Source organism: Lepus europaeus, chromosome 9 (assembly GCF_033115175.1).
Source record: "Lepus europaeus isolate LE1 chromosome 9, mLepTim1.pri, whole genome shotgun sequence".
In the NCBI taxonomy this organism is placed as follows: Eukaryota; Metazoa; Chordata; class Mammalia; order Lagomorpha; family Leporidae; genus Lepus; species Lepus europaeus.
This window is the reverse complement of record NC_084835.1, coordinates 122399514-122471602: the sequence shown is the minus strand read 5'-3', so window position 1 is coordinate 122471602 and position 72089 is coordinate 122399514.

The window sequence follows — 72089 nt, the reverse complement described above, 5'->3', positions numbered from 1 at the left end:
TTTGTTTGTTTTGTTTTTTACCCAAATAATTTGGCAGCCAAATAATTTGGATAAAAATGTCTTCATTTCTCATATTAATTCAAAACTTCAGATCGGTATTTTAGGGATCTGCAGCTACAAATCCTAAATATGACCTTGTGCATCTTTTCTGAGTCACTACAGCCACACTCAGAAAGGCATTTCCAAAGGAAGAGACCGCACCAGCCAGGGCAGATTTCCATTTGCTTTTTAGGTCACAACTACTTCATACGCCTCCCTTCCAAATCCACTAAATGAGTCACTTAGTTCAACTCTTGCAATAGCACGTTTTTCCCAGGAAGTGCACAAGTACACACAGAAATGAATTTAAGATGGAATATAATTTAATATTGCACTTAGGCAAGTGAATAGTCATGTGAAATTTGGTGTTTGAAAGACTGAGAAAAGTGGTGAATGTCCACACTCTGCTTCTTAATCTTAGTTTAACAAAACAAATTTTTATTTAGAATCCTCAGTTTTTTTCCAACTCCTTGCTAAAACTTCATTATTTCTTCAATATTGGCGACCATACTGATTTCTTAAGGTTTTTATTTCTAATAGTCTTCTCTCTTCATCTTAGCATTGATGCCAGGAGTTCCCTTTTACCTCAGCATTGACTCTCACAGAAGAATATTGTGTTTCCTTCTTTTCTCCTATATTTGTATAGAAATCACACGATATTATTTTTCTTTCTTTTTTGATTAAAATGTTATATTTAATTTTCCAGGAATAAAGTAGCTCACACAGACAAAAGTAAGGATAAAACTTTGAATTTGAGAAAGAGCCAGATGGACCAACTGAGCAAGGCAGGAACGCTCTAAATCAGCAGGTGCCATCAATCAGTCATGCCACTCAAACTCACATTGGTCACATAATTTATGTTTTCAGAAAATTTACAACCATTGAAGCTTTACTGTTAGGAAGGGAGTAGACCTGAAGGAAGTATTTATGTCTTATTAGTTCTTTTTATAACCTATTAATTCAGATAATTATAATGTATAAACAATCTCAGCTGCTTTGTCTGAACTTGGCAATTTCCTGTGTGGATTTGGCCCTGAGCTGGGTGGACCAGTGGCTTCTGTGATCCTTTCCAACTCTGAGATTTCCTGATTCAGTTAAGAAGGTTTTTTCAGTGGGCGCCAAAGGGCACATCAGCAGCTCAGATGAGCCAAGGGGCTTGTCCAGAGCAGCCATCATCCCCAGAGAGCGCTGTATGTTTGCAGAAACCAGAAAATTGCATGATATTTCTAATAATATCTTTTGTTGAAGTTTTATTGCCAAACTGAACCTATAGGTCACTTTAGTTCCTATTAAAATTAGCCGCTTGGGACACCCACATCCCACACTGGACTTCCTGAGTTGGAGTCCTGCTTCATCTTCCAGGCCAGCTTTCTGCTAATGAAAACCCTGGGAGGCAGCAGGTGTCGGCCCAGGTACTCAGGTCCCTGACACCCAGATGGAGTTCTAGGCTCCTGGTCAACCTGGAACAACCTTAGTTGTTTGCAGGCAATTAGTGCGTGAACAATGGATGGAGGATCTCCTCTCTCTCTCTCTCTCTCTCCCTCCCTCTCTCTGCATTTCAAATAGATGACAATAAATAAAAATATAAATATATATACAATATATATGCCATTTTAAAAACACATTATCACCATTATCATCCCAGTCTCTAAAAAAAATTTAGGCATGTATTCATTTTACTAAGTTGTGAGACTCCAAAACACTGTCATCCTCCCTTCCCCAAGTGCTCTCTAGCCAAGGCCATGGTGCATTAACACGCATCCGTAGGTACATTAAGGAGCACCTCTCCATGAGATATTAGGAGACATCAGCTGGGAGGGGCCTCTTCTTTGGTGCAAGGATAAGACCCACATGATCTTTTTCTTCAGCCCAGGCTGCATTTTATATTTTGCATTCCTTATATATCAAGTTTAATAGCAGAATATAGCAAAGACTTAAAGTGATGATGTGTAATCATATCCGGGGGTTTCTAGCCAATGGAATCTACTCTGTGCTGTTTCATTCTCTCAGTAATAGGAAAACAGAAGTCTTTGGTTTTTAACCGCATCTGAGTGCCGTTCAGCAGGTACCGGAAGTGATATTTTGTTTCAAGGTTTCGGTGTATTAACTCCTATGCAATCACAGCATGACAGAGTTCACTGATGCTGGAAAAAGAAACTTCCAAATATTCGTTTACAGAGAGGAGAGGTTCGGGGAGAACATGCGAAGATGAGGGGGCCAAATCAAGAAAACTCCTTCTTCTAAGGTCTCAACTTTTTAATGCTAAATGACATGGAACAGACTCATTGTGTGAGGGTAGATGTGACTAATGTCAGATAAGAAACGCACGGCACGGGTCAAATTCTTGGAGCTACAGAAGATAGCCAAGGGTGATCGGCTGTGCTCAGAGACTGAACTGTCTGGTGACTGCTTCACTGCAGACTGGGGGGGGGGGGGTGTTCATTTCTACCTTATTTTGGGGAAAACAAAGCAGTTAATTTACGAAGAGGAATAAGTAAGTTTTTTATTAGGGGAAAGCATCTGCACTTATATCATCAGAGAAAACACTGCATAGAGAGTTTTAGGGTATCATAGGGTTTAGAGGTATTGCCCATACACCTCCTATGGATCTTAATCTAAACTCACTTCAACCCAGAATCTGTAATTAAACAAAGTTTGGAAGTGTTGGAATTACAGGCAGGGTTAAAATTTTACCACTGACTGTGTGTGTCACAGTAGACTTAAATTTAATGGACCATTAGGCCAGGAGTGGAAGGGGTGAGAGAAGAAAGAAGAGCAGGAGGGGAGGGGAGGGGAGGAGGAGGAGAAGGAGGAGGAAGAGGAGGAGGAGGAGGAGGAGGAGGAGGAGGAGGAGGGAGACCCCGCCCCTCGCACCTGTCTGCTACTCGAAGTGTCTTCCACTGAGCTCTCTCCAGACCCTGTGGTGGGAAGGAACTGGGGTCATCTGGTCTACCCTTCATCTGGCCTCACAGAACCTGTTCTTGCTTCTTCGACTAGGAAGTATCTGGGGAATGACGGCTCTCCTGTGCTCAGCAGCAGCTCTTGAACCTGACTTCCGAGCTGTCCCATCCGTGCCACTTACATCTCCTTAAAGGACTCAAGGTTCACCAAAAACTTGTTACTGAATCAGCAAAGTCAAGAATACTGACCCTACTCTGGCTTCTACGATGCGAAAACACCGGAACACCAAACCTCGGGTCTCTCAATGAGATGCCGCCCCACGGAAGCTGCTCTGAACTCGGCCAGGGAGATCACCTGACTCGTGCAGGCGTGGTATATGTGACACCATCTTGGAAAACAGTCATCTCATTTGTGAAAATAAAATTACTCCCTCTCTGTGGAAATTCTATGGGCTCTCTTCACTTGACTTCACCCGTTAGGAAAGAGGTCGTCTTTGTCCTCTTTATTTCATCTGCCTTCTTCAAACGTAATCCGTGACATCTTCACACGCCTGGGATGGGAAGTGGCTTTTCAGTGGCAGAATTAAAGCCTGGATTTTTAAAGCCTTGATGTTTCCAGAAAGAGTTTGGAGACATGGGTGTAGCTGACATCTCAGACCCCATTCCCTGCCTTCTTAATCTTACTCTGAACGCTGCATCAGAGAGGCCATATTTTCCATGTCAGAAAGCTTGCTGGCATGTGGCCATGTCTCCTCCAACCAGAGGGTCATTTTCCTGTGTTACCACTTACCCTGAAAGCTGTGGGCATGCGAGTCAGTGCCCAAGGGCACCGGCTGGGGAGAGATCCCTGCCCCTGTGCAACACAAAACAAGCTGCCTTGGCCACCTGGGGGTGACCTGCACAGACCTACGGGCGCTATCCTGAGGGCGACTTGCAGGTGACTAGGGTCCAAAGAAAACCAGGAGGGTCGTGTTTCCTCCAAGTCAGTGATTCATCCCCAGAAGGAGGGACAAGAACATTAGAAGACGTCCATGTTTACCATTAATATTCCATAGTCACACCCGGATAGGGTCGATTTTGTGTAAAATAAGGCTAAATGTCAACCCAGTAAGAATCCATTTACTTACATAAATTCCACCATAGCAAGAATTCAGAAAAAAAAAAGAAACTGTGAAAGTCTAATAAATTAATCAAATATGCTACCCAGATGACAGAACAATCTTCACAGAATGTATGGCACAAAATTCCCTATTTTTGTGTTTGCAAGTGTATTCATTTTCTAAGCATGATATTTAAAAAGATTATACTTCCACATAAAATGATAAAACACTGAAGAAGAAAAACCAGATTGTTAATGTATTTTTTAAAGATTTATTTATTTATTTGAAAGGCAGGGGCTGGTGCTGTGGCATTGTGGGTAAAGTCGCAGCCTTCAGTGCCGGCATCCCATATGGGTGCCGGTTTCAGTCCCGGCTGTTCCACTTTTGATCCAGCTCTCTGCTATGGCCTGGAAAAGCAGTAGAAAATGGCCCAAGTCCTTGGGTCCCTGCACCCACATGGGAGACCCAGAGGAAGCTCCTGGCTCCTGGCTTCAGATCAGCACAGCTCCGGCTGTTGCAGCCAATTGAGGAGTAAACCATTGGATGGAAGACCTCTCTCTCTCTGCCTCTCCTTCTCTCTGTGTGTAACTCCGATTTGCAAATAAATAAATATTAAATCTTTTAAAAAGAGAGAGAAAGAGAGGCAGAGGCAGAGGCAGAGAGAGAGAGAGAGAGAGAGAGAGAGAGGTCTTCTATCTGCTGGTTCACTCCCCAGATGGCCGCAATGGCCAGAGCTGAGCCAATCCGAAGCCAGAAGCCAGGAGCTTCTTCTGGGTCTCTCACGTGGGTGCAGGGGCCCAAGGACTTGGACCATTTTCTACTGCTTTCCCAGGCCATAGCACAGAGCTGGATTGGAAGTGGAGCAGCCAGGACTTGAACCGACACCCATATGGGATGCCGGCACTACAGATAGCAGCTTTACCTGCTACGCCACAGTGCTGTCCTCAGATTGTTATAATATTAATAAACTGTAAATATATGATCCTTAAATATTAACTTCTAATTGCAAAAAATTAAAATTATTTTTAAAAATCAAAATAGCAAAAGTTTCTATTGATTTTCCATAATAACTATCTAGATTCATTTAGGATTTACTAATTGGCTGTGGATTGATAAATTTGTATATTCTCTTCTAAGAAAATTTGTGGCCAAAGTTCAAAGCCATTATATGTTTCTGTTTGTTTAAAAATTTGAACTCTGGGACCAGCACTGTGGTACAGTGGGTAGAGCCACTGTCTGTGGTGCCAGCCTCCCATACAGCTGCCAGTTCGAGTCCTAGTTGCTCACCTTCCAATCCTACTCCCTGCTAATGCACCTAGGAAAGCAGGGAAGGATGGCCCAAGTGCTTGGGTCCCTGCACCCACGTGGGAGGCCCGCAGGAAGCTCCTGGCTCCTGGCTTCAGCCTGGCTCAGCACTGGCTGTTGTGGTCATTCACGGGGTGAACCAGAGGATGGCGGATCTCTCTCTCTGCCTCTCCCTCTCTCTGTAACTCTGCCTTTCTGCCTCTCAGATACATAAATCTTTATAAAATGTTGAGCAACCATATGGGCACAGTGCAGTCACACTATAAACGCCATGACCATGTTTGTGGCTCTAGTGAAATCTCAGTTTTTACTCCTCAGAAGCTGGAGATTGGGTTTGGTTTGACTCAAAACTGAGGTTGTGTGACTTGAGGAAACCTGAGTTGCTCCTGGTCCTCCTGTGCTACCTGCGAGAGTGAACCCACCATCATTGATGTCCAGATGAGCTGTACACTCAGGAGTGGAGAGCGAGTGAAGACGCTACCAGAATTCTGAGTTGCAGGGTTTTATGTCCAATGCTTGTTTTAATGTTTTCTAGGATTTACAGGGTACAAGAAACACATGCATACACCCCAGGTCAGAAATGTGAATTTATTTTACAAATATTTTCAGGATAACCCAAATCCAAGTAGAATTCCTTATCATAATGGACACATTATTTACTACAGTTTGGTCTCAGAGGAATTGAAGTAGGTCACGGACTGCAAATAACCATGCAGTGCATCAAATGCCGGAGGAGCCCTGTGGAGTCCCGCGTCCACGCCAAGTCCGGCGCGTCCTACAGTGCTCAATGTGCTGCACTCTGCTCCCCAGACGAGCCAGGGTGTCCTGGCTGGTGAAACCTGGGTTTGACTTTAAAGAGGGTATACCAGGAGGGGTTGGAGTAGACGAGGCTCTGGAATGTTCTCACTCAAGAGCCTTTCTTCTGGAACATCTCTCCCCCACCCCCTCAGCCCCCAGACCTGAGGGTGAGCATCTCTGTTGACCTTTGGAACTCACCTCTCAGACAGTCTGTCCCCCAGGCCCACCCAGCTGAAACAAGAAGTGAGCGCTGAGAAGAGTCAACGCAGGTTGTGGAGGGAATTTCTCCCACTGTCATTTATCAACTCCCTGCTTTGTCCAGCTGACATCTGCGCATTCACACAGTATCAGCACATTCTCACAGATCTAAAACTGAAGTCGGTTTGCCAGGGATAAATAGATAACTCTTTACTCTGAACCCTGGGAGCTGATGTGCCTGTCTGGCTCTGTGTGCCCAGGTGCATACGAGCGCCTGCACATCTGGTGGAAACATGACAGTCACACAATGCCACCCTGAACTTTCCCACCATGATTTGCTACCTGTCCCCAAAAACCTAGAAACCTGGGCTCTAGCCAGAATTAAATGAGCAGAACAAATGAAAGAAAGAAAGAATGTCTTTGCAGTATTTATGGCCCGTGGTCTAAGCAGAAGCAGGAAATACCAGAAATTTCCAAGACAGGAGCTGCTTCCAGGAGATTTTTCAGGCTAATTTTGCATAACCACATTTGCTTATCCAAAAGACTTAGACAGTTTGAATTAAGCATTTGAACTTCCGGGTGCTCATTTGAACCAACGCCAAACTCTGAACTTTTCAGGTTTCCCTGTCATTAATCAAAATTCCGAAGATCAATGGCACGTAATGAATCACGCATAATAGCCCCATCAGGCGGGATCGCAGGAGCCGCACCAGGGGAGCCAGAGCGCCTACTGCATACGGATCTGGCCGAGTCTGAATACCAGGAGCGTCCACGCGGCCATCTGGTCGGGAGAGACGCTGAGGTGGGGGGTGAGGGCCATTCTACCCCGGAGGAAGAGAAGAAGAGCACGGCCTTGCCCCGCCCCAGCAAACTCACCGCAGGCCCTGCCTCCAGGGTCCCGGCCCGGCAGCATCGGGAGGCCTAACGGCTCCCATGGTAGACGCGGGTGAGCCCTGCACTGCCCCAAAGCTTACCTGTGAGCTCCCCTGCTCCCTGCAGATACGATCCACACACAGCCAAAAGGACCCCCTACCCAGGGAATTCCCCATCAGCTGAACCAGCTGCACTCGTGCCGACGCCCACTAATGGTCTCACCTGCCTGCCAGTGCACATCTGCCCATAGGCTGACCCCATCCCCCAGGGAGCCAGGGCCTCCTCACCTGTCACCACCACCAAGCCTACCCCTCGGCCTGGCCGGTGCTCTCTGCTGTTGAGGGTCCCCACTGGGGCCCTGCAGGGCTGTGGGCTCCTCTTCTGGGGTAGTGACCTCTGTTTGATGCCATCCCTCTGGCCCTGGGTGTCATGTGTTCAGCGTCTCAAACTATGCAGGGTGGGGGTCCTTCCCTCCCCAGTGGGGTGCACGGGAGGCACTCACGTTGCTGTGTCAAAGGACAACTTTGCAAGTGTGAAGACATTCGTAGGCAAGGCTCAGAAGACGGCTCTACAGGAAGCTATTTCCTAAGCAGAACGTACAGCACGACTCCAGGCTCCTGTGGGAGACGCAGACGTGTCTGCCTGGGCCGGGCACGCACCAGAAGCCATCCGGTATCGGGGACAGAATCTTGGTCTTGCATGTGTCTGCTGCTTCCACAGAACACTAGCTCCATGGGATTTAGCAGAAGTATTGAAAAAAATAGGATCTCTGGTCAGACAGACTTGAGAAATGCTGACTTTAGCGAACCTAAATATGCTTATTATATAATGTGTGTTTTCAATCACCAGATTTATTTTTGGGACTAACATTCTAGAGCAATAATACTCTGGAAAATGCCAGTCTACATAAGAATCTTTGTGCTCAAGAGAAAAGGTAATAGACGATATTACTGACCCTGTCCCTTGCCCCAATTTCCCCATAAATACTATACTGATTCATCTGGTGTAAATAAAAAAGGAAATGAAAAATAAGTTCTTCTAAGATGCCCATAAACAGATCACTTTTCATTCCACTAGCTACTGCTCCCATAGCATCCCTATTCCATCAACATTAGCTGCAAAAAATTCTGGAAATAATGAATCCATCCTCCTATATTTTGGTATATGTTTCCCAATGAACACCCTTCAACTCACACCAGCTCTATAAAGATGATTAAAAATTGAGTAGAAACTGAGAGCAGTGCCTAATGAAAACACAACTGAATGTGATATGGAAGTAGACATTAAACACATTTAGCTGATATTTTTAATATTTGGTTTGAAAATGTTTATTTCTGAGTCATTTTTCTGAATCTTTCTTCAGAATATAAGATTCAGCATACTGATTTTGCTTACAGAATGCACATTTTAAGATTTCATGATTCTAAGCATCCAAAATAATATTCTGAAGAATCCCTCACACCCCCCCCCAAAAAGCTAATAGTGCAGTCAAAGTTCGATTAAATGGAGGGATGGATGGATGGATGGATGGACGGGCGGATGGACGGACGGATGGATGGACGGACAGATGGATGGACGGACGGATGGACGGACGGATGGATGGACAGACGGATGGATGGACGGACAGATGGATGGACGGACGGATGGACGGACGGATGGATGGACAGACGGATGGACGGACGGATGGATGGACAGACGGATGGATGGACGGACGGATGGACGGATGGATGGACGGATGGATGGACGGATGGATGGACGGATGGACGGATGGATGGATGGATGGACAGGTGGATGGATGGATGGACGGATGGACGGACGGATGGACGGATGGATGGACAGATGGATGGATGGACGGATGTATGGATGGACGGATGGATGGATGGACGGATGGATGGATGGACGGATGGATGGACGGATGGATGGATGGACGGATGTATGGGTGGACGGACGGATGGACGGACAGATGGATGGACGGACGGATGGATGGACGGATGGATGGATTTATGGACGGATGGATGGATGGACGGATGGACAGATGGATGGATGGATGGATGGATGGATGGATGGACGGACGGATGGATGGACGGATGGATGGATGGATGGACGGATGGATGGACGGATGGACAGGCGGATGGATGGATGGACGGATGGACGGACGGATGGATGGATGGACGGACGGATGGATGGATGGACAGATGGATGGAAGGATGGATGGACAGACTGGCTGGCAGTACAGAGAATGATAAGGTGGCAGAGTTACAGCTGCTGAAAGTGGACAGGCAAGCTTGAAAGGCCAGGTAACATCGAGTTCTGCTCATCATCAAGATGAACACCATCGGGGCTACTTTATTGGAAATAGATCCACCAAACGTTTTACATGAGGATTCTGAATTTAATTTTAGAAATCTGTGTATTCTTTAATGATCGAATTCCAGATTGATTGTTCCACTACCAATGATTAGCAGAGAAAATGCGGGACACCCAGCTGTGTGCAATCTATAGCAGTATTTTCACAGCTACAATAATTCAGTAGCTCAGGAACCACTGAGCAAATACGCCATTCACACGCGGTCTTTATCTTCAAAGACCTTATGGAAAAGGATCCATTTGGTTTCAAGTACATCACATTTGACACTGATTCAAAGAAATACTTCTTCCTTAAAGAAGGTAAGTAACTACGCTGTTGAAATTCCTTTAACCTATGTCTTGTTAAGGTGTTTTACTTTAATGCATTGGTTTATGCAAGCCAATCTCAAATTTATTTTTGAAGATTTATTTATTTATTTGAAAGGAAGAGTTACAGAGAGGGAGAGGAAAAGGCAGAGAGAGAAGTCTTCCATCTATTGGTTTACTCCCTCAAATGGCCATCAATGGTCAGGGCTGGGCCAGACAGAAGCCAGGAACCAGGAGCTTCATCTAGGTCTCCCACATGTACACAGGAGCCCAAGCATTGGGCCATCTTCTGCTGCTTTCCCAGGCACATTAACAAGATCTGGATTGGAAATGCAGCAGCTGGGTCTTGAACCAGCACCCATATGAGATGCCAGCACTGCAGGCGGTGGTTAACCCACTATACCACAGGGCTGGCCCCTTGAATATATTTTTATGTGGACAACGAGGTAAGACGTCAAACACAGAAGGTAACATCAGTCTGTTTTTCTGTTGGTTGTCTCCTAGGTGGAGTGGCTATATTCTTTTCCTTTTTTTTTTTTAAGATTTATTTATTTATTTGAGAGGTAGAGTTAGAGAAGTGAGAGGGAGAGACAGAGAGAAAAGTCTTCCGTCCGCTGGTTCACTCCCCAAATGGCCGCTACGGCCGAAGCTGCGTTGCCGATCTGAAGCCAGGAGCCAGGAGCCTCCCCCGGGTCTCCCACTTGGGCCATCTTCCACTGCTTCCCCAGGCCACAGCAGAGAGCCAGATGGGAAGGGGAGCAGCCGGGACCAGAATCGGCGTCCATATGGGATGCCTGCGGGAGCCGCAGGTGGAGGATTAACCTACTGCGCCACAGCGCTGGCCCCCAAGTGGCTATATTTCTAAATCCAGATATCAGCCAAATCAATGGGGAGGATGCAGTTTCTTTAAAATTTTTCTCCTGACCACAGGCTAATCATAAAGCAAACAAGGGTAAACATTCTCGACCTTCAAGGAAAATGAGTTCCAGGTGAATTTTTACAGACCCATGTAAACATGCAGGCATGTGGGGTAAATCTTAAAGGTTTGGGATGAGGAGGAAGCCTTTTTCAGCATCAAAGCCAGAAGCCGTGAAGGCAAAGACAGGTAAGACGCATCCCATGTGAAGCCAGCAGGTGCCATTAGCGCAACCTGTGGCACAGAGGACTTGTTGTCACCCACTGCTGCCTGACAAGTGACTGCGAATCCAGTGCCTTCAGAACACAGTGCGCGATCTCACAGTTCCTGCTGGCTGTAAATTCAGTGCCTTCCACGCAGGTCCTGTGCTCTGAATCTCTCCACATGGAGATCCAGGGGTGGGCGGCTGCACCTGCACCTTGAAGTTGAACTAGGACCCACTTTGAAGTCCCTCAGGGGGCAGGCTAGATGCACCCACTGTGGTGTGAGACGCAGGGGCCCATTTGCTTACTTCCTAGGGGTCTCACTCAGGTCCTTGCAACATGATCCCTCCTGTGCGAATTCAGACTCTGGCCATTTGCTTCCCCAGATCAGCTGAGAATCTCTCTAGGGGCTGGCACTGTGGTGTAGCAGGTTAAGCTTCTGCCTGTGGCGCTGGCATCGCCTCCGGTGCTGGTTCGAGTCCTGGCTGCTCCACGTCTGATCCCGTTCCCTACTAATGTGCCTGGGAAAGCAGTGGGAAATAGCTGAAATGCTTAGGCCCCTTGCACCCTCGTGGGAGACCTGGAAGAAGTTCCTGGCTCTGTCCTAGCCCAGCCCCGGCCCTTCTGGCTATTTGGGGAGTGAACCAGCGGATGGATGGAAGATCTCTTTCTTTCTCTCTCCCTCTCTGTTTATCCTTCTCTCTATATAACCGCCTTTCAGTTAAATAAAAAATAAATCTTTAAGAAAAGATGCAATCTCTCTTGGGACACACAGGAACCCACATTGTAAGGAATAATCCACTGACTGGAACCCTCCATACAGACGTCCTTCTCTTTGCCATGACACACAACCTGTTGATGAGAATGAACTCCCATAGCCCTCACGGGTCCCACCCCCACCCCCAGGCTGGGGATTATACAGGCATGGGCACCGAGGGTGGGGCTTCGGGGAGCTCCTTAGCATCCTGCTCCCTAGCCAGGAGACCAGTAACTACTTTAAATGAGTTAATGAGAAACTCATCCATCAAAGGAAAATAAACATGAACTTCAATCTTAGAAAACATTTTGTAACAATTAAAACATATTTTAGTCCAGTTATACCACAATTTTTGAAGTGCAAAGTATATAAAAACTGTAGAAATTGTTTTTTAAAACGTGAAATGCAGTATGTCAAACAAATAATGAAATAAATGTAGGTAATGTTATTTGTGTAATAGATTGACTAAAACGCCATTTAGAAGAACATACAGTGTTGATGGGAATGTGTAAAAAATACATCATATACTGAGGCATTGCTATAACTCTCGTGGGGAGCATTTTAGCAGTCTGATTTTTTTAGAGCTTTATTTATTTATTTTGAAAGAGTTACAGAGAGAGAGGGAGAGACAGAGACAGCAATACCTTCCAATGGCTGGCCCTCCTCCATCTGCTGGCCCACTCCCCAGATGGCTGCACCAGCCAGTGCTAGGCAAGGAGCCCCATTTAGGCCTCCCAGGTGGGTGGCAGGAGCCCAAACAGCTGGGCTGTCTTCTGCTTTTCCCAGGCCACTAGCAGGGAGCTGGTTCAGAAGTGGAGCAGCCAGGACACGAACTGGCGCCCATTTGGGATGCTGGTTTCACACATGGTAACTTTACCTGCTATGCCACAACGCCGGCCCTGAGCAGTCTGATTTAAACACCTTTGAAGGCCCGTTTGTCCCAGCAACTCCTTTTTAGTAACTAACTGAAAAGAACAAGAAATGGGTAAGGAGGCAAAAATGGCTGTGCCCCGTCTGGATCAAAACTGCAAGGCCAGTTTGTGCACTTTTGTCCCCTCCCACCCCACATCCCACAACTCCAAAATAAGACACAGAAGAGAGGGTAGCACTAGCAAACCAGAATTCTGACAGGCTTCCTGGAGACTGAGCAAACACACGCACATGCAAACAGTTCTGTCACAAATCTAATGGCAAATAAAGAGGGAGGGACCGAGGGCGCTACAGACCGTGTCCTCCTGAGGGTCGGAGGTGTGCACCAAGCTCACGCCACACAGAGGGAGCTGAGAGCAGCAGCAGGTTGTGAAGCAGACAGGGCTTACATGTCTCTGTGTTGCTACCTCAAAGTGTCCTGCATGTGTGTTTACATACATGGGTACTTCAAAGGGGTCATGGAAAACAAATTAAAAGGTTCGTTTAAATGTCCCGCAGAAGCGATGGCATCTAACAGCTACATGACAGAAACGCTGAAGGGGAAAGGCTGTGGGGGGCTCGTCAGAGTGAAAATCAATAACTTCCATTTTAACAAAAGAACATATCAGTCACCCAGCCACCAAAGGTCTATCACCGTGCCAGGTACCAACTCCGGCAGGGGTGCCTGCGTCCCTGGGCGCAGCCGGGGCACCGCCAGACGGGATCTTGCCCAGACACAGACCTCTGCGAGTGAGACGTGGACGGCAGCATCCTTCCCCCAAGGGGTTGGGGCTCACAGCCCCTGGGCGCTCACCGAGCCCACCGTGGGTGCCAGTCACTCTGCCCTGGCTCTGGACTCCCATTGTTAAGAGCCTCTCTCAGCTCAGGGCGTGTCCCTTAATTCCTAGGTTTCAGCCCACGGACATTCTATCATTCCCATGAGCCCAGTCCCCCAGCTGCTGTCCATCTGCAGTGGAGTAGTGTGGTGAAGCTTCAGACTCCAGAGCACCCCAGACCTTATCTTGATTCATTCGCCGGGGAGTGAATTTGGTCAAGCTGTCACTGCATGTATCTTCCATGTATGTGTTAGTACGTTCCTAAAAAGACATGGTGAGACTTGAATAACGTCACACATGGAAGGCGATGTCTGGTCCATGCAGTAAATTTTTTTTAGTTAGCATCTGCTATTTTTCCTGGTGGTGGTGGTGGTGGTATGTTAAGCTGGTTTTACAGTTCGACCGTGCGTAAATTAAGTGCTCCTTATAGATGAGCTAGCTTGGCCCCTTTTTCTACTGTGTGTCTGTGCCATGTCAGAAGAGGCTGAGCTGGAACCCCAAGTCTGTAAGCTACCCAAGACTCACAGGCAGCTCTGATATCCTTGTGAGCTACTCAGAAATCACCGTCAGCTGCAGAAGAGGAGATGTTCAGCAACATGTCTGTGACATCAATGTCAATAATGACAGGAGCAGAAATAAATTCACATATCATCCCTTCTGTGTTGCTATTCCACATACATGTTGTCAACAACCCCTGCCCAAACTCTGTCACAGGGTTCTTATTAATGCAAATTAATTTCTGATCCTTTCGTCCACCATTGAATAGCTAATAAGGGTTTTAATATCCCCAGACAAAAAGGAAAAAAAAAACTCACAAAAATGTGAACTCATTCAAATGGCTAAAATATATTGTCATTAATTCTGATAGGAGTGATTTCCAGTGGGCTGAATCTGGGGGAATGCTTGATTAAGTAGGAGAGATAACAGAAAAAAAATATGTCTATGGTGATGTATTATGAGAAAGGATACAGAGGGAAAATACTCATGTGGGAAGAGGGGTGGGTTTATCCCTATGAGACCAGACTACATCTCAACTTCTTTCAGACTCCCTCTGTCTAGGCTCATGGGGAAATGGACAGCCAGCAAGGGTGGAACCAACTCCCAACTTCATCGGAATCCCAAGGGGAGACTGACGTCATAGTAATTACTGGCACTTGCAGGGTTCTTACCACATGCTACCACAGTTCTAGGCACTTCACATGCAGGACCGTATTTCTCAAGTATCATTCATTTTTTCCTTTAGTTCCTTTTAATACAGAAGTACTTCCAAAAGTTCATCTAGAACAGAATTAAAAGATAAATTTATTTTGGTACAAAATATTTTGAGAGCCATGCATATTGTTTCATAGTATGCACTTTTCATGAATTTTCCGAAGACCTTAAGTATGAATAAATTTCAAAATATTTTTGCATCAAAATAAACTTGTCTTGCAGTTCCATTTTCCACAAAAGTTTTAAAGTATCTTCATAGACCTTATTTCCTAGAGCAGTCTTAGGTTCCCAGCAAAACTGAGTAGAAAGTATGCAGATTTCCCATTGACACCCTCTCCCTGCCCCACAACCCACGTCCCACGCTGCAGGACCACGTTTATCACCATAAATGAGTTTAACGCCGACACATCGTTATCACCCAAAGTCCACGGATTAAAACAGGATTCGCTCTTGTTATGGATTTGGACAAACATATGTACTGACTCATCCCCACCGCTGTAGAATCATACAGGCTGGTTTCATGGCCCTAAATATCCTCCCTCCCTTCCCAGCCCTTGGCAACCACTGATCAGGATCCTCTGCTGTCTCCAAATGTCTGCCTTCCAGAATGTCACATAGATGGAGCCCCACCCCATCTGAGGTCTTAGACTGGCTGCTCTCACTGAGTTCCCGCGTGTCTCTTCATGGCTGGCTAGCTCGTGTCTTTCTAGGGCTGGTTCACAGTCCACTGTCTCCATGTACCACGTTTGCTTATTCACTCACCTACTGAAGGACATCTTGGTTGCTTCCAACTCTGTGTGACTATGAGTAAAGTGTCTATAAACATTCCTATGCAGGCTTTTGTGTGGACATGTTTTCAGATCCTTTGGGTAAAGACCAGGGAGGAGAACTCCTGGGTGACATCATGAGAGAGAGTTCAGTTGTTTAAGGAACTCTAGACCACCTTCTAGATGGGTGCACTGCTGGCATTCCCGCCAGCAATGAAGGAGAAATCCTGTTGCTCCACATGCTCAGAGCAGTTGGTGGTACGTTTTGGATCTGGGCCATTCTAGAACGTGAGTGGTGGTATGCTTTTGTCATTGTAGTTTGTTTCAAATTATAAACTGTGTTTCTGTTTTGTTTGGTTTCTCTACCTGATGGCCATAAGGTTAATGCCAAGCCTCAGCTAACATTACACTCAGGGGTGAAAAGTTGAAACCTTTTCCTCTAAGATCAGAAACAAGACAAGGATGCACACCCTGCTTACTTCTTTTCAACTTTATCAGAGCGATTAGGAAAGAAAAAGAAATGAAAGACATCCAAACAGGAAACAAAGAAATGATACTGTTTTTTTCATGTGGTATCTATTTCCTGATGATGTGATCTTATGTACAGAAAGTCCTAAATACGCGGCCCCAAAGCCGTTAGCACTGATAAAGGAATTCTGTGAAATTACAGAATACAGAGCCAAGTTACAAAGTTCACTAGCATTTCTAGACACTAACAACTAACTATCTGAAGAAGAAATCAGGAAAATAATCTCATTTACAATAGTGTGAAAAATATCTGGAAGTAAATTGAACTAAGGACATAAAAGATCTGTCTACTGAAAGCCTTTATAAAACATTGATGAAAAATCACAGACGACATAAATACATGGAAACACAGTTTGTGTTCATGAGTTGAAAAACTTAATACGGTTAAAATTTCCATATGACTCAGAGAAATCTACAGATTCTAGACAATTTATATCAAAATTGCAATGTCATTCTTCCAGGACACAGAGAAAGCATACCTAACACTTGCATGGAACCACAAAAAACCCAACCAAGCAGCCCCAGTGCTGTGTCACTGCACTGCTACCCAGTGCCACATGGTGTGGAGCATCTTCCTCACTCATTTGCCATCTGTGGGGAGCGTCTGCTGACGTGTTTGCCCATTTTTGACTGAATTATTCATCTCCTTACTGTTGAGTTTGAGAGTTCTTGAGAGTTTGAGAGTTCTACATTGGGTACAGTCCTTTATGACATAAGTCATTTGCAAATGTTCTCTCCCACTCTATGACTTGTATTCTCATCCTCCTGACCATTTACCTCACAGCGCAGAAGTCTTTACCTCTAATGCAATTCAGCTTATTAATTATGTCTTTCATAGATTCTCCCTTTGGTGTTGCATCTAAAAGGTCATCACCAAACCCATGGTCATCTAGGCTTTCTCACATAGTATCTTCCAGGAATTTCATAGTTTTGCATTTTAAATGTAGGCCTACTGTGAGTTAGTATTTGTTTTAAATGTGATCACATTTTTTAAATGTGATCATCAAGTTGCTCTAGCACTGCTTGTTACAGAGATGGTCTTTTCTCCATTATATTGTTGTTTCTCGTTTGTCAACAGATTTATGCTTATCTGCTCCAATGATGTGTCTATTCTGTCACCAACACACACTGTGTTGACTGCTATGAACTTTATAGTACATGTTGAAACAGGGAAGTGTCTCCAACTTTGCTCTTCTTCAGTATTATGTTGACTATTCTGGGTCTTCTGTGTCTCAGATAAATTTAGAATCAGTTTGCTGACATACACAAACTAAGTTTCTGGGATTTTTATTAGGATTGTATTTACTCAAGAATTGCCATCTTGACAGAATTGAAGCTTCCTATCCATGGACATGGACTATCTCTCTCTTTAATTTTTCTGTGATTTCTTTCATCAGAGTTGTGTACTGTTCTTTATGTAGTTCTTGCAAATATTTCATTAGATTTATGTTTAATATTTAATTTGGGGGCTGTTAATATAAATGATATTTTGTTTTTAATTTCAAATTACACTTGTTCATTGCTAGCAACAGGAAAATGCTATCATTGTTATAATTGATTATTAATTTCAAGAAGATTTTTGTTGTTGCCTTTGGAGTTTCTCAAAAACAATAATTTCATTTACAAGTAAGGACAGTTTTGCTTCTACCATTCTAATCAACATAGTTTTCATTTCCTTTTTTATCTCATTACATTGCCTTAACTTCCACTATCGGATAAAAAGGAAGATTGAGAAGAAACATCTTTGCCTTGTTCCTGATCTTAGGGTGAAAGCTTCTAGTTTCTAACCACTAATATGAAGTTCTCTTTAAGATTTTATAGACGTTTTTATCAAGTTGAGCAACTTCCCTTCTGTGTTTGCTGAGGGTGTTAGAATCTATTGACATGACCATGTGAGTTTTATTTTTTAATCTACTGATGTGATGGATTAAATTAATTTGTTTTCAAATGCTGAACCAGCTTTCTATACTTGTGATAAATCCCATTTGAATATGGTGTATAATATTTTGGTGATTTTTTTGCATTTATGTTTATGAGAGATACTGGCCTGTTGCTTTCTTATAATGTCTTTGATTTCATATTAGGGTACTGCTGAATATATTATCTTTGTTCCTCTATCTTAGATGTTTTATTCTCTAGTGTCTTTCAAAATTTATTCCTTATCTTTGATTTTCTTCAATTTCAATATGATTTACCTAGACGTAATAGGCGACATTTACCTTGCTTTGTGTTTTCTGAGTCTCTTGAAGCTGTAATTGAATTAGGGAATTTCTCAGTTATGGTTTCGAATATATCTTCTGTTCATTTCTCTTTGTTCTCCTTCTGATATTCCCATTATGTAACCAACACCTTTTGTAGTCGTCCCACAGTTCTTAAATATTCTATTATACTATTTGATCTTTTCTTCTTTTTTTTTCCCATTTTGAAATTTTTTCTATTGAGATGTTCTCAATCTCAGGCAATGTTTGAAAACTCAGACTTTCCATTTTCAAAATCCACTACAAAGCTACAAAAATCAGGACAATGTGGTACTGACTCAAGGAGAGTCCTATAGATCAATGGAATAAAATTGAAAGTCCAGAAGTAAATCTTTACATTCACAGTCAATTGATTTCTCATAAAGTTATCAATGGGAAAAACACATTCCTTCAATAAACGATTCTGGGACAAACTGAATACCCATAGGCCAATGGATTATTTTGGACCCCCCACCTCACAACATATACAAAAACAAACTCAAAGTGGAACATAGGCTGAATGTAAAAGCTCTACCACACAATTCTTAATAAGCTTTAAAAGTGACTTGTTGGGGACTTTGGGTCAGGCAATGATTCCTTAAATATGATATCAATAACACAAGTAAAAAAAGAACAAAACTGATTAATTTTTAGACTGTTGATCCAAATTTAAATTTTTTTATGCATTAAATAATACCATCAAATAATTGAAACATCAATCCACAGAATTGAAAAAATAATTGTAACTAATATATCCAATAGAGGACTTGTATCCGGTGCATATTTTTTAAAAATTTTTTAAAAATTTGAAAACAATACAGTAATGAAAGAATAACCTGACTACAAAATCAGCCAAAGATTTGGATAGACGTTTGTCCAAACAAGATAGACAAATGAAGAAAAAGTACATGAGAAAAGCATTCAGTGTCATTACACACTGGGAAATTGCAAAGAGAAACCAAAATAAGGTAGCACTACACATTAATTACAATGGCTATAATCAAAAAAAGACACCCAATAGCAAATGTTGGGAAAGAAATGTAGAAATTGGAACCACCTTGCTGGTGGTGACGCACAATGGTAAGAACACATCAGAAAACATTTTGGCGGCTTGTCAAAATGTTAAATATGGAGACACCATATGTCCCAGAAACTCTACGCCCAGGTAACTACTGAAGGCTAATGAGAACATATGTCCACACCAAGACTCATGCATGAAAATTCACGGCAGCTGTTACTCATAGCAGCCAAAGCCTGGTAAAAACACAAATGTCCTCAAATGATAAGTAGGCAACTAAAATGTGGTATGCCCATACAGGGGAATGCTATTTGCTAATACTAAAAAGAAGAAGAAGTGCTTGAATATGATGAAAGAAAGATGAAACATCATGGCATAAAAGAAGCCAGTCACAGAAGATCAAGTATTACGATTGCAGTTCTATGAAATCTACAGAATAGGCAAGTCCATAGAGACCAACATAGGCTAATGGTTTTTCTGTGGCTGCAGTTAGGGGATGAGGGAAGGTGAGGCACAGAGAGTGGGTACAAGGTTTCTCCGGAAGTGATGGAAAATGTTCTACACTTAGATGTGGCGGTTGTTACACAGCTCTGTCAATATACTAAAGGCACTGAAATACACACTGTGAGTGGGAGAACTGTATGGTAGACAAACTATATCCCATAACCCCGTTTACTAAAGTGCTCAGATACAAAAACGAGGTTGCTGAAACTGACCCTTCTTCCCATACACTAGACATTCTCTAGTCAACCTTTGTGAATGACACACTTCAGTCTTCCCTAGGTGCTTGGTTTGGTTGCCATACCAGGTTCTCACCACAACACATAGTTCTCGACAGCCTCTACAACTCCACATAGGTTCTATGCCATTCTCCCACATACTAAAGAGGATATCTGTATAATTGGAAGAAGATGGCTAGAGATTCTTCATAACACCACAAATGTGAATTTTTAATGTTTCTGCACAACAGGATTCAATTGTTCACATTCATTTGTTTTGTTGCTTCAGGACAAGGACATCAGTTATATAAATGCCCTTTGCTTCATCTTCTCCAAAAAATATACATTCAGCATGCCTTGTGAAATGTACGTTAAGTAAATCTTTCTCACTACGTTGAAAGTTTAAGTGATTTAATAAAAATAGAATCCAACATTTTACAACTTCAACAAGCTTTCAAACGCCACATTACTAAACTCCATTCTTTCCATGACGGAATGATCTGACAGTTCAGCGTGAGACAGGCTCGCCTCCTACATAACTCCAGAGGAACTGTGTGGGATGTGAGCCTGGCCCTGTCACCTGGGAAGGCCAGGAAAGCTTAATTAATTTTCAGAAAACAAAATGACTTGCTTGGTCTAATTAGTCTTCGTTTCTTAAACAAACCCCAAACAAAGCTAGGTGATACAGTTTTACACAAACAAACAATAAAACCTAATCACTCCCCACATTTAGATACCACCGTTATTATAGTTGTTCAACCTCTCTTAACTCTCCACTGCTTGGAATAATAATAACCTGCTAGAACTTTGAAATGAAAATCTTTCCACTTGACAAATGCTGATGTTTTTAAGTATTTCAAAAGCCAATGTCAAACAGGCTTCCTTTTGATTTTCATCTTGGCCTGTGCCTGAGCGATGGTGAGGCTGTCAAGAGCCGGGGGCCTGAGATGAGCCCCTCCTCCATAACTCCCCAGTGCCAATCAGTAGGGGGAGCTCTCCTATTATCTAAGTGACCACAAACAAAGCACAGACGCATTTTTACGGAGTCTCCTGGGGACAATGGTGAGGGGCTTGTAAAATGGATGTTACACCCTGAGCAGCATTAACACGATGGTTTGCTCAGAGTTGGAGATGTACCTCATTCAGCGTCAGGAACATATTTCCTCAAACAGCCTCACAAATTAATGAGGGTGTAAAAGTTGCAGGTCTGTAGAAAATTATCCCATTCCAAGAAGGAATCAAGTACCTATCACTTCTAGTGGAATAAAACTTAATTGCATCAGAATTTTAATGGCCATAATGGGCTTTATCATCCTAATATGATAGAATGTTTAGAAAGGTTAGAAAAAAGAAAGAATTTAGACTAATAGATTTTAAGCTTTGAGAACAGTGGCTTTAAGCTATAAATTACAACTTGGGATGTACAAAAAAAAAGAACTTCAAAAATATCTTTTGAAAACTCTTTGAGATTTTGTAGTTAGGTTAAATAAAATGTCATGGTAAGGAAATGAATGGCAAATCTGCTAAATTTTTCATGGAATTCACTAAAATAATACTCTCACAATTAGAAAGAGAATTGCATGATTCTTATCTGGAAATTGTGAGTTACAGGAATAATGTTCATATACAGATACACAGTGTGTGTCACAATATGGTGATTTGCAGGTCACAAAATATAGCGTACCATCACCAAGAAAGACAGCAGCAGCAAGAACTGCAAGTCTCCACGTGAAGCCATCGACCAGCACCCAACTGTTAAGTGGCGGGCACCTGTGACTGCCCCTGACTGCTCCTGCTGTCTCTTAGTAACCCAGCCACACGCTTTAGCTGCGCACGGGACTTTGCAGAGCAGGAACTTCCAGCCCAGGCTCCCTTTCGGCCAGTGGCACTCAGGTGGCCGTCTCCTGGCCCATAGCCCTGAGTGGAAGGACTGTGGGTGGCCGTGGTAATGTGACCGATGGAGCTTGTATTCCCCAGCCTGTTCGTCACCCACTGGCTGTGAGGTGGGTGTGATGGCGCGTGCTATCTCCAGCCACGTGGGGAGCCTGACGCTCTAGGAGAGCAGAGCCATGTGGCGGAAAGTGCTTGAGGTCCTTGCAACTCTGCCGCTGAGGCTTTGGTGTGGAGAGATGGACATCGCTAGGCCGTGTGGGCCACAGTGATTTTGTGCATCTGACTCCATTGTTTAACCCATATCATGTACTCATGATCCAACCATGGTAGGCTACCCAAAATCTTATTCATGTTGTGGAATGATCTGAGAATTCAGAAAGGGAGGCCAGTGCTGGATTATTCTGGAAGGAACAATTGACAATGAGACTTATTGACTAATGAGTCAATGTTTCTATTTGGGGAGAGAGAGAGATAAAGAAAGGGAAATACAAGCATAGATATACATACATATATACATGATTACATAGACAGATGATAAATAGAGATTAGACAGACAATACAAGGGTACTTCTAAAAGTTTGCGGAGAATAGAATTAAAAGGTAAGTTTATTTTGGTGCAAAAAAACTTTTGAAATCCATGCATAGTTTTTAAAATAATGTGCATTTTCACAAACTTTTTGAAGGCCCCACGTATCCCCTCTAAGAGCCAGAGGGGCAAGGAAAGGAGCAGGGGACAGGCAGGGAGAAGGAGGAGGAGGCTGGGAGCGGAGAGAAGCGGCTCAGTTCTTGGCAGGGGAGTTCCCGTCACATCTGTGTCACAGCAGGGTCAGGAGTGCCTCTCTCGGCTCTCCAGAGTGCCCTGATCTGGATGATAAATCATGTGTCACTCTATCCTTTGATGCCCTTTCAATAAGCCCAAATCCTCGGATAACTTGAGCTTGACTTTTCGTCCTAACCCAGGGTAGAACGTGAACAGCTGTGAGAGAACACGGGGCTTGGTGCAAGAACTGACAGCAAGACCACAAAACCAGAATATAAAATGCAAATTCTCCAAGGGGAAGACAACGACAAGTTAAATGATTTTTTTAAAAAAATGGCTTTCTAATACCAAAATGTAAAGAAAAATCAAGGTAGAAATGGCTTTAATAAGCTTGAAGGAAAGAGAAAAATTCCAGAGGAGAGGGTGGCTACAGAAGACAGGATTCCACCAGCGGAGGGCAGAGACACAAGGCTCACAGAGATCTGGGCAGGAGGAAGGAGCCGAGAACCTCCCATGGAAAGGCTTTGCCTCTGTGACCCAGCTATTACACAGCCAGTACGATCAGCAGGTGAAAGACATCCAGAAAGCTTCCTGGGCCACAGGAGCTCACCCAAGCAATGGAGAGATGGCAGACCGGTGCGAAATGGTAAGAGGTAGCCCTAGAGACCTTAACCAGAGGGATTTTGTTTTCTTTAAAGAAAAAGGAGAAGGGGGGGAGGGGGAGGGGAGAGAGACTGATCCTTGGCTGACAGCACATCTCTTTGTTTCTTAGAAGTTCAGAATGGCAGGGCTTCCAAGAAGAAAGAATATTTGTCCAGTGAATCCGTGATTAGCCCTCTCCATCAGACTCAAAACGCGAAGGTTTACCAAGTCGGGTTCATCTCATTGGTGCGCGCACTCCACACAAGACGAGCAAGTAATGCAGGCACCAGGCTCCGTTGTGTGTTTGTGATTAAGGGGAACCAAGAGGGACACAAGGCGGGAAAGGAGAAAGTGCCCCACACACCACATAATGGACTTAGGTGTAAACATTGTCAAAATTCTAAAAGACACAGAAAATCATTTGCTAAGGGATCCCCCAGGCTTAGGTGCCCATACGATTTTACAGTTTTAAGTCGGTACTTTCAGTAACTTTAATTTTCCCTAACCCCAAGGACATCAATGTACTTATGCATTTGTGTTTTCTTTTCAATGATAAGGAATACAAAATTGATTTTTTTTTTATTTCTTAAATTTTTATTTACTTAAGAAGCTGAAAAAGAGACAGAAGAGAATGGGTTTTCCATCCTCTGGTTCACTCTCTCAAAGGCCCACACATACCAAGGCTGAGTTGGGACAAAGCAGGAAGCCAAGAACTCTCCCACGTAGATGGCAGGAGCCCAATTACTTGAGCCAGCATCACTGCTTCCCAGGGTTTGCATTGGCAGGAAGCTGGGGTCAAGAACTGGAGCTGGGACTTGAACCCAGGCATTCCTATATGGGAATGTGGGTGTCCTAACCACTGGGCCAATGCCTGCTTCAAATTTTAGCAGAGTAATTCAAAGCAAATAAAATGCATTCGCGTGGTGGCTAGCAGTGGTTTATTTTTGGCTGGTTGGTTTTGGCTTCTGTGTTATGCTTGCTTGTTTAACCTAGATTTGGGAGTGCCGGGAAACTTGACAAGGTAGGAGCAGAGGTGAGAGAGAAAGATGATGCCTGTTCCAAATGATTTGTCTGAACTACAAACCTTTCCAAGGGAACACAATCAAATGACTTCCTAACAAGAAACATTTTCCTCTGCATAGATCGCACTCTGAAGACAGTGATGGGCCACAGCTGGGTGTGAACACACCACAGTGATCTTCACTACCATTTAGACAACCCCAAGGGCAGTGTGCTTGCTGGCCAAGTTGGAAATGTCAGAAGCATAAAACTTACGACGTCAACTTACTAAAAAACTGGGACCCATCAGAACAAGGACACAGGTCAAAGTGACAAGGGATGGGACGTGCAGCTTTGCTATTGGGAAAGGACCCCCAGGCTCTAGAACCCCATCGCCATTAGGAGATGTATAGGACCAGGACTGTGTCGGGAAGCTCTCCAGCCCAGTACTCTAATGCAACACAGTCTTCAACAAATCATGAGCAATGGAAGTCGAACGGGATCTGTGAGACTACCACGCAAAGCTGGCCGACAGCCGTAACTGGAGAGCCGTATCAGGAAAGTGATGAGTCGGAGCCTTACAGGAAGCTGTCACCGGATCAAAGCCTCAGCGGGTCAGCTTGAGGCAACGGAGATAATTAGGAAACGAGACTCAGCCTCAGCATCATGAGAAAGCAGGCCGACCAAAGCGCAGCAGACTTGGTCACCAGCCTCATAGACTCTCACCGGCTTTTTTTTTTTTTTTAAAGAATCAATAAAGACATCAGGGAATTCTCAGGAAGCAATAAACCCGGAGCGTAGGGTGGACGACCAGTAGAGCGGATTTCTGTGTGTTGGACGCGTGGCACGGGACATCATCACAGGTATAAATTTCTCCTAACATGTTCACGGTTACATTTTATTTCCAAGGCATTAGGACTCCATCCTACAACTTAAACATAAATGCCCAGTTGACCCCGTCCATGGGCCTCGGAGCCCTCGGCAGTTGTTTCCTGATCTGAGAGCCAACCCAACCCTAAGGCGAGGGTTAAATGAAATCACGTTTAAATGTTGAGTTCAGTGCTTGTCTGACAGAAGAGTTCTCCATAAATCTGCTGGACCACAATTATTGCTGCTGCTGTCGCTGGCGCTGTTGTTGTGGTTATTAAGGCCCCTTTCAGGGACCTTTCTCTTGGCTCTGGGGTAAGGAGCATGTGTATTGATCACTTCATTCATCAAACGAGCTGTAAATATTATCATTAATAAAATATAAGTAAATATCAACCCAATTCATTCATTTTCCCTCACTGATCTCATTAATGAGCCCATTGATCCACAACTCTCAGGAAAACACATAGTGGGTTTTTGGAATGTTTTAAATCGCCACCTGTTTGGCCCCAGTCTTTCACGATCCAATTCTGGGTCCTCCAACGAACTTGCTCATTGAGGCATGAGCCCCCAGACCACTACTTCCATACTCTTACAAGGTTCTCATGTGTATTTCAAGTCGATTATTTTTGATGTGAAGGAAGACATAATCCTCACTGAATTGAATGTGCTTCATTGTTTCAAAAATAACACAGAAACAACCACCAACCTGGGCGCCGAGCCCTGGGGGCAGTGCTGTGTGGGGCAGGGAGCTGTGCGGGTGGCCCCTGGTAGGAGGTGGAGTCAGCTCTCCATGGTCCACTCAGCACATCGTTCATTCCAACTTCATTATAATTCTCAGTTACTTATAGAATTTTTAACATGTAGTCTCTCATGTGTAATTAAATTAAATAGTTTATTTCAAGATTTCCCAAAAAATTAAGTTTTGAGGAAAAAATGGAAAATTTTACCCTACTCATTTCTTTTTTTTTCTTTTTTTTTAGAAAATTGTGAAAGAGAAATAAAGTTGCATAATTGCACAGTGCCAGAAACATTTACTAAGCTGAACAGGATGATGAAAAGTACTCTCCATCCTCAGTATCCGCTTCTGGAGGTGGGCTGAATGCTGTCTGCTAGGCAGGTAGGAGTCCGAGTCTCCCGGAGAATTTTCGACCTGTCAGAAATGGTTACAGTGAAAAGCTTCTTTTCTCCTCTGGGAAGTAGAAATATGCTAATGACAAATCAATTGCATTCTTCTCAATTCCATTTAAGCAGGGAAAGAAACCCCTCGCTGAAATTCAGACCCACTTTTACCACAGCTCATTCTCGATTATCTGGACAAACATGGCAACTTCCAGCTCCTTCTGCCGGGGCCTGGACGTCTAGGTGGGCTTTCCAAAGCAGTAACCTTAACCAGGACGGGGCGGCAACTGGGCAGCGCGCAGGCACATCCTGCTATAACTGGAGCCAAGAATCGCCGGCCAGGCACGTCCAGCTGAAGCTGAAGAGACTGTCAGTCAGCCAGAGCATGCCCACTGGAAACAGCCTTCAACGAAAGGCATGCTCAGGAGACTTTGAGGTTTTATGTAAAACAAAGACATGCCAACTGAAAAATTTCCTCCGCGAGGGAGAAAAATCGCCCGCTAACTGTCAGTGGCGATCCAAGGATTCCATCAAGCTTTCCTATATACGAAACCATCAACACTGCTTGGGATCTCCCCACCCCTCAGCCCGTCTCCAGGGGGAGAAACGGAAGCAGCCACGGCAAACTCAGTGACGGGAGTCCCACATGGACCCCGTGGGAAAGGGCTGGGTCCAACACGTCCGTCGAGGAGTCCCAGGCCTGTCTTGTCAGACCACGGGCAAGGTCGGTCCTGCTGCTGTGTCTCCTGAGACCACCCCAGAGGGAGACACGCCGTGCAAAGAGGAGAAACTCTGCTAGGATCTGAGACACAGAGCCGGAACCTGGGAGACAGGAAAATTCAGTCGCTTGCTCAATGTTGGACAGTGTGGTCCCAAGGGATCAGGGCCAGTGAGAAGGGCACTGCGGGCAGGGGGACGAGCGTCCCACGCAGTGGGCGAGTGTCCCTCAGGCCGTGAGCTCAGGGCCTGGCACCTGGGGCGCCACTGGCCACTGTGAAGGTGGGTGTCACTTTCACCATGTGCATGGTGCCCTCAGATGTATTCCACAGCGTCTGGCTGCTGCACAGACGTGGGCCACATCTTAGACCCTGCTTTCCAGAGTTGCCAGCTCTGCTCTGCTCCACACACAACAGTGCTTTGTCGCGAAGGCTCCAGTTTAAGAGCCCACAGGAGCTGGAGGGCAGGGGGAGAGCAGCACACAGGAGCACCAGCGCCCGACACGTCCTGGGGTGAGTCCTTTGGCCCCAGGTCCTCCCCCACAAAATAAGGACATGGGGTTGATGTCACTTCTGCCTTGGAGAAGGCAACGCTCACCTGCTATTCTGCCCAGATTTCACAAGGGTGATTCCAGGGAGCCAGCGACCACCCACCATCCACACATGCTTCAGCTTTGCAGCTCCCAGCTTATCAGGCATCTTCTTCCCATTGTACACAATTTCTATTTTATGCACCAGGAAGTCTTTCCCCAGACATCAGCAGTAAAGTCTCCTCTACTGCAAGCAGAGTGACCACCCAGTACCTGTTCTCATTCTACAGGGCGCAAGCGTGTGGGGAAGACAGAGAAAATGGAGCAGTCACAGAGGAACGGGCAGCAGCCTTGGTGGCCTACAGGGAGAGTATGGAGCACTTCCCTTAGGACGCTGAGTGCGAGAGCCGCTGGGAGGGGCTCCCCTTAGGAGCCAAGCTTCCTTGCAGAGGCTCCGTGTGCGGCTGGGGTGGCCGGGAGGCCTCTGTGTCTCTGACAGTAGTGCTGCTGCCTGCCAACACACTGCTCAGGAGTCCTGGAACCACTCAACAGCCTCCACCTCATGATTTAAAACAGGGAAGGTGCTTGGAGGCAAATGGGAGTATTATAAATATAATATTAATAAAATTGATTTTTGAAAATCAAGCTGCCTCTTTAAACTACCTAGTGGACAGATAAACAAGCCACTTGAGTAATAAAATGCTTTGCCCATCCTAATTGGCCAAATACCACCTCACCTAGACAAGCCCTTATTTCACAATGGCCAAGGTAACAGTAAATAACTCCGTTAGCAGGTGTACATAAAGCTGGAACTTCCATGTAGGAAATGCGGCTGAAATGTTCCCCACTGCTCAGTAGGTTGTTGGGTGTCCCCTGTCTCCATGCCCCACTCCCAGTCCCAAAGAAAGGCTGAGGTGCAAACTGGTCACACGATGGCTGGCGTGGCTTCTTCGTGACCTACCCACACGCACATGATTTAAGCCATGGTTTTGAGTGTTGTTGATGATTTATTGTATAAAAAATGTAAATGATCTTGACGGCAGATGTTTTATATTTTCTGACCATTCATTTTCAGTGGGGCTGTAATTAAAGTTTATGAAGTGTATCTGCTGAATCGCATTGGCAATTGATGATCTCCTCCAGGCTGTCTGTCCACAGACGATGAGTAATGGTGGATAGTGACAGGTGGTGACAAGGGTAGGATATGACATTTCTGCCAGAGTGACCCTACCTGCACAAAGGACAAGTTCCTTTGCCTTAAGCCACCACTACCAGCCCTCCCATCCACCCCACTGAGAAAGGTGGTGATGGCGTGGGGCCTCTCCTTTGCGGAGTTCGCTCTCCGCTAGGCTCTGAGTCCTCTTATTCGCCCCAATGACTCTCTTCTTAAAAGCGTCTACACCAGGGGCCCAGGGATATGCGGTGAGGCCTCGGAGAAAACCACAGAACAAACTTCAGCAAATTCCTGGGAGTTAACGATTGTTTGGCCCTCACAGGATTCTTCCACATGCCAAAGATACCACGAGAGGGCTGGGTTGAAAAGGAGCTAAGACCATAAATACATAACATGTCCATTGTGAGATCACGCAGTTATCAGCTAAAGTGTCCATCTTCCTACCAAGTGGAGATCTCGCTAAGGTCCTGCACTTTGCTCCTGGTTCTCTGTACCTTAAACACAGCCCAGTCCTAGAACAGAGTTTGTCATTTACACTGTTCTGGCACACAGCTGACCTGTGTTGAGGAAGCTACATTTGGGACAAGAAAGAAAAGAACATCAAAGCACCAGAGAATTCTGCACCATGATATTTTCAGCATGTTCATTCCATAATTTATCTCTCATAAGACCATTCTTTCCATTAAACTATTATTTTACTATTTTTATTATTAATTTTATTATTAATATCCTTCTGAAAAGTCCCCATAGCACTCCTCTAAATCCTCATGGCTTCAATCTGAGTGGCTAAAAACCTGGAGAACCTAGACTGAGGAGGCAGAGAAGGTTCCCGAGCTCCAGCGTCAACGCTCAGACGCTCAGTGTCAACAGCAAGACCTGGGTTTTCTTCTTCTTTTGCACTCACATTTTCACTTTAAATTCCACAGGTGAATTTGCAAGGTTCTGATGTGAGCATGACCGGAAGATGCTATAACTGAATATGCATGAATACCAGCTGGTACTGGCGGATACTGGGGTTCAAACAGAGGTTGAGAGTCTGTGTGGGGCAGTTTCTTCTGTCACCTTGCTGTTTTCCATTATGTCCCATTTTTATTTCTCTTCTCCCTTCTGCTGGGTGTTCATACCACCAATTCACCCTGTTTAATTAGCTACTTCCCAAACAAGCACTCCATTTCACATGATTAGTAGGATCTCTTTGATAGCTAGCACTTCTCACTAAAACAGCAAGAAAAAGGTTAAAATACTGAAATACATTTCCATTCCATCAGACCCCAGGATTGCTGTATTGCTGAGATAGCTGGCCACTCAGGAGGCCTTGGAAAGCATTCTCCAGTAACTTCCTGAGCCTACAATCACCTCAGAATTGCTTAGCAAATGCCTTTTATTTTGCAAAAGGGGAAAAATGATTCAGAGTGTAGCAAGTGGCAGGTCTGGGACTGTGATTTGAAATTTATCACTGCACATCCCAGCTCAATCTCTGTGCAGAGCCTGATTTTGTTTTGAGACACCAGTTATTTCCTTTCATTTATTCTCTTGCCTTTTCAAAAATCACAGTGAAATAACAGCTTAGCAGGCTGTACACCATGGTGTCCAGCCAGTGTCAGCTGTGCAGATGGCAGCCATGTGCAGCACTGATTGACAACTGCCTGACTTTAGATGTTGTCAGCAGCTCTAGGATCTAAGTTGTACAATTATTCCCATTCTACAGACCAGCAAACTGGAAATTTCCATTTCAACATTTCACTGCTATGTCTCCTCCCATACCCGCTTCAAGGAAACCAGCCTAATAGTCTATAACCAGTACAAAAACAGATCAGGATGTCCAGTGCAGTGCACTAAATATCCAAAGATAGAAGAAGCTATAATATAATATAATATAATGAGAGTCATAGGGTAGACTACTTTCTGGTATTATTTAGCAAATAAATAACTAGGATTATCCATGAATATTGAGCTACAATTATGCTCACAGTTTCATTATAAACTACAGATGATGAACCAGTACCTGAGTGGCCACCTGTTAAATAAAGTACGGTCCAGATCCAAGATGGCTGAATAGGGAGACATGGCACTGCCTTCAGCCACAGGCAGAAATCAGAAAAACAAAGGAAGGACCACATTCCCATGGTGCAGATGAGAAAAAATTTCAGTGGAGAAAAGACGGGACACAGCAGAACAGAGACTCTGTGGGACAGTGGGAAGGGAGAACAGAACTACAGCTGCTGTCGTGTGCTGCCAACAACTCTCACACATTCACAGCTGGCATCCAGCTGGGATGCACCATCTTCCAGGCAAGGTGACAGAAGCCTGCCATAGCCTACACTACCAGGGGACCTGAGGGGGAATGCCGTAATCCTCATTGGCTTTGAGACCAGCCTGAGGAATTGGTAGGGAGGTGAGCAGCTACTTTATGCCATGAAGAGAGACCACACTGCTTCTCTTCCCTCGCCCCAACCACAGCATCAGCTTCAGTTTGCTGGGGTGGGGCTGCAACGGCAGCTGTCCTGACTCAGGGAACAGTGGACAGCTCCCACCGGGGAGGGGGCAGCTCACAGGGTGGTGAGCAGAACATCTAGACCCTATAACCATGAGAGTTCTGGGCAGAGGCCATGGATCTGAGACAGAGACGAGTTGTGGCTGGTTTCCTGTGTGTGATCTGACTGGGGAAATTCAGTGTGCAGGGGACAGATCTTTGTGAATCCTCAGGGGACACACTGTGAAGTGGGTCTGTGTTCTCTATGGTGCATGCCTGGCTGTGAAGGCACTGAGCTCACTCGAGGCCATGAATCACCTGGTTCACCTCAGCACAGAAAACGGCTGGGATTGTGAACACACTTGCAACCTCCCATGCTCCCTCCCTCTACTGACTACAGCCAGAGGTGCTACATCATGCCAAGCTTTGGTGTTACTCTGGACTCTTACCCCACCCACAAATGGTGGCCAGAGCTCCCAGGTACCACACAGCACATACCCTGAAACCACAGTGCAAGTCTCAGGTACTCCACTGACCCGGAGAGGTACATTTCCAAGAATAACGCCTTCAGTCAACAAAAGAAACCCAGTCCCAAGGGGAGATAACAACAAGCAATCCCCCAGATGTGTAAAAACCAACACAGAAACGCAGAAACATGAACAACAAAGGCAATATAACTCCCCAAAAAGAAGCACAATAATACATTAACATTGAACCGGGAAAAGGGGCACACTGATACAGTGACTGAAGGGAATTCAAAAGAATGACTGTAGCATTTCTCAAGAACACAGTTACATGAAACAAAGAAATCTGTACATGACATGGGTGAGAGATTCTGCAGATACAGATACTGAAGAAAATCACACAAAAATATTATAAATGAAGTATTCAATAAGTCGAATAAAAAAAGGTGAAAAGATTTAACAACGGACTTGGTGAGGCAAAGTAAATATTATCTGATCTAGAAAAAATAGGTCTTTTGAAGTGTCTTAGTCACACACAAAAAAAAAAAAAAAAAAAAACAAAGAAGAAATTAGAAAGACCAGAAACAGTGTTCAGAGTCTACCAAATGACCAAATATATGAATCTTAAGACTTCCTGAAGGTGTGGAAAAAAGAATGGCTTAGAAAATGTATTCAGTGAAATAATAGTAGAAAATGTCCCTAACTTGGAGAAAGATATGGACATCCAAATACAGGAAGCACACAGAACCCCAAATAGGCAGGATCAGAAAAGAGCCTCACCATGACATATTATAGTCAAACTTTCCAACTGAAACACAAAGGCAATATCCTTAAGTATAGGGCCGGCGCCGCGGCTCAGTAGGCTAATCCTCCACCTTGCGGCGCCGGCACACCGGGTTCTAGTCCCGGTTGGGGCACCGATCCTGTCCCGGTTGTCCCTCTTCCAGGCCAGCTCTCTGCTGTGGCCAGGGAGTGCAGTGGAGGATGGCCCAAGTCCTTGGGCCCTGCACCCCGTGGGAGACCAGGAGAAGCACCTGGCTCCTGCCATCAGAACAGCGCGGTGCGCCGGCTGCAGCACGCCTACCGCAGTGGCCATTGGAGGGTGAACCAACAGCAAAAAGGAAGACCTTTCTCTCTGTCTCTCTCTCACTGTCCACTCTGCCTGTCAAAAATTAAAAAAAAAATATCCTTAAGTATACCATTGAGAAACTCCAGATCACCGTTAAAGGATCTCCCACTAGATTGACAGCAGACTTCTCAACAAAAACTCTACAGGCTAGAAGAGAATGGAGAGAGATAGTCCAAGTCCTAAAAGAAAGAAATTTGCCAACCCAAAATACTTTAACCAGTGAAACTCTCATTCATAAATGAAGGTGAAATAAAGACCTTCCAAGACAAGCAAAAATGCAAAGAATCTTTCACCACCTGACCAGCCTTACGAATGATATTTAAGTACAAACCACACACAGAAACACCGGGAGACATTCAGCATCATTAAACAATGTGAAGTCAGAGAACCTTCCAGTAACAAAACAAAAGAGATTCAAACAAACAATGGGAATATTCATGGAAAAAAATGGCAGGCGAAAGTCACTACTTAGCAATAGTAACTTTAAATATAAATGGGCTAAATTCTCCAATTAAAAGATACAGACTGGGTGAATAGATTAAAAAAGAAAAGACCCATCTACATTGCACCTATAAGAAACACACATCACCAGTGAACAGACACACAGACTGAAAGTGAAAGAACATAAAAAGATATCACATGCAAATGGAAATCAAAAACAAGCAGGACTAGCTTTTCTCATATCAGACAAAATAGACTTTAAGACAAAAACTCTTAAAAGAGACAAAGAAGGTCATTATGTAATGACTAAGGGATCAATTCAACAAGAATATGTGACTATAGCAAATGTATATGCACCCACTGCAAGGCAACCCAGTTTTATAAAACAAATGTTAACAAATCTAGAGGGAGACATAGACACCAATATAGCAATAATGGGGAATTTCAACATCCAACTTTCATCAATGGACAGATTAACCACACCAAAAAAATCAATAAATAAAAAAAAAACAGAACAAATCTATACTTTAGATCAAATGGACCAAATAGATATCTACAGACATTTCATCCCACAGCTGTAGAATACACATTCTTTTCATCAGTTCATGGAGCATTCTCTAGGAAAGACCACACACTAGGCCACAGAACAAGTCTTAAGAAACACAAAAAATCTGAAATCATATCCTATATCTTTTCTGACCACAGTGGAATGATGCTGGAAATTAACTGATGGAACAAGGACATAAGCGTCAGCCATTTTAGCTCCTTGCCTGAAAGCAGATAAAATTCCCTGAGGGACCTTTTGCCTCTGCCTGCTTTCAGGAGACCAGCTCTGTCCCATGCCCTGTGTTGTTCCCCACTCCATCCCCTGCATTCTTTTCCAACTACCTCGCCGGCAGAGATGAAGGACGAAAGCTCATGAAACAGTGGCTGAGCTCCACCTCCTCTCCTGGCCCTTACCTGGCTTATGCCACATAAACCCAGCCTGTAACTGAATTCTTGCTCTCTGCCATATGTTTGCTCTGTATGCACGGTGGCAGTTAGCCACCTCTGCAAACTTATTTTTCTTCTTGAGTAAATCCATGTTGTCTGTGAGTTCATCTCATGTCTCCTCTCTGTTCTGCCCCACTATCCTTACACTTGGCCACAGATCTGGGCCTTCTATACCTGGCCATGCCTTAACACCAACCTGATTATCATCCATTCCGTCCGTTGCTGTTTGCCTCTCAATGGGAGAACTCCCTCTTGGTTTGGAGAGCACCTTTGCTAGGTCCTCTAACAACTCTCTGGCCTTTGTTTGGGAGAATGTGTATTGAATCTGCTTGTTAGATCTGTTTCCTCCAGACGTGAAGCGATGAAATTCTAGATGGCCATGCACATGAAACCTTGGTTAGAAGCAGCTTCTGTAAGCTGGCACTGTGGCCACCTTCGCTGAACCCTGTATTGATCATGGGCCCCTCCTTTGCCCCTACTCAGCCTGGAGAGGTCAGAGCAGTTGTCGCCCTAATGCTTGAGAGCAGCCAGGTTTTCCACAGCAGAGGGAGGAAATGTGGAGGCTTGGGACTAGAAGCAGGCCACACTAACACCATCCCACAGTTCCTTGCCAGCACGTCTACACTAAACAAAACGGGAGCATTGTTTGTGGTACCCAGGCATACATGTGTCTTCCCACTAACTGGACAGGGACTTGTGCTCTGGATTTCCTACTTCCCCATAGTCCTCCTCATTTCAGCCATCTTTTCAGCCATGGGCAATGTCTCTAATATCTCTTCTTATCCTCATACTCATAGTGCTTCTTTTCCTACCATGTATAATTAACAAACTTCAAAAATCCTTACAGGAATGAATGACTGCTAGATCAGGAGCCATCATGCATGAACAACTCAAGATTTCTCTCTTTCAATTAGTCTGATCCTGAGTATAGATACACTGTCCCCCATCAACGCCCCGTACCAGCAGGAAATAGCCAGAAAGAAACCAGTGTCCTATCCAAACTCAGAGTCAGGATTGATGGAACAAGGACACAAAGGTCAGCCATTTTAGCTCCTTGCCTGAAAGCAGATAAAATTCCCTTTACCGCTGCCTTCTTTCAAGAAACCAGCTCAGTGCTGTGCCCCGTATTGTTCTTCGCTCTACCCCACCCCTCTGGATCCCTTTCCAATGAACTGGCTTACAGAGAGGAAGGCTTAAAAGCCTTCGAAAATCTTGCTCAGCTCCATCCCCCATCCTGGCCCGTACCTGGCTTATGCTATACAAACCCAGACCTTAACTAAATTGTTGCTCTCTGCCAATGTTTGGTCTGTATGCACACCAGCAGTCAACCACCTCTGCAACTTATTGTTCTTCTTGAATAAATCATATTGGCTGTGAGTTCATATCCTGTCTCCTCTCTGTTCTGCCCCCATTTTCCTTACATTAACAACAAAAGAAACTCTAGAAAATATACAAACACATTGGAGACTGAACAACGTGCTCTTGAATGAAGAGTGGATCATAGAGGAAATCAGAAAGTTCCTTGAAACAAATGGGAATGAAAACATAACATTTCAAAACTCAAGAGATAGAGCCAGCATTGTGGCATAGCAATTAGGTCGCTGCCTATTGTGCCAGCATCACATATGAGTGCTGGTTCAACTCCCAGCTGCTCCACTTCCAATCCAGCTCCCTACTGGTGGCCTGAGAAAGCAAAGGAGGTTGGCCCAAGTCCTTGAGTCCCTGGACCATCATGGGAGACCTAGAAGAGGCTCCAGGCTCCTGGCTTTGGTTTGGCCCAGTCCCAGCCATTGCAGCCATTTGGGGAGTAAACCAGAAGAAGGAAGATCTCTCTTTCTGTCTCTCTCTAACTCTGCCTTTCAAATAACTAAATACATCTTTAAAAAAACCTTATGAAATACAGAAAAGTTAGTGTTAAGAGGAAAGTTTATAGCAATAAGTGCCTACATCAAAGAATTGGAAAAGTATCCAATAAATGATCTAAGAATGTATCTAATGATCTAGAAAAATAAGAACAAACCAAACCCAAACTTAGTAGGAGGAATCAAACCCAAACTTAGTAGGAGGAATCAAACAAACAAATAAAAAAAGGTACAAAAGGTCAGTGAAATGAAAAGCTGGTTGTTTTTTGAAAAAATAAAATTGATAAACCATTTGCCCAACTAACCAAAAAGGGGGTATAAGACCAATATCAACAAAATCAGAGTTGAAAAAGGAGATGTTACAAATGATGTCACCACAGAAATACAAAGAAAAATTAGGAATTATTACAAACAGCTATATCTCAATAAATTGGAAAATCTAGAAGAAATGGGACATTTCTGGACACATATAATTTGCTAAAATTGAGACACATAGACACAGAAAACCTGAATAGATCAATAACCAGACTGAAACTGAATCACTAACAAAGATCCTCCCAACAAAGAAAAGTCCAGGACCAAATGGCTTCACTGCTGAATTCTACCAAATTTTTAAAGAACTAATCCCAATTCTTAAATTATTCAAAACAATTAAAAGAAGGGAATCTTTCCAAACCCATTCTATGAAGCCAGAATTACCTTAATTCCAAAACCAAGAAAGATACAACAAAAATAAAGAACCATAGACAAATATCCCTGAAGAACATAGATGCAAAATTCTCAACAAAATACTAGCAAATCTAATCGAATAATACACCAAAAAGATCATCCACCTGGCCGAGCAGGATTTATCCCAGGGGTGCAGGGATGGTCCAACATATGCAAATCAATAAACATGACACATCACATTAACAAAATGAAGAATAAAAACCATGTGATGTGATTATCTCAATGGATGCAGAGGAGGCATCTGATAAATACAACATCCTTTCATGATAAAAATCTTTTAAAAAGTGGTAGAAGGTATATACCTCAATGCAATAAATGCAAAATGTGACAAATCCACAGGCAGCATACTATTAAGCAGGGAAAAGCTGAAAGCATTATCACTAAGACCTGGAACCAGACAAGGATGCTCACTCTCAAAGTTATTACTTAATAAAGTTCTGGTCGTTTTGTCTGGAGTCATTAGGCCAAGAAAGAAAACAAAGAGATACAAACCAGAAGTCAAATTATCCCTGTTTGTAGATGACATGATCCCTTCTAAAGAGGAACCAAAAGACTACACTAAGAGACCACCGGAATGCATAAAAAATATTTGGGAAAGTCGCAGAATAAAAAAATCAACACTTAAAAATCAATAGCATTACAATAACAATGCTCTGTCTGAGAAAAAACTTGTAAGAGCAGTCCAATTCACGGAAGCTATGAAAAAGTCTAAATACTTTGGGATAAATTTAACCAAGGACATGAAAGACTGCTACAATTAAAATTATAAAACATTAATGAAAGAAATATAACACACACACACACACATGTTCTTGGATTGCAAGATATAATATCATCAAAACGTCCATACTTCCCAAAGCACTGTACAGATCCAAGGTTATAGCAATCAAAACACCAAAGACATTTATCACAGATCCAGGAAAAAAATCCTAAAATTATATGGAAATACAAAAAATACCCCCAGATAGCCAAAGCAATCTTAAACAATAAAAACGAAGGTGGAGACATCACATCACTAGATTTTAAGACATACTACATGGGCTGGCGCTGTGGTATAGTAGGTAAAGCTGCCACCTGCAGTGTCAGCATCCCATATGTGCACTGGTTCAAGACCCGGATGCTCCACTTCTGATACAGCTCTCTGCTATGGCCTAGGATAGCAGTAGAAGATGGCCCAAGTGCTTGGGCCCCTACACCCATGTGGGAGACCTGGAAGAACCTCCTGGCTCCTGACTTTGGATCAGCACAGCTCTGGCCATTGTGGCCATCTATGAAGTGAACCAGTGAATGGAACACCTTTCTCTCCCTCTCTCTCTCTCTTTCTCTCTATCTCTATCTCTATCTCTATCTCTCTGTCTGCCTCTCTGTAACTATGACTTTCAAATAAATAAATAAAATCTTAAAAAATAAAATACTACATGGCCATTAGATTCAAGACAGCCTGGTACTGGCACAAAAATAGTCTTGTAGACCAATGGAACAAAACAGAAGCCTCGGAAACTAAGCCACACAACTACAACCAACTGACTTTTGATAAAAAAGATAAAAGCACTCCCTGGATAAAGGACAATCTCTTCAATAAATGGTGTTGGGAAGACTGAATGTCCTCATGCAGAAATTTCAAACAACACCCCTACATAACACCCTATGAAAATCAACTCATAATAGATCAAAGGCCTGAAACTATAAAATTACAAGAGGAAAACATAGGAGTAATGTTGTAGCAAGCCCTGACCTAGATAAACACTCTTGGATAAGACCCCAGAAGCACAGACATAAAAGTAAAAATGGACCAATGGGATTACATCAAACTAAGAAGCTTCTGCACAGCAAACACTCAGCAGAGTGAAGAGGCAACCAACAGAATGGGAGAAAATATTTTCAACCTATGCATCCAAGAAAGGATTGATGTTCAGAAAACATTAAGGAGCTCAAGAAACTCAACAACAACAAAAACCAATCCAGCTAGCACAAATGATCTGGACAGGCATGTTTCGAAGGTTGAAATGCAAATGGCCAAAAGACAAATGAAGAAATGCTCAGGATCACTAACCATCAGAGAAATGCAAATAAAAACAATGAGGCAGGTATCACCTCATCCCAAACTAGATGTCCATCAACTGAAGACTGCTGGTATATATACACAATGGAATATTGCCCAGTCACAAAAATAATTAAATCTTGATATTTGCAACAAAATGGATGCAACTGAAGATCATTATACAATAAGCCAGATTCAAAAAGAAAAATACATGTTCTCTTATTTGTGGTAGTTAATATGTATATACACTATAATTTTTATGATCTGTGATTACTTTAAAATTTTTATTGTGTATGAGTAAAATGGACATCTTTTCATCTGAGTGTTGTTCATAGCCCTTGTCTATATTCCTGATGAACTATGATTTTTTAAAAATTTTTATTTGTTGAGCTCTTTACTTAGTGAAGCACAAAGCCTTTGACTATAATGTAAATTCAAAAATATCATATCAAAATTTAGAAAGAAAGAAGGAAGGAAGTGAGGGAGGGAGGGATGGAGGGAGAGAATGGGAAAGGAAAAGAGATAAAGAATGGTTGGGAGGGAGAGGGAAGTATCATTATATTCTTAGATTTGTATCTATGAACTACATTGAATCTGTTCTCTTTGTATTAGTAGCATATTACCATGACAATTGACAAAAAAGAAATTTTTTTAAAAGAAAGTGTGGTCCTGCTAGTCCAGCTGCACAGTGAAACATCACACAGCTAACAGCAATGATCACATAGAATACTGCTTCAATACCAACATAACATGCTGCTTAGTATAACACCGAATCATGTCATCAAGCCACATACAGAATAAATTATGTTGTTTTCATTAACATTTTAGATGAATAGATAGAAACAAAAAAAGCCCTGATAACAGAAGAAATCATCAAGTGAGCAGGTCAATATTGATTTTTTAATCTCTCTTTTATGTATTGTTATTTTCTTATAAAGGACATAATCCTTATGTGGTAAAGAAAAGTAAAAGTAATAAAGGCCCCTCCTTTGCAGATTATGATATTAGGAGGAGAAATCTGAATACAGCTCCTGATTTAAAGTAGTATCACATTTTGGTTTTAAATGTGTGGACTATCATGTCTGTGTTTCAAAATAATCCAGAGGGGTGTGTGTGTGTGTGTGTGCATGTGTACATGCACGTGCGTGTGTGTGCGTGACTTGGAGAAGGAGAATTATTCTTATAGTTTGGAATTCAGAATGATTTTTATTTTATTCTTTGTACATATATATTTTCCAAATTTTTCTACTGAAAACATGTATTCTATAATCAGAGAAACAATAACTAACAATTATAGGATTCACATGGGTAGAAACCGAGAGCTTTCAAAGTTTAATTAAAAGAATAAGAAAGAAGGTAGAAAATGGAATGAATCTGGGAGACTGGAAGAAAATTGGACAATTTCTTTCTTTAAACTTAATTTTTAAGCTGTTTCCCTACTGCCATAATGTTTACCAAACTCAGTGCTAAGATTTTCATTGACAAGCACAAGCATGCTGGAACTCACTTTCCTGTGGAGCTGTCATAATAAGAAGACATGAACATTTTAGTATTTGGGCAAAATGTTTAACATGCAAACATTTGTATTTTTCCTTCAGTTTTCAAAACAACTTTAAATCTTTCTTTTCAAAACAGTGTTAAATGATGTCACTCATTAGCTAGCAGGTGGCTGAGAGTGGAGAGTTGGATTCAGTGCCTCTTTGCAACGTAACGTGAAGCACAGACCAGGCGAGGGGGCCCTGTAACAGCCTGAGCTCAGGACCTCGCAAAGCCCAGCTTCGAGTAACCCGGGGGCAGCACACAGGTCCAGATCAGGGGCACAATGGTGAAACCCCACCTCGAGCCTTTCCGGAATGGAACAGGTCTGGAGCAATCAAGCTGCCAGCAACAAAGGAATGAGTGCGGCCCAGAGTGTAAGAGAGCGAGTCCCACAGAGGAGACCATTGTCAGGAGCCCACAGCTGTCACTTGCAGGGCTCATTGAGAGGAAGGTATAGAGTGTCAGAGCAACGCGAGGGGAAATCTTGGACTGGGCATGGTGACAGCAGAGGGAAGAATGCGGCATTGATAACAAAGTTCGCCCACGTCGGTTGTGACAGTCAGCCAAAGTCATCGCTGAGACGGCGAGGAAGAGAAAGCAATAGCAGAGGCCCTCAAAGAACCAGCAGTCCCGAGGCAGCCAGGCAAGGCTGACCGTGGGTGGAGACTGGAGGAGGCTGCGGGTTTGAGAGCCAGCCCTTCTGCTGCTGCGAAGTGCTGTGCGGTTTTAAACGGAGCCGCGGAGGGACCGCAGTGCTGAGAGCGAGCGCCCCTCTTGTCGGATGCATTTTGCAGGCCAACACAGGCAGGCTTTCAGGATCTTACTAAGAGCCTGATCTCTTGTGGGGAACCCAACACACATGACCTCTCGCCAAGGGTGTTTATACCCAGCCTCTGGTTTTGCAGCTGGCTCGCTCCCTTCCACCGTATCTATGGCCTGCTACCCCCAGGCAGATCAGAGGCAAACCAGCCGCTGAGAGAGTCAGGGTACCTGGAGTGGTGCTTCCATGACCCAGTGCTCCGCGGCTTGGACAGCCAAGTATTCTGGCACAGAGCACCAAAGCCAATGACCAACACAGTGACATGACAGGACCCTGAACCATTAGGATGGGAAGAGTGAGAGGGTAGATGTCCTTTGTGGGCTCCAGTGTCTGGCATGCAGCAGACTCTCAGCACATGTGAGGAGCAAAAGCCTTATTGTTCTCGTGCTTCAGATCCACCTAAAGCCCCTTCATGAGTGTTGCCATATTTGCTGCTCACTGTAGCCAAGAAAGAGAGGCAGAGAGATGATGCCCATTTCTCAGATGTGGATCTGATGGGAGCCAGTGGAGCTCACAGAAACATGATGTGTGGCCAAGGGGTTATGGTGTTCATCGGGGTCAGGATTCCACAGCCCAGAGACTCAGTGCCCAATGCTCCGTTGACCACTCCAGGCTGCTTCTCTGTTATCTGAACCTCTGCTACACTCGCTTGCTCAGAGACCTTTTTATTTTTTCTTTTCATTTTAAAATCCAGTAATTTATAAACACAATGGGTGCTGCCACTGGAGCCAGAACAGAACAGGATTGCTTCATTCAATAACAACACCCAACGACAGCAACAAGAAAACTCGCAGGGTTTCGCCCCTTCAACGATCCCTCAATCATTAAAATGACCCTCTCCTAAGCAAGTCTGTAAGCCCCCGCGCCTCCCCTCCCAGGCATCTCTCTTCACCCAGCACTCGAGGGTTTTCTGGAAAAAGTCAGGCACAGTGGTGGCTGCTGTCCACCGAATACTGGCCGTGTCACAGGCAGTGGCATGAGGTCCTTTGTGGTACTTCTTAATTCACCCCCAGAATACTCTACAGGCAGGGAAGAGCCATGGACGTCATCAGGTGCGTCTGCCTAGGCTGCAGCTCTTAGCACCTGCTAGTCCACCTGCCCACATTCCCTGCACGAACTTCTGTCCCCACCGTGGCGCTGCCCGCTGACTGCAGAAGAACCAGGTGGCACAGAGAGGTTGCCTTTCGCCTGCTGGAGTTCACCTGGTGCCCTGCCATCCTAACACTGCACAGAATGGGTCTCCAACACAGAGCCTATCCCTTCTTGTGGAGAGTGAGTGACTAGAGTGCGGCCAAGATATACAGAGCTGGGTTAGCTGACGTGTGATTACACCCACTGCTCTGCGGGGAGACCCAGCACCTCTCTACCAGCCTCGTCTCCCCCCAGAAGCCCTGCTTCCATGGGGCCCCTCGACTGCCCCTTCTCTAACTTCCATATGTGTGCTTCCTCCACTCAGTACACACCTGTGGGCAAGCAGGTCCTAGTCATCGTACAAGGTCACGGGTGGACAGACATGGGGACTCCCACAGTGCCTCCTCTCTAGTGGGAAATGCCGATGTGCTGTCAGCAACCTCAATAGTGCATGAAGAGAGGAAGACTGGAGACGCACATGAAACAAGCATACAAATGCAGATATTTGGTCGAGGAGCCGCTGGCCTTATTTTCTACACGGCCAACCTGAGCTCTTCCTCCATTCTCTGCTGCCTTTCAAACTGGCTGCTCAGTAAGTGGGGTGCTCAAGGGGGCCAGGGTTATTGAGCTATCTGCATCCCCACCATGCAAAGCACTGCGGTTGGGCAGGCACCCATCTCAACACCTCTGTGTCAAGGAGCGCCAGTTACCAGGGAGCCATGGCTGCATCCCAAGCTGCCCCAAAGCTCAGGGGCTCTTCACCGTGCATCTCTCTCCATTTAAATTTCTCATAAGTTTCCAAGTCAGTCGTGTGGCTCTGGGTGTCCGCTGGGCTCTCTCACACAGCCGCAGCAGCTGGTGGGCTGAGGGCCTGGCAGATTGGGCGTGCCTGGCCAGGACGTGTGGCCCCTCCTCCATCTGCCTCACTCCATCCCTAGGAAGCTGATGTGTGCATGGTAGAGGCAGGCATCTGAGAGAAGACGGGGAGGCTCAAAAGCGTGTTCTTAAACCTCGGCCTGAATGTCACCTGCTACTGTCCAGCTGGCCAGGACAAGTCACTTGACCAAATCAACATCCTTGTAAGAGACAGAAGGCAGGGCACAGAGAGGCAGGAAAGTTATGGGCTGTAATGGGCTCCCTCTGCCAGCTCATGACGGGGGAGACACTTCATCCCAGCCAATCCAAATCCTGCAAGATCCCATGTTAGCCAACTTCATCCTGAAATAAGTCAATTATTCTCAAGGCAAAATCACATCCCGTTGCGTCGCGGCAGAGGGCTGCGTTCCATGGGCGAGTCTGTAGCGCTCCGCGAGGCTCAGGGCAGACGAGAGATGGGCCTTGTGAAGTGGGTCCCGCGTGCAGATGACGAGCGGGTGGGAAGCACGAAACACAGATCCCATCTGGAACTTCATCTTCTCCAAAGAATGTCAGATTTTGAGTGGAGAGGGGAGAGAGGGGGAGCCCCCAACGTAACACTCTGAAGTCAGTTATTTTTCTCTCTTGACTAATTAAGCTTAACCAGGATGGTGGCCTGTCAAACTTGGGGAACCTTTCCTGGGAGATAAAGGAGGCCGCTCTCCAGGTGGGTTTGCGACTTTGGCTGGCTCCCACCACAATATACATTTGGCATCCATGACAGCACCGTCAAAAATAATAGCTAAAAACTCGCTGTCTGTCATGATGAAATAATTATGTATGGGCTTTCCTTACACTCGAGATGGGTTCTATATTTCATTGAGGAAAATATATGTGGCTTTTTAAAAGAATGCAACGCATTGAGGGCACTGCTGAGATTAATAGCCAAATAAAGAATTAAAAAAAAAAAAGTTCTGTGTGTGTGCATGCCACTCGTGAGGAGATGGGAGATGTCAGCCCTAAGCTGGCTGATTACAAAATGCATTAATGTTTTATTGCACCCTTATCAGTAATTAATCACCCACTTTGATGTAAAGTTCAGCCTCAGAAAAGGACCCCAGAATTGCCCTTCATGTGCCAGGCAGATTTTTTGAGACAGATTTTTTTGGAGTGAACAAAGCCCATGACAAAGAGAAGTTTATTCCCCTTGGAAACAGGGAAGGGATTAGCCTCCTGTGCGTGGGACACCGCGTGTGCTACCTATGCGGTGATCCTGAGACCAAACTCGAGGAAACAGGATGGAAGGAGACAGGGAGGGAGGGCAGGGGAGAGCGCGAGACAGACACAGAGAGAGACAGAGAGAGATGGGCAGAGAGAACGCGGGAGAGAGAGACGAACAGAGGGAAAGACGGGGAAGAGGGACATGGAGTTTTAACGACGCGGGGGTGGGAGTTTTCCTCCGTGGGTTCTTCAGGTGCAGAGTTTGAATAAAAATGCAAAACAGGATGCTCCCATTCAGTAAATATTATCGTTTTATTCACTCATTAATTAAGTTGCTTAATTGCTGCTGTCAAAAGACTCTTGAGTTTGTGACTGAGGCTGTGGCACTGTTTTGATAGGAGCTGAGGAGGGAACGGCGGCTGCCTGCTCGCAAGGAGCAAGGCTGGCGAGGGGCGCCGGGAGGGCGAGGCTTCCAGGCACCAGCCCCACCGCACGGCAGCTCACGCCCGTGATGGATGCCATTGCCAGCGTATCATCACTTCAGACATCACTCGCAAAAATCATTTTTATGCAAAATATTTCCCCCCTTTTAATCTAACTTCCCATGAGGGACCAGGATGGAAATAGACCCAGCCTTGTCAGTCAACACAATCGCACATCCCCTTGTGCCCGCTGTGGAGGAGCCACTCTGGGCCGTTGTTCTCCACTTGCACATCCCCAGCGCTGCTGGAGCCCCCCGCGCATAATTCTCTGTGTGTTTCCTCACACGCGGGCGATCACATGTCCCACAGAGCCTAAGCCAGACTGGCGTTCGGCAAACACACTCCGAAATAGCCTACAAAGTGTCTTGCTGCTGACATTTGATTAATGTGCCCTGGCCTTTCCATGCTCAAATATGCTCTATTTGAAATATTTGAATAACCTTTGAGCACACTCTTCCTAATTTGTCACCCCACGCACACCCAAAAATAATAGGCCGGCTAGCCCAGCAGCCACGGAGCCCCCGTGCCCAGAGAAGATGGCTCTCGTGGTCTCTAGGTACATGGGGCTTCCCAAAAGGAAAACCCCCACACTGAAGAGCACACCCCCACCCGCAGCATGCACGTGCGCAGAAGCAACAGTGGTCAGCGAGGCGACCGCCTGTGCACGTGCAGGTCTGACCTCTCCTAGGTCCTCAGGTGGGCCGGAAGCCCCGCTGGTGTCAACTCGATTTCTCCATCTGGGAGATAAAAACATGTTTTTGTCGACCTTTCACCGTGTGAGTACTCCATCACCCAGCAGGGCCACATGTGTGTTGTATGCACTGTGTACATCTGTACAGTACTGTATGTGTGTGTCATTGCACATGTGTGCATAAGTAACTTAGGCATAGGCATTCCTGTGTGTGTGTGTGTGTGTGTGTGTAGATTGTGCATGTAAACTTCTGAGTACGGGTGTCCATTTTCCCACTCACTGAGCACAACACATGCACATTTGGCGTATTTTTAGGATTTATTTATTTATTTGAAAGTCAAAGTCACAGATTGAGATGGAGAGGCAGAGACCTTCCATCCGCTGGTTCACTCCCCTGATGGCCCCAACTGCTAGGACACGATCCGGTGCCCCTGTGAGTTCCCAGCATCACGGGCGGCGACTTAACCCAGTCCACAACCCCAGCCCCTGCATTCGGGGTCTTGTTGAGCGCTTGTCTGGAACAGGCCGTGGCAGGGACAGCCTCAAGTGCAGGGCAGAAGATCAAGTCCCAAGGTGCAGGCGCAGGGCTGGAAGGACACCGATTTAGCTCTTGAATTACTTGCGTCTTTATTTCCCTGTTAAAATACATTTGGATGTGTTGGAATGCCGATGTCAAATCCCCATGAATTTTGTGACAGAAGGAAAAAATCATGTTTAGGAAGCTGGGCTCCAGGTGGCTTCGCCTGCAGGCCTGGGTAATTACCACGTTCCTTTGCCACGAGCAGCTCCGTGGAGACCGCGGGAAGGCTGAGAAGCACCTGAGGTCCCAGCATCGTCCTGGCTCCCTTTGGTTTTCTGAGAAATCCTTTGCCTGTAGCACAGGGCCTGGCTTCTCTTCTCCGTGAGACACATGGAAGTGCCTTGATGACCAGCATCCAGGGCTGTGGTTGAGGGCGGCTAACCCTGGGGATTCTGAAACCCCTATACAGTCGCTGCTAGGCTGTTGCTGTGCCCTCAAAACTGTGTTGAGATCCTGACTCCCGAGGGGACCGTATCATGAGGAGGGACCTCTGGGACGGGATCGTGAATGGGATTGGCACCCTCGCCCCTCCCATCACAAAGAGCACAGAGAGAAGACGGCCTCCCGTGGACCAGGAAGCAGCCTCATCACACGCTGAGTCTACAGTGCCTGCACCTTGGACTTTCCAGGACTGCGCGAAATAAACTTCTATTGCTTATGAATCACCGGGCCTATGGCTCTTTGTTCTAACTGCCCAAGTGGACTAGCACAGTGCCTGCTATGACACATGCATGCCCTACAGCGGGAAATAGAGCTGCCAAAGTTCATTTTACCAGAAAACCCAGGAGCTCAAATAACAGAGAACTTGGAACAGAGCTTGGGCAGGATGGGAAGGGGAGAACCACAGCAAATGACGCAGCATGAGGCAGCAGGCCCAGGACGGAGCACAGAGGAGCTGCACCAGGTTCTCAGCACGCTTTCAGCCACATCCAATGATTCAAACACTCACTCGCAAGCGCCTCAAAATAGCATGAACGAGCCAGCGCTGTGGCTCACTTGGTTAATCCTCCACCTGTGGTGCCAGCATCCCATATGGGTACTGGGTTCTAGTCCCGGTTGCCCCTCTTCCAGTCCAGCTCTCTGCTGTGGCCCGGGAGGGCAGTGGAGGATGGCCCAAGTGTTTGGGCCCCTGCACCAGCATGGGAGACCAGGAGGAAACATCTGGCTCCTGGTTTCGGATCGGCGTAGCTCCAGCTGTGGCGGCCACTTGGGGAGTGAACCAACGGAAGGAAGACCTTTCTCTCTCTCTCTCTCACTGTCTGTAACTTTACCTGTCAAATAATAATTAAAAAAAAAAACAGCATGGACACAGATGTTGACCTTAAATAAGATTATAAGCATACTAATACATAAAACCTTTTCTAGAAAAAGAAGAAAAAAAAAAAAACACCAAGGGGAAAAACCCACCAAGGGGAAATACGGTTCTACATTGCGTTATTCTTATCAAGTTGCAAATACTCATACAGCTGTTCTTCTCTTGAGTATGAAATGAGATCAATGCAAGCAATCTAGTATTCTGGAGTAAGACTCTTAAAAGTTTAAAATTAATGTTTCCTACATCAGAAGTCATTTTCCTTTTAAAAATCAATAATTTTTTATTTATTTTTATTTTTTTTATTTGACAGGCAGAGTTAGACAGTGAGAGAGACAGAAAGAAAGGTTTTCCTTCTGTTGGTTCACTCCCCAAATGGCCACTATGGCCGCCGCTGCACCAATCTGAAGCCAGGAGCCAGGTGCTTCTCCTGGTCTCCCATGCTGGTGCAGGGGCCCAAGCACTTGGGCCATCTTCCACTGCCCTCCCGGGCCACAGCAGAGAGCTGGACTGGAAGAGGAGCAACTGGGACTAGAACCCAGCGCCCATATGGGATGGAGGATTAACCAAGTGAGCCATGGTGCCGGCCCCTAAAAATCAAGGATTAATGACTTGACTTACTGTTTGCATTAACATTCTATCGCCACTGTAACAAACTACCACAAACCCAGAGGCTGGAACAGCACAGACTTATTTTACCGAGCCTGGATCGCAAGTCTGACACGGAGCCCTCCAGGCTGAGTTCACGACACAGCTGGTGCATTCCTTTCTGGGTGCTGGAAGGAGAACGCATCCCTTGGTTTTTCCAGTTTCTAGAGGCCGCCCACTGTCCTTGGCTTGCAGTGTCTTCCTTCACCCTCAGTGCCAGGACTCCAGCTGGGCCCCCACACTGCCCTGTCTTCCAGTAACCTCTTCTGCTCTTACGTATGCTTGTGATTACACTGGGCTCACTGGATGACCTCCCCATCTGAAAGTCGGCGGATTGACAACCTAGACCCCATCTCTGCGTGGCATCACTCAGCCTCCTGCAGTGCCATCAAGGGGTAAACTGAGGCATTAAAGGAAAAGCCTTCCAAGCAGGGAGCAACGATCACACTGGGTTGGCCAAACGCTCTGAAGATACGCCATGGAAAATGAAGAGTTGTCTGATCAGATCAGACTGGGAAACGCGATCCTCAGGTCCCTTCCACACAGATCATACAGTTCCTCCTGTGCACTGAAGAAAGCCCCACAAACTGACGTCTTGAAATGACGGGAACTTGTTCTCTCACAGTCCTGGAGGCTACAAGTCTGACATCAAGATGTCGGCGAGCCAAGCTCTGCCCGAAACCTACAGAAGGATCCTTCCTGCCTGTCCTGGTCGCTGGTTGTCACAGGGTTGTCCTCTCCGTGGGTGTCTCAGTCCCCTCCTCTCGGGAGAGTACCAGTCATGTAGGAGTAAGGGCCCACCTCCAGCCCAATATGAACTCATCTGCACCTACAAATGCACGCAATGTCATTAGGTGACACATGACTCTGCCTGAAAGAATAATCATTAACTAAATTAATCAATGTTGTTTTCAAAAGATGCCACTTGTAGCTACTAATATCTTATAATACATAATTATACTTGGATTTCACAATCTTCCTAGGTCTAAGTTCAGAAACAGTAAGATCTTCCTTAAGCTAAGACCATATAGATCCATGATCTCATTAGATTAGAACGGATGTGAAAAACCCTATTGCCTAGTGGTGTCATTACCATCCTAGCAACGTAGCATCACTGTTTCTGATGGTGCCTCCGGTGGAGCCATGTACAGAGAGGTCCGACACACACAGTACCACAGCACATGACACTTGGCCATGTAACTGCTACTGGTCAAGTACGCACTCTGTCATTACTTTAAGGTGTTCTCCTACTTGTAAAAGTTTACAGGAAGACAACGTGCGGGGTTCTGTGGGAGCAACCTTGCTACTTGTCTCGGTTACATCATTTCTCTCATGCTTCCCGTGCTGTAGTATTTTATTTTTAATCACAATCCTAGGAACAGAAGGTTATAGTAAGCACACATGCCCCAGAGCCTAAGTGTGTAGCAGCCACACCATCGGGACTGGTGAGTGCATGCTATGACGTTTGCACACTACTGCTAAAGGACACATTTCCCTGAACACACCCTCACTGTTAAGTGATGTATGGAAAACACCACATAGAAGTATACAGCCACATTTTTAACACCTACCTCAAAGTATTCAATTATAAGTCATAAGATAGAGACTCTAATATCAAGGCTTTTATCCCTGCTGAGAACTAATTATGCCCCCAGGGGACCTGCATTCACAGTGACCCTAAAAGAGTCAGTGGGATAAAAGATAACTTGAGGGGGCAGTGAGGTGGCCCAGCGGGTTAAACCCCTGCTTGACACTTAAAGATCCCACACCGGAGTTCCATATCCAAGTGCCCCTTCAGGGCTGCTCTGATCCCCACGCAGCTTCCTGCCAGTGCACCCAGGGAGGTAGGGCATGTGAGGTCGGAGGGTTCGGCACCTGCCATCCACGTGGGAGACCAGGATGGAGCTTCGGCCTCCTGGCCTCACCTGGCCCAGTCATGGCTATCGCAGTCATTTGGAAAGTGCACCAGCGGATGGAAGATCTCTCTCTGATATACATATATATATATGTATATATATATATTTGAATATATATATTATATAATATATATTTATATTTATATATATACACACATAAAACTTGAATATGATGAAATTTGGAAGACTGAAATACACTCCTGTTTGTGGCGGCTAAATCATCAAACTGCCCTGGAGGCTGCGCGCTGCTGCTGGTCTAAGGCGGCCTGGCAGTGACCAGCAGGTACCAATAGGTGTACCCACAAAGCTCAACACGTGGCTTCGAGGGGACGGTTTTATTTTGATCCAGCCATTTCCAAGAAGCTACGCGGAGTCGCACGCACAGCCCTCGCCTGGAGCCGGAGGGGCCGCGGGCCACGCCCGCGCTGCAGAACCCGGAGCCCCGCGCCCCCCTGCGCCCCGCGGGAGGAGCCGGGCAGGTCGCGGGGCCGGTAGGGCCCGCAGTCCCTGCGGCGCCGCCTCCGCCCTCCTGCGTCCGCAGTTGGCCTGCAGGTCCGACCTCGGGGCCGCCCGGCTCCCCCGGCTCACGCCGCCCACCTCTCCCCTTCCCGAGGCGCAGCGCAGCTCCCCCGGCCGAGGCCTCGGGGAAGCCGGCGCGGTGCGTTCGCTCCCCAGCGCCGGCGCAGCCCCGGGCGGGTTTTCTGAGCCTGCGGCCGCGGCAGGTGGGGCCGGGCGGGCCGCGCCGCGGGCGGCCGGTGCACGTGTGGGCCGGGGCGCGCGCTTTGATGTGCGGCTGGCGGCGGGGCCGGGCGGGGTTAAGAGGCCTCTTGGCCCTGGGAGGCCCGGTTCGCACTTTCAAGTCGGACTGGGTTGAACGGGAGGTCAGGAGGTGAATCAGAGTTCACCCGGGGCTGACGGATGGCGCGGGCCGCGCGGCCGAGGGCCCAGCTCGCCCCGCCGAGGCCCGGGTGATGGATGGGCGCTCCGCGGCCGCACAGCTGCGGGCAGCGCGCGGCAGATGTGGGCAGCCGGGGCCGCATTCCTGGGGCGCCCGCACTTCCTTGCCGGGCAAGGGGCCGCGGGCGCGCGTGGGAGCCGGCGGCGAGGCGGGCGCGGGCAGCTGGGCGGGGAGAGGCTCGGGCGAGCGGCTGCAGACGCCGGTTCCTGTGCGGCCTCCCCGGCGGGGGCTGCGACGAGCCAAGGTCGCGTCTCTGCGTGACTTTAAGGGAAGCCCTGGCCGCCTTTCCCGGCGCGTTCTCACACGGGACCTGCGCGAAGCGGCTGCTGCCCCTGCCCACGCCCCGGCCACCCCGGGTGCACGCGGTTCGGAGCGCACGGGGCCCTGGGGTCTCCCACGCGGGGCTCTGCGAGCCAGCGGCTCAGGTGCCACCCCCGGGCCTGGATGAGCCACCCTGAGGGCACGTGGCCGCCCAGGCGCTCCGGGAATGGCGGCCACACAAAGGAGCAGGGGCGCACGCGGCCCGCGTGAGTGGCGAGGGCGCAGGGCACGGCTCGGGCCCCGGCCTCTGAGCCCCTCTCGGCTCCCCACCCCTTGGCCTGGGCCACGGCTGCAAGCGCCAGTCTCCCAGGGTCCGCAGCACGGAGAGGAGCCCTGAAGCCGAGGCCCCTGGCTGGCGCTGGCGAAGCGGCACGCGGGCCCCTGCTCGCACCCTCCTAGTTACCATGCTGGACTCCACGTCAGAGGTGCCGGTGCCGGGCAGAGTATTTACTGTGTTTAAGTCCCAGAGCCCTCGGGGGTGCCCCAAATGCTTTTCGAGTAACCCTGCTTAGAAATGCTTTGATTGGGTGGTTTTCAAAGAAGGGCAGCTGAGACATCCAGCTTGTTGTAAAATCTGATTTTTTTTTTAAATAATCAAACTCCACTCTACAGCCAAGCGGTGGGAGTTTATCAGAAGTTTATCTGTGAAAGACACTGGGCTCCCCGTCCGGGAAGCAAAGGCTTCCTTGCACTGCTCTTTCTGCCTCTACCATTTTCTTTATTTTGAAAACACGCTTAAGTTCCTGTATCCCCCAAGGAAGCTGTGTTTTGATTTATTTATTCATTCAACAAACCCCTTTAGAGCCAGTGTTGTGTGCTAGAAAGTACAGCCATAAAGGCATAGGTTAATAAGTACCAGAAATTAATGGGAAGCAAAACAGTAGTTCTTTGGAAGACTAACAAACAGGCAATAAACTAGAACGAGGCCATGGGTACGCACCAGACATAACCAGGGGAACTTTATACTCTTAACAGAGGGCAATATTTATTTGAACATATATAACAGATGAGAGTGATTATTATTAGAACAACGTGTTCAAAAGTGGGGAGAGGGTAAGAGTTCTGTTATGCTAAACATGCTTAAAGAAATTAAAAATTTTATCCGGTTTCTATCTCAAAAAGTTTTCAGGCCCTGATTACTTACCAGCTTTTAAAGAACACCTAATTCCCTCTTTCATTTAAACTCTCTTCTGGCATAGGAAAATTTAGAGAACTTCCCAAAGGAATGTATGACGGTGACACATTTCTAACTAAAAGCCAGGTAAATATAAGGAAAATACAGTTTCACCTAATTCATATAAAGGAATTCAGAGTAGTAACATACTGAATCCCGCAGACGCAGGGTTCTTCAAAAAGTTCATGTTAAAATGACAAGTTTATTTTGCTGTAAAAAAATCCCGAGACCCACGCACAGCTTTCTCATAACATGCGTTTTCCATGGGCTTTCTGAGGACCTCGTGAATGCACAGTTTTCAAAATTATTGTATCAGAATTAATTTATCTTTTGATTTTATTTTTTTACATGGACTTTTTGAAGTTCCTTGGTAATTCAGATCTTGGGAGTCTGTTAGAATGATTTATTGTATTAATTGTTAAAGAGAATTTCACAGAAGTATTTCATGAGATTCACAGAAACAGCACTGAGCAGAACTGAACAGCTGTTCCTGTTTTTGGTGATCCATAGTAAATTAGGATAGTAAAAAATTTCTTAAACAGTCTGGGGAATGCCTTCCAAAACCCACAGCAAATATTTTATGCTAAATAGTGAAACACCAGAAGTATTCCAGTGAAGTCAAGAATAAGACAGGAATGACTAAATTCATCTTTTGTTCCCCAATATAATATTGGAACTCCAAATAAGTGAATTAAAATAATACATTCAGAACACAGTTATTGGGAAGGAATATGTAAAATTTTCATCAGCGGAGATGATTTGTCCTATATATGGAAAAGTGCTCAAGTTAAGATGTAAAGTGACTGAATACAAGTTAGAATAATGTATCCATAGATATCCCTTTCATGCAGGGGCAACAAATTAGAAAATGAAACACGAATGAAAATCCTATTTAAAAAGCCACTGGGGTGATCCAATTGTAAAAGGATAGACTTTTCAACAGCTGATTGAAAAAAAAAAAAAGTTGGCTCTCTACATGGAAAAAACAGATTAAATAGACCCTCGTCTTCTCTCACTACACACAAAACAATTGAAAATGGTTCACTAACCTAAATGTTAGGGCTAAAGCTATAAAACACTCTGAGAAAACATAGGAGTAAATCTTTCCGAACTTGGGTTAGACAAAGATTTCTTGGATAATCACTCAAAACAAAAATGATAAAAGAAAAAGCTGATAAATTGGATGTAATCAAAATTGAAAACCTTTTCACTTCCAAATATATGGTTAATAAAGTAAAAAGGCAAGCCACAGACTGGAAGAAAACATCTTTGAGTTATATATTATATAAAAAAAAGATTTGTATCCAGAGTATATAAGAAACTCTTACAACTCAATATTAAGAAAATAGTCAAACTAAAAACAGCTAGAATATTCAAACAGGATTTTTTCCCAAAAAAAGATACAAAATGGCCAACAAACACAAGAAGATGTGCTCAAGATTATTAATCATTAGGTAAATGTGAATTAGAACTACGGTGAGATATCATCACTTCCTGCCATTAGGATTGCTGTAATATGAAACCAGACAGTATCATGTTTTGGAGAGGATATGGAGAAATTGATACCTTTGTATATCCCTAGTGGGAAATATAAAATGTTACCATCCTTTGGAAAAGTGGTTAACAGTTTCTGAAATATGACCCAGGAATTCTACTTGTACATATCTACTGAAGCAAACATATCTTCACACAAATATTCATACACTAATGTTCTTAGCAGCATTATTCATAACCAAAAAGTGGAAGCAATCCAAATGTCGGTTTACTGAAGAATGGACACACAAAATACTGTCTATCCATACGGTAAATGCTATTTGGCAATATAAATAAAGTACCAATGCATGCAACAACACAAACTTCCAAAATATTTTGCTAAATGGAAGAACCCAGTCACCAAACAGCACATAGTATATGACTGAACTTACATGTAAAGTCTAGAAAAGGCAAACACAGAGACAGAAGAGTGGAAATGAAGATTAACTGAAACAGCGAGAAAAACTTGTGTTGAGGTAAAGTGTTGAGGTAAAGAAAATATTTTAAAACGTATTATGATGGTTGCACAATTCAAAAATGGAGTGAAAATTATTGAACTGTATACATAAAACAAGTGATTTCCAGGGTTGGCATTCAACTTAGTGGTTAAGATATCCAAGCCTCATGCTTCAGAGTGCCTGGCACCAGCTTTCGACTCCAGCTGCCTGCTAAGGCAGACCCTTGGAGAGAGCTCCAGAACCTGAGTGCAGGGGCTGGCGCTGTGGCACAGTGGGTAAAGCCACCGCCTACAGTGCCAGGACCCCTTTAGGCACCGGTTCAAGTCTAGGATGCTCCACTTCTGAATCAGCTCTCTGCTATGGCCTGGAAAAGCAGTAGAAGATGGCCCAAGTCCTTGAACCCCTGCACCTGCATGGGAGACCCAGAAGAAGCTTCTGGCTCCTGGCTTCAGATGGGCACAGCTCTGGCTGTTGCAGCCAATTGAGGAGTGAACCAGCAGAAGGAAGACTCTCTCTCTCTCTCTCTCTGTCTCTCTCTCTCTCCCCCTTTCCCTCTCCCCCTCTCCCTCTCCCTCTCCTTCTCTAACTCTTTCAAATAAATAAATAAATTTTAAAAAATAATAAGAAGAAGTTGGGTCCCTGCCTACCATATGGGAGTTGTGGGTCAAGCGCCTGGCCTACCTCAGTCTGAGCTATTACAGGCATCTGAGGAATGATCTAATGTATGGGAGTGCCCTCTTCCCTCTTCCTCCTCCTCCCCCTCTACCTCTCCCTCCCCATCTTCCTCTCGTTCTCCAACTCAAAGAATAAAAACAAGTGAATTTTGCTCTGTAAATTATACTTCAATAAGGCTGTTCAACAGAGTTAGACTGTTTCAGTCATGATTGTGTAGCTTGTAGAAGACTAAAGGTCCCATGAGAAGCAAACGAGCTCTCTGGATTAAATTTGTTCTACTGCTTGGAGAACTTGCCGATGCTACTGTGACTTCAGGGGCCAAGGTGTCGTGGGGAAAGGGAACTCAGTGAAAGCTGCATTTGCCAACTCTTGACAACAGACAAAGAGTAAGAATCCATGCACAGGGCCACAGCCCAGGTGCAGAGTGTACTGGACAATGTGGTCAGTGCTCCGTGCCGGGAAGAGAAAAGCTGGAGTCTAGAACCCCCAAGTGGAACGTCAGAGTCAAGATGCTGAGAGAGGGAAGGCCTACAAAGAACGCCTGGCATCCAGAGACTCCCGTCAGGGCACTTGCCGAACTGTTCTTTTTTTAACGTTAACTTTGGAAAAAAATGTAACTCACAGAAGAATTATGAAAATAGACCAGATAGATCACATATACTCTCCACCCGCACTCCCTGGCAGCATCCTGGCTCCCACCTTGGGCTTGCAGTACCCCTCCCCCAGCCATGAGACTCGGATGGTCTGCAGCCTCTGCCAGGGCCCCTGCGTAGTCACCTTCAGTGGAGAACCACTGCTCTGACATGCACAACTTACATAAGCATGATACAGTTATGAAGCCAGTAAGTTAACACTGGCGTGGGAAAAAGCTAAAACACTGACGTTATACAAATGTCCCCTAATATCTATTTTCTGTTACAAAGCCCCAGCCAGGAATTCCCATGGTGTTCAGCTGTGTGTCTCCCTGCGTGACTGCTCTCTGAGGGTTGCATGGTCTTTGCTTGTCTTTCACGACTTTGGTTCACTTGATGAGGCCTGGACAGTTAGTTTGTGGAATGTCTCTTGATCTGGTTTCTCTTGTATTTCCTCACAATTAGATTGAGGCTCTGCATTTTGGGCAATACAGCAGAAGCGATGTGTTCTTTTCAATGCAACTTATCAAAGGGCATAAGAGTATCATGACAAACTCTCGTACGCTGGTGGGGTAACTGGATCCATTGATCATGGTGTGGCCTTCCATTCCATGTTTCTCTACCATATAATTACGATTTGTCCCTTTGGAGTTGATCGATTTCTTGGGGAAGAGCTTACTTCTGTAAGAAGTATTGTCATTCCCCTCCCCCCCTTATTAATTAGTTCATTTTATAACAGCATTGACTGATGGACATTTATTTTATTCCATGGGTTATAATCTGATACACCATTTTGTATTTTGGTGCTCAAATTATTCCAGCTTTAGCCACTGGGAGCCTTTTTGGTTTAGTCCTGTGTCCTTCTGATGTGTCTCCACCATTTTTCAAGTTGTCTTTGTTTTCTAGATCCATAGGATGTTCCAGGCTCGTGTTCCAATCTCTGCTCCACCTCTGTGCTTAACCACTTTTGCAGGAAGCCATGGTACAGCCTATTGGAGGTGGGACTGAGAAAGCAAGTCCTGGCCTCCATGTGCACGTTGCTGCTGACCTGTCATTTCTCCTAGACCCTCTCCGTCTCAGCATACAGGGCCAGGAGAGGTGTGTGTATACACCAGCACAGGCATACATTCACTTTTACTTACTTCTGTATCTACCTACTTGTATAAATACTTAGAACCGCAAGTTCATACTGGCACCTGTAACTCCAATTCAAAAAGCATTTCCTTCCAGTCTTCCGCTTTTCCTAATTTGTAGCTTCTTTGTCTCACTGTAAGAAACCTGCCTCTCATCATCTGCAGTGTATCTACCTATTTATTCAAACCTCGTAGGTACACAGGGTAGTTATAGAATGTCTAATTAAACCCCTGTGAAAACCAGATTTACTAACAAGGGTTTTTTGTAAAGTTCTTTTTATCTTTAGCCTTACATTATAAAGTCAAAATATTATTTTATAAGTTATTTATGTTAGTTCTTTTCAGTGTGGTTTAACCACTCATTTATAATACAATTGGGTTTGCATGCTACTGTTTGTATTCCATTTTGGGTTCCCTCTATATGCTGATTGGTTTTATTTATTGGTTTGACTACTGATTTACTCAGAGAGTATATGAAACATCACTGTGATTCTAGGAGTCAAACCTACACAGAAAGGTGTACCCAGAGCAGCGTGACTTCCTCCTCATCCCCGTCCACTGGCTGAATCAAGCTTCATAGGCAAACATCTAAGAAACTAAGCAGAAAGGTGGACAGGAAGCGTGAATTTGGAGCCGATTCATGATTCTGAGAAAAACAAACACTGAAAACCAGAGCCTGCCAGGGAAGGAGGGCCCTCATAAAAACCTCGAACTCTCACTGCTTCCCCCGGGAATGTCAACCCCACTTCCTAACTAGAACAATAAATTCCAGTTCTCTACCCACCAAAGGACACAGTGAACTCTCCCTGAAGAGAGAGGACTCCATCACAGCCTCAACAGCCTTAGAAACAATGTCTAGCACTCAATCACAGTTCAATAGGTATACTAAGAAACAGGGCCGAAAAAGAAGTTACACACTAAGAAGACTCCCTCTATCAGTTGTTTAAACATCTTACTTATGGCCTCAATAAAAGCAGAGTATTGTTAACTAAAGACACAGTTTCTGGGTCCCTCCATGACATGGACCCCTTGTAAGGCGCAAGAGAGGTGCACATGTGTTCGTATGACCACATTAGCCAAGTCTGCAACAACCCCAATACACAACGTAAGTAAAATCAGTAAGACTGTTCTCTCTTTCCACTCTAATTCTCCTTGTCTTGGTGCATCTGGGCTACTGTAACTACAGCAACAGCAACAAAAAGCCACATAGACTGGCTTACAGCAAGAGAATTATTTCTCCTGGTTCTGGAGGCTGAAGTCCAAGTTCAAGGTTCGAGCAGATTGGATGTCTAGTGAGGGCTTGCCTCCTCATAGACTGCTTCCTTCTTGGTCCAACCTCACGTGGTGGAAGGACTTATGAAGGATTAACTTGAGGTGTCAACTGGACTAGATTAAGGGGCACTCAGAGATCTGTCTAAAGCATTACTTCTGGATACGTCTACGAGGGCGTTTCCAGAAGACACTGGCACTGGAAACAGTGGCCTGGGTGGGTAAGATCCTCCCTCAGTGTGGGTGGGCACAGTTCAACGGGCTGGGTGCCCAGACGGGACAAGGGCAGAGGAAAGGCAAATCCCCTCTTCTGGAGCGGGGCCGTCCTCCTCTTTCCCTTGGTGTCTGAACCCCGGGTTCTCAAGTGTTCAGCCTGAGATCAACAGTTACACCACTCACCCCTATCCTCAGCTTCCTGGCTCTCCAGCTTGCAGACAGTGGGACGAGGTATCTACAATCACGTGATCCAGTTCTCTTAGTGATAAATCTCTTCTCCTGTGCTTAAATAGGCATACATCCCATTGGCTCTGTTTCTGGAGGACCCTACAGGCAACAGTCCCATTGCAGAGGACCCCACCCTCAGGACCCATCACCTCCCCAAAGCTCTGTCTGCTGATACCATCGTCTTGGGGGTTAAGATTTTGACATAGGATCTGGGCCATAGGGGTTTTGGAGATCTGACCAAAGGACATTTGAATTGAAGATGACGTTTAGTTTGGGATTAACGGATGTATTTGTGTAGCTCATAGTCAAGTCACTTCCAAGTACAGCTAAGTTATTGCTAACTGCCCCACTTTCAAAATGGCCTCCAGGAATCCACTTCCTTCCCAGTGCAGATGCAGGCCCAGCAACCATATCTACTTCCTGAAGCTGGTACAGCAAGATGTGTCTGCCATGAAGTTGAGAGGCTCATTTTCATGAACCCCTTCTTAATCCCCTTATCCAACTGTGTATCCATGAAGTCCAGAAAGGCATACTCTTTGCCCTAAGAATGTATGGCGTTCAAGTCCAGCCAAGTTTGCATCCAGCCCTGACACTGGTAGAAGAGTCAGGAGCTGCTCTATTAAATTCTTCTACACCCTGCAGCTCATGTGTGACAGAAGCTTGCCAGTGGCTTACCAAATCTGACAATGAATCCGATAATTTACTTAAAATTACCTATAACAAGTCATAAAACTGAAACATCTCAACAATACGTTGTAATCCATCCTACAAAGATATGTAGCTTTCTATTATTTTTATACAAAATAGTGTTAGAAATTTATTGTCACATGAAGTGAATATCAAAAAGTAGGAAAAAGAATTATTATGATATATCAGGCAGTTACTTAGCAAAATATTTTGTGATTTTAATGCATTTATAGTTCACTCTGTAATATTTATAAGCTTTTATAAATTAATAATTTTTTGTGGTTCCTGTTCTTATTCTAAATAAAGATTTATTCTCAAGCCAAATGAAGTTTTCATAATTTTGTGTTCTTTTTCTTGAAACTGGCCTTAAAACTGTTGGTAAACATATACAGTTGAAGAATTTTCAACAATGCCTTCTTCTATACTTAACAAAACATGTTTCTATAAGGAGACACCTCGTGATAAGATTCTAAAGATTGGGACTGGCATTGGCACCAGCAGTGGGCACCAGTTCCAGTCCCAGCTCCACGTCTGATCCAGCTCCCTGCTAATGTGCTGGGAAAGCAGCACAGGACAGTCCACGTGCCTGGGCACCAGCACCCAGGTGGGAGACCCAGAAGAAGCTCTTGGCTCCTGGCTTCGCCTTGGCCCAGCCCTGGCTGTTGCAGACATTTGGGGAGTGAACCAGCAGATGGAAGACCTCTCTCTGTCTCTCAGTAACTCTGCCTTTCAAGTAAATAAAATAAATCTTAAAAATAAACTTTAAAGAGTTTAGTTATTTTGCAATCAATCTTACTCTCTCTTTTGCTTTTTTTAGTCCTTAGAATTATGGATTTGAAAACGTCAAAAATAACTTTTTTTAAGCAGGGGTAATTTTTTTCCTAAACCATAAGTCACCACATAATTTTAAGACACCACTCTACTTCAAAATGCTTTTCTTTTCACCATAATAAATTGCATTATAGAAGAACATACAGACGCCAGTGCAGTACACACAGTAAGGAAGGGCATAAGACGCTGATCCGTCCACTGTAGCACCGTGCAAGTCCCTCCACAGTGAAGGGTGGGAAGTTACGGACCTGCCCACTTCCCACCTCTCCTCTGCCCCCTCCATGGCCAATGTTTGAGAGCATATGTCTGGAATAACTTTTCTGGATAAAGTAAATTTCTTCAGTCTGAGAAGTATATTTTTTTTTATTTTGTGCTTAGCACTGCTTTTATGAAAATTCTGCCTGAATGTGTGTATGAAGAAATTTAAGTTCAAATTTTCTTCTCTCAGAATTTTAAATGCCTTATCACCATTTGGTATCCAGTACTGCTAAATAGGAACTCTCCTATCAATTTGATTTTGTTTTCAAGAAATTCGTTCCATCTCATTAATTTTTATATTTGCTATTGGGAGGCTTTATCAAACTAAAACAACTTAAACAAATGATTAATCTTAATAGCCAAATGACATAGAGCATAAGTGATCTGGCAAAATTTCTTTCCTATTAAAGTTACTCCTCAAAATGCCACTGTTTATTAATGAGAAGACATGCTCAAAAATGTTTTTATCAAATCTGTTACTTCATCTTTCAGAGTTCAGTAGAAATCCTGCTGTCAGATACAGTTAGATTAATAAGATAAGTCAGGTAAAGAGGAAAATCATTAAAAGATATGAAACTTAAACATTTAAAATTTTGACCAAAACTGAAACATATACCTTTTTAAAAGATTTTTATTTATTTTTATTTGAAATGCAGAGTTACAGAGAAGCAGAGGCACAGAGACAGAAAGAGGTCTTCAGTCCTCTGGTTCAGTCCCTAAGTGACGCAAAGACTGGAGCTGGGCCGATCTAAAGCCAGGAGCCAGGAGCCAGGAGCTTCTTCCAGACCTCCCACACGGGTGCAGGGGCCCAAGGGTTTGGGCCATCTTCTACTGCTTTCCCAGGCCACAGAAGAGAGCTGGATAGGAAGTGGAGCAGCGGAACTCAAACCAGTGCCCGTATGGGAGGCCACACTGCAGGCCAGGGCTTTAACCCACCAAGCCACAGCGCCAGCCCCTTAAACAGATCCTTTTTCATCAGTGAGGACCAAAGCTTTCAGAGGCTGGATCTATCATTGGTTTTGTTTTGTTTTTTGCATAAGTCACAACTGAGTTCCTACTCTCTGTTTTCTTCTATATATTTCTTTAAAGTGGAAAGCAAATTAAAAGAACTTGAGAAAAAATTTAAGTGCACAATCCTAGACTTTCAAGGCTTTTTTCCCCAAACATTAGTTGCTTTCTGGACCACACTTAAGTCATCAGCAATTTGTCAACTTTATTGAGTCTTTTAAAAGAATTCAACTTACTTTTCACAAAAATAATAATGTTATTTGATTCACATGGTATTTTATTAAATAACCTAATTAAAATAACAATAAATGGCATAAACTGGTTTAATTGTGCTTGGGCAATTCACAACTTCTTCTATACAAACTTCAACAATCTGGTGATGGATTTTTAGGTTGGAAATTTTATGTTTAGAAGTCAGTTCTCAGGTTTTGCAGAGAATATCCAAATATTCAAATCTTTAAGTGTAATAGTTCAAAAATAGTTAGCAATGGTTTGATTTTATACTTCTCTCACCTATGCCCAAGGAGGTATTATGCTACTAATAAAAATATCACACTCTATAATAGATCAGTAACTAACCAGCTATACTTGAACACTGCCCATAAATATATCTGCTATCAATTTATGATCAATGTTTACAAATTTGAGATTTACGAAAGTCTCAAATAGGACCTTAGGAAGCATTCCATGTGTCACTGAAGACCAGCTATTTCCTTCTCATTCACTCTATGTTGGTATTCGTGACTGATTCATACTAAAGGTGTTATGACTGTCTCTGTCACTGCTGAAATCAGCTGCTGGGGGCGCTCCATCGTGCAGCCCTGTGTTCCACATCAGAACACATTTGTTCACGTGTTCTACACGACTTCTTTCATCTGGGGACTCAGAATTCCAGAATGTGCCCTCATCTTCTGTGTGTCTAGCACAGTTCTTCGGATTACTGTTAACAGAAGTTGACCAGGGGACTTCTCATTCTCTTTGTCCCCCTCTGTCATTATATACTTCAGCTTCTCCTGTTTGGGAGGAAATGGATTTGAAATGGCAACTACAGTTAGCTCAGAATGCTATGGAGGAAGGAGCCTGCTGTTTGCCTCCTAAGAAGAGAGTGTCCAGAGGCAACGTGGAGAGGATTGGGGACTGCACGAAGTGGGCAGGCTGCTCTGAGGAACTCAGAACATTCCAGACAAAGAGACAGGAAGCACTAATCCCCCGTGAACTGGCTGGCAAGCTGCAGAAGCAGAAGTGGCCCAGGGTGGCTGGGGGTTGGGAGCCAAGGCAGAGGTGTGGGAGTAAGGCGAACCAGCAAGCGTGGAGGCCCTCAGAGGGTTGCGTAGACGGGGTTCACCCGGGAGTACCACCAGGGAACCCTCGGCACAACACACTTTCAGAAACACACACACGCTTTGTAATGCTTCGTCACTATCACTAAACTTGTAGATGACGTTTAAAAACAGAAAGAAGAAAATAACGCAGGATTTCAAAATTCATGACTCTATCAAACCATGAGATCGTTTTAGAAAATGAAATTTTCATCAGCAAATACTCATAGATATTTCTAGCCCTTTGTCCCTCCTCCACTTTTTTAATGGTGTTTGGGAAGATTTGTTATTTTTCATAATATATGGCTTGACTTTGAAATATTTTTCCTTAATTTCCATATTCCAAAAATTCACAATACTATTTATGTGGCCACGTCACCACTAATACGACTCCGTGTCACATAAATAGCCATGTAACTTTTTATGTTGCCTCCTGCTCCTGGAGGGGCGTGTGCAGAAACCCTCCATCATAGCCTTGTGTTAGGCCTGCTCTTCTCGGGCTGGTCCCATAATATATGGGTGGAAGCCTGCTCCTTTGACGCTCTTGTCAGCCTGAAACCTTGCCTTCCAGCGTGTATCAAGGCATGGCATGCGATAAATCAGCACATGTGTCTGCACAGCTATATATTCTTTCTGTGGCTTTAAATATTTTTATAATCACGGGTGCAATATAGTTCTCCAGGGACTCTTTAAAGCCAACATTCGAAGCAGCCAAGTGGAGACTCAGAAACCCTGCGTGCTGTTGTACTACTCAGGGAAGCTGCCCCAAACCTTTGATGTGTGTGGGGTTAGGTTTTCCTGGGAACCTCATCTAATTCCATAATTATTAATTTCTACAGTAAGAGCTATCCCTGAGAGTCACTGAGTTGGAGAAAGTAAGATGTAGGATGACCTTCCTTCTCCCCACACCTTTGAAATTGGAAGCAGATGCGCAATTCACATTAGACCACAAACCAGCCCTTGACCTCCAAGAGGCAAGGGGACGCCTCAGTGAGACCAAGCAGGCACAAGCCTGTTCGCTTAATAAACCACGCAACCTTCATCCAGATGAACACAGCTGCCTCGAAACTGGACCCTGTGAGAGGAGGTCCACCACAAAACAGCTCTCTCGACTGCTATGGAAGGAATGGTCCTCATTTGATTACTATTAACATACGAGTGAAGCACATCAATCCTGAAAAAGTGGGACCTGGTTAGAACCAGACCCCACAGCTGCTAGGGCTAGTACCTGGGTCTTGAAGTAGCCAAATCATGGACAAGGCTGGCACTGGGAAGTATTGGGAGCCCAGTCCTCGGAGTGAGCTGGCGGAAAAATCTCAGTGGCGGATCATCCTAAATCCACAAGTGACATCTTAGGACTCCTGGGGCAGCCTGAGCAAGCCATGCCCACTTCTGCTGTAGCTCCTCCCCTCACCATGGCATGCACCAGACACGTGTCATTGCCTTGCTGCTCCTGAAGGGGAGTTTCCCAGAGGGTCCCCCACGGGCTCCCACGTAATGTTTCAGAAAACAGGCACAGTCTGTGTGTGTTAGCACTCTCAGGAAGTAGGAAGTTACAACGAGTCCGTTTTCTCCCATGGGAAATTACTGCTACATGTGTAAAATAGTAAGTGGGTAGCAAAACTGCACATAACAAAACATAATTGCACCGATATTTAAATCCAGGATGCACACTGGTAGACCTTCACGATTTATGAAGATTTCCTATGCGGTTTTTCCAGGACGATCATTTTCCATTTTTGGTATAATATGGTTCTACTCCCAACAACTTCCCCTTGGGTTCGTTTTTGATCATTTTTTTTCATAGGGTGAGGCTTATGTGTGCAGAGGCCACCGCAGCCTTGGGAGAGCTGGTTACCGAATTGCAAAAGCAGATAACTCATGGCAAGGAAGTGTAGGGCTGTTCCATACGACTGTGGTTTTATAGACACAGGCCTTAACCCCGGAGGCCTCTGCAACTCCTCAGAGCCTTTCGACAACGTGTAGGTCAGCCCCAGTTCCCCCGTTTTCAGAATGCAGGTTTGGTCCGCATAAGGTTGTAAGTGGTATAGCGTGCCATGGAGCAGCTTTGCCAGATGTGCTCCGTGCTGGTGCCGTCTCGGGCTGAGAACGAGTGGTGCATGCCCCATTAGCTCCCCGTGGCGGGGAGACAGCCTTCTTGCCCGTTCAGCTCCCTCCGTGGAGCCGACACAACCTCCCTGCTCGCCCCGCCTTTCTGTCCTCTGCCAGGAAGCCAGATAAACGCACAATTCTAAGGAGCTTTAATTGCATTTCCCAGCTCACCTATCACAATGGTGTTTCAATTGTTGCTGACTTTGGTAACAGCTGCAGCAGTCTCCTGCCTCTGCTTCTCCAAACCGACACTCAGAGAGGCAGGTCTCTGGGGCCCGACAGAAATGGCCTGCCACTGTGGCTGTTTTGTAGCTGTGTGTGTGGATGGTTCGCTCTGTTTTGTTTTCTGCTGTTTCTACTGGTGATTAAAACTACAAATTTAGTTAATGTTTGGGCCAGACTTTGTGCATAAATCTCTGGACATGTGCGCACACACACACACACACATACACACACCCCATAATTGCTTTTAAATGTTGGAACCATTCTCAGATGCTGTCATCCACTTCTCAGACACAGGACTTCCTCCCTCCACCCCCAGCCCAGCCCTCCCTTGCCACTCCACCCACTCCCCGTCCCACACCAACCTTTTGTTCTGTTGGCAAATCAAAAATCTCAGAGCTTTGCCCAGCCTGGCCTGTTATAAAGTAGACCAACTTTCTGTGTGGCCAGCCTCTGTAGCTGCAGATTAAAAACAAAAGGTACAGCCAATAATACCCATAAAATACTGTCCTTCCTTGATGTTCTCCCTCAGGTTCGCAGGGGAGACACACCTGCCCAGCTATATATCACTCAGAAATGTTTTACTGATCTTCTGGAGATATGTCATCATTTAGGGGTACTATATATCTTTCTAAAATCACGCAAGATTTATAGTGGTGACTTGAATTCCTTTAGCGCTACCTGCTTCACACTGCTGAACACCAAAGAAAGAGGAAAGATTGCTATTCTAAGGAATTTGGAGCATTATGAAGAAGCCGGAGACCAGCCAAGTCCTGATATTAGATATGAAATAACAGAACAGAGGGCTGCTGGGACCCATAGGAGCCTTCCAGGATTCTGAGGGGCCCCACCGTCTCCTGTACCAAATCAGATCTCTCCCATACAAGTAATGAGCTGTGGCGTTTCAGTCCTTACCTAGTCACTTCCACCCTCACTGGCTCCTCCCATCGAGAGGTCCCCTGAAGGTTTGGGGGAATGCTGATTTCCGATGGCATCTCTTACCAAGGCTGCTTTTTGAATGAATAATAAGGCACAGAACTGTAGAGTGATTTGTTTCTGGGGTGGATAAATCTTCAGGATAAATGGAAGAGATGTGCAGAAAGGTCTAACCAACAGACAAATCTGCGAGAACCTATCTGAAAGAGTGAGTAAGCTCTGTGAAAATGACCCTGGTGTGAGACCTCTGTCAATGTTAGCGGTGTCACCAACCCCATTAGTCGCCAGCAGAATGGCTTCCAAGAAGTTCTGGTAGAGCGTTCATCACAATAAATGGGCTGCCTTCTATGGAGTTCCATTCGCCTTGGAGTCCAAGGCACACGTGTTCTCCCCCGTGACAGCCGGAGGGATTAAAGGACTTCTGTCACCATGGGACATCTACACACAAGGTTCAAAGGCTCTGCACAGGATAAGGATGTTGTCAGCACCCTTAGAACAGATCCTCGCTAACTGGCCTTGGGCATGAATGGAAATATTTAGTCTCATCAGCAAAAACCAAGGAAGCCAGCCAGCCTCTGAGTTGGTCCTGGTCATCATTCAAGGAGAGGAACCCAAAAGGAAAAGCAAAGCCCATGCATCATTCCTGGAGCACAAAACTGACAAAGATTTTTTTTTTTTTTTCTGCACTGGGTAGGACTGTGTTCTTATGAAGGAAGAAGACACATAAAACACTTCTTTGAGAGCCAGTAGATGCCTATAGAAGGTCAGCTGTCTCCGCAGAGAGCCCCAGGGGGGTGCACACTACCCCCCCAGGATAACCACTTCTGTTTAGCATGTGAGCAAAGCTGCTCGCAAGATAATGGGACACTTGGGGAAGTGTGCCATCAATAAGCCGATGATGCTCGACCCTGCATTTCATTTCCCCCCTCCTTGCCCAGTTTCTTATTCTGCCAGTTCCCTGATGAGACAAATACTAGCCTGGTTCAGTGGGGACACGATGAAGGTGACGCTGAAGGTGAAGTTGATATTCAGTGCATTTTCCTCAAGAACCCAGCACAAATACCTGCTTCACTGGAAAATCTGGCTCGGCGTCTGATGCTAGCGTGTCAGGAAGTATTTTTTTAACTTCATTTGCTCAGTACCTGGCTTTGCATCTTGTATCTTGGTTCGGTTCATTCTGAAGGGCAAGGGAGACAGATGAACATCTGCAGACAGGCGTCCATCTGCCAAAATTGTGAGTCACACCCAGCCACCCAGAAAGCAACTGCGGAAAACTGAAAAACTCCAGAGTCACTGTCCACGCCAGAGAGCGCTCAGGGAGCTCCTGCACTACCCAGGTGATGGCCTCCAGCTACTGCTTCCACAGGAGTGGTAGGGAGGCCCTTTTTGGGATCTGAAGACAATTAGGAAATTTCCTTGTTGACAACTCACATGCCATCTCCAACCTCTTTCTCTGTGTTCACCTGCCCAAGAGGGACCTCCACACAGAGAGGCAAATGGGGGTACCTGAGGATTAGCTTATCACTTTCTCTGGAGAGGACCCCTGTGAGCCAAGTCTTGCGATGTCTGGGTGCCTGCGAGCACGGAGTGAGGCTCAGACAAGCCCCGCACGCTGAGGTCGCCTGCATCTGCCGGCTGCTTCCCGCCCAGCCTGGCTGTCACAACTGCTCAGCAGTGGTGAGCATGGCCACTGCTGGATGGCCCGGGGCTCCACCCTTGCTTCTCTCTCCTCCTTTCTGGCTAGACTCACCTTCTGGCCATCACCTGGAGTCTCCTATGTTTAAATAGCATCCACGTGCCAATGTCTCCAACTTTCAGCCTGAACCCCTGACTTAAACTCCAAATTGAAAAACCCAGCGATGGCCTTGACATCTCCACACACATTTAACTGACATCCCAGACCTAGAATTTCCCCAAAGAGCTCCTGCACCCCCGGTGGGTTCTTCTCCACTGGCATCGCTGGCAGCTTTGCTCTTCCGTGCCTCCGCCCACACACTCTGTTCTCTTCCCTTTCACTCCCAATGTGTATGTGGTCGACCAGCAAGTTATGTTTGCACGTCCTCCAGCGCCTGACCACTTCTCACCACATCTACTGCTCGTGCCCTGGTCCAAGGTCACCTATGCCGGGATCTAGAAGCAGACAGGGGATTCCTGGCAGCCCCCAGCCTCCTCCTGTGAACCTTTCTCCTTTACTTGCAACAGTGCCCAGTGGAGCCTTCCAGAAGTCAGATCACACAGGGCCAGTGGCTTCCGCTCTCACCCAGAGTAAAAGCCAGGCTCCTCTGGGAGCCAGCCATGGGCACCGTGGGCACTCAGCTCCTGCCCACACCTGCCTGTCTTGAACCCACGTCAGGTGGACTTCTGCTTCTGCTTGGGAACCTCTGTCTTTGCTCCTCCCTCCCAGGCATTCTGGAATACCCATTGCCCTTCCTCTTTGCCTCCACCTTGACACTTAACATCATTTTCCCTGACCACTCTAACCGGCCTCCTCCCCTGCCAGCATTTGTATTCCCTTCCCTGGCCTGCTCTTCTCCGCTGTACCTATTGCTAGGGAACACATTCCTCATTGGACTTTCTTTCTGCTTGACTCTCTCATTGAATGTAAGTTCCATGAGGATGGAGATAGTTTTGTGCTGTCTTCTCTGCAGAACCCCAGAGCCTTGTGCACAGAAGAGGCACACGATAGATGTATGTGGGGTGACTGTGTTTATATTGTGCCAGGGACCAGGGAAGCCATCCTGTGGGGGTCAGGAAAGTCCCAGGGGTGCACAAGTATCATCAGTGAAGGTCTCCGCCGTGTCTTTGATAATGGTCACTGCTCACTCCTGGTCTCCTCACAGCAACTACTACAGCCACTTTCGAGCAGACTGACTTCCAGGAACAGATTAATACCCTCACACCTGATCCCACTGGTAGAGGTGAGATAATTCCATGTCAATCCAGCAAAAAAGAGGAGAGACAAGGAGAAAGAAACTGCCACTCATAATAGGAAAGTTTTCCCCCACTTTTAGCAATTTTTTTAAAGTATTTTTTTATTTATTTACTTGAAAGGCAGAGTTTCAGAGAGAAGGCAAAAGAGAAAGGAACATCTTCCACAAGCTGGCTCACTCTCCGAATGGCCACAATGGCCAGGGCGGGTCAGGCCAAAGCCAGGAGCTTCTTCAGTGTCTCCCATGTGGGTGCAGGGCCCAAGGACTTGGGCCATCCTCCACTGCTTTCCTAGGCGCATTAGCGGGGAACTGGATGGGAGACGGAGCAGCTGTGACTCAAACCAGCGCCCATATGGGATGCCTGCTCTGCAGGCGGCAGCTTAACCTGCTGTGCCACAGGCCAGCAACCTGCATGTAAATAGTTCTATTCAGAGAGGTTCAGAGCAGAGTGTGAAACAGCTTGATGTAATTCAGAAACCACTCATTCATAAGCTCCTAGCAACTTCTAGTTGGAGGTATGGAGGATAATAAGAATCCGGAAGATGAAAGAACAAATATTATTTTCAAAAATAAATACAACAATCATTCAGAAAGTCAAAGTGATCCTTAAACCACAGTAAGACACGTTATAAAGGAAGAAAGCGCTGAATCGAAATAGCAGCACACGAACATTAAGAGCACAGAAGTCACTGGTTTGGACAGCGAAGGAGCTCAAATGAAATCATTTGTTTATTTGTATTTATGGAATTTGATTTTGAAGTGTGTTGATATTTATAGCAAATCCGCAAGACAGCACAGGTGTATTCCCAGATTCATCAGTTTTGATCGTGCTGCACTTATTCTATCACTCAAGAGAGAGACAGAGAGGATATACACAAGGGCACTTCAAAAGTTTGTTGGAAACGGAATTAAAAGGTGCATTTATTGTCGTGAAAAAAAATGAAATCTATGCAGGATTTTTCATCGTATGCCCTTTTCATGAACGTTTTGAAGAACCCACATTTTGGGAACCACTCGAGAGTCACTGGGTCCTGTTACCCCTGACTGCATACTCAGTAAGAACGTGGACTTTCTTTTGTATGACTGTAACGCGGTCACCAACATCGGCACACTTCACACAGAAAAGACACTGTTCCCTCAGCCACAGACTGTATCCTAGCCATGTCCAGTGTCCTGAGGACAGCCTTTACCCAGCACGCAGTCCGGGATCCTTCCACAAACGCCTGTCGACCTACTGCCCTCCATCCGGAACTGTTGCTAAGTCTTGGTCTTTCTCGATCATAACATTTTGAAGAGCATAGCCTACTTGCTTTATAGATGTGCCTGAATCTGAGGTTGTTGAGTTTCCCTCAGAATTACATTTAGATTATGCATTTTTGGCAGAAAATCCACAGAGGTGTGTCCTCACTGAACCACATGAAGAGTCACAGCATATTGGCTTTTACCAATTGTTTACAATGGGTTCATCAAGTTTCTCAACTGCTCTATTATTCTATTTGCTATGAATAAGTGATTTATGGGGTGCTATTTTGAGACATACGGTATTCCTCATAGTTTTAGCATCTATTACTAATTTTCTAATTTCGCCATTGCTTATATTCATCCAGCAATTTTTAAAAAAAAATTTAACAATATAATTTTCCATTCTGGAATTTCCATTTATTTTTATGGCTTCCATTTCTCTGCCGAGATTCTACTCTGTTCATTTATCATATTCAAGTCTTCCTTTAGGTTCTTATATGTGTTTAAAAGTGTTGTTTTAAAATCCTTGATTGCTACATCCAACGTCTGGAACATAAGAACGTAGGTCTGACTCTGTGTCAAATTTCTTGGTTTCTGTGCATGTCTAGTATTTATTAGTAATTTTCACTGGACTACACATCATGGATACCTGTTCTAGAGACTCCAGATACTGTCACACTCCTTGAAAGCGTGCTGATCTTTGCTCTCGCAGTTAACTTGACTGAACTCAAACTCCACATTCCATCTTTATGTGGGCATCAGTGAACACTGCTCAGGTTCCAGTCCTGCAATTGCTGCTTTTTTCTGGGAAACTCGGGGTCTACCCTTGCCTGTGCAGTTCAGCAGTTAACCAGGATCAGGCCGAGTGTGGGACACAGAGCCTGGAGCTGCCATTGCTGTAGCTTGTGACTTCTGGAACTCCTCCTTCATTTCCCAGCTGTTGCCAGCCCAAAACCATACCAGTGGCTTCTCAAGCTCGTCGGAGTATGGATTTCTCTTTGAGTTCTATTCCATGATGCATTAATTTTGGAGTATCCTCAGTAACCACTCCCTACCCCCACCACAAAAAAAAAAAAAAATAGGATAAATACTAATAGTCCCAGCGGACCCTCTCCCATGAAGGCTGGCTCTCTCCAGTTTCTGCTCTCCTTCGTCTTCCTCCAGGCTCCCAGGAGTCAGCTGACGTATTCTGTCCAGATGCTATCTATTCTGTGCACCTGGTGCTGCTATCAGAATCAGACCTTCTCTAATCTTCTGAAGTCTGGAACCTCCCATAGTTTCTTAGAACTTCAGGCTTCCTGGCAGTTTTTCACACAACGCTGCAAATTCCCCATCAACATTACTGTCCGTTCTCTGATACAGAACATCGCTTTTGCTGTTCTACTTACTTTCACCATTTGTCTGAATGCAGCATTTCTGCATAAATTCTAAAAATGCATTTCTAGTGGTTCAAGTTGGAGTCATATTTTTTTTTGTATAACTTTTTTTTTTTTTTGACAGGCAGAGTGGACAGTGAGAGAGAGAGACAGAGAGAAAGGTCTTCCTTTACCGTTGGTTCACCCCTCAATGGCTGCTGCAGCTGGTGCACCCCGCTGATCCAAAGCCAGGAGCCAGGTGCTTCTCCTGGTCTCCCATGCGGTGCAGGGCCCAAGGACTTGGGCCATCCTCCACTGCACTCCCGGGCCACAGCAGAGAGCTGGACTGGAAGAGGGGCAACTGGGACAGAATCCAGCGCCCTGACCAGGACCAGAACCCAGTGTGCCGGCGCCACAGGCAGAGGATTAGCCTAGTAAGCCGTGGCGCCGACCCCAAGTTGGAGTCATATTATCTAGCATATTAGAAATCTTAACACGTAGTGAAAGCCACATGATTGGGGCTGTGTAAACCTGTGTTCTAGAGAAAATCAACATCTCAAAAGGGAACCTCTCT